Source organism: Erigeron canadensis, chromosome 4 (genome assembly GCF_010389155.1).
Source record: "Erigeron canadensis isolate Cc75 chromosome 4, C_canadensis_v1, whole genome shotgun sequence".
Lineage (NCBI taxonomy): Eukaryota > Viridiplantae > Streptophyta > Magnoliopsida > Asterales > Asteraceae > Erigeron > Erigeron canadensis.
The window spans coordinates 4,411,556-4,483,644 of NC_057764.1; the positions used below are offsets into that span (position 1 = coordinate 4,411,556).

General features: G+C 33.5%; 4 protein-coding genes and 1 pseudogene across 4 annotated transcripts; 2 read left to right on the forward strand and 3 right to left on the reverse strand.

The window, feature by feature from the left end:
• Window positions 1–15,472: 15,472 nt before the first annotated feature.
• On the reverse strand, window positions 15,473–17,075 carry LOC122597784. The gene is made up of 3 exons (XM_043770353.1): window positions 16,506–17,075; window positions 16,224–16,349; window positions 15,473–15,815 (listed from the first exon to the last, which is right to left on the reverse strand). Exons 1-3 carry the CDS (start codon window positions 17,004–17,006, stop codon window positions 15,666–15,668), a joined length of 777 nt encoding a protein of 258 aa, XP_043626288.1. The 5' UTR covers window positions 17,007–17,075; the 3' UTR covers window positions 15,473–15,665.
• Window positions 17,076–17,629: 554 nt separating this feature from the next.
• LOC122596425 (intermediate cleaving peptidase 55, mitochondrial) lies at window positions 17,630–33,708 on the reverse strand. Its single transcript, XM_043768999.1, has 14 exons — window positions 33,607–33,708; window positions 33,385–33,459; window positions 32,614–32,877; window positions 32,432–32,524; window positions 20,591–20,797; window positions 19,956–20,059; window positions 19,255–19,321; window positions 19,061–19,168; window positions 18,893–18,985; window positions 18,706–18,796; window positions 18,509–18,579; window positions 18,284–18,339; window positions 18,106–18,166; window positions 17,630–17,976 (listed from the first exon to the last, which is right to left on the reverse strand). The coding sequence occupies exons 1-14, from the start codon at window positions 33,664–33,666 to the stop codon at window positions 17,866–17,868; spliced, it is 1,461 nt and encodes a 486-aa protein (XP_043624934.1). The 5' UTR covers window positions 33,667–33,708; the 3' UTR covers window positions 17,630–17,865.
• An 8,674-nt stretch (window positions 33,709–42,382) lies between these two features.
• On the forward strand, window positions 42,383–43,264 carry LOC122596861 (putative F-box protein At3g16210). Its single transcript, XM_043769507.1, has 2 exons — window positions 42,383–42,487; window positions 42,578–43,264. The coding sequence occupies exons 1-2, from the start codon at window positions 42,383–42,385 to the stop codon at window positions 43,262–43,264; spliced, it is 792 nt and encodes a 263-aa protein (XP_043625442.1).
• A 1,202-nt stretch (window positions 43,265–44,466) lies between these two features.
• LOC122596862 lies at window positions 44,467–46,629 on the forward strand (annotated as a pseudogene).
• A 3,031-nt stretch (window positions 46,630–49,660) lies between these two features.
• Window positions 49,661–55,371, reverse strand: LOC122595622 (protein real-time-like). The gene is made up of 7 exons (XM_043768026.1): window positions 55,035–55,371; window positions 54,810–54,927; window positions 53,846–53,934; window positions 53,482–53,528; window positions 52,463–52,551; window positions 50,957–51,090; window positions 49,661–50,727 (listed from the first exon to the last, which is right to left on the reverse strand). The coding sequence occupies exons 1-7, from the start codon at window positions 55,164–55,166 to the stop codon at window positions 50,062–50,064; spliced, it is 1,275 nt and encodes a 424-aa protein (XP_043623961.1). The 5' UTR covers window positions 55,167–55,371; the 3' UTR covers window positions 49,661–50,061.
• Between the last annotated feature and the right edge of the window lie 16,718 nt (window positions 55,372–72,089).

The following is a 72,089-nucleotide window of genomic DNA, read 5'->3' on the forward strand; positions in this document are numbered from 1 at the left end:
TACTTTTATGCTCATGATTGGTAGAGGTTCGTGCCTATTCATTGAACAAATCTTATAGTAATGCTAGATCTTTCACAAAATTTAAGGACTAGATCAATTCATTACTGAAAAGCAAGCAATCTCAGCCATATATCTGAATATGTTTCCCACAAGAACATTATATAATTTAAGTTCAGATTGAAGGAAACCTTGGTACTTTGTGTCTACCGATATATCCCAAATTGTAATCACTGAACTAATCAGTTATATTACGATTAAGCAGGCTTAAAGCTAAAGTATCGTCACTTCTACTCATTTAGCGCAGTAACCTTACTTTATTCATATTTATATATATATATTTTTTTTTTTTTTTCTTGACACTAGATATATACAAACTTATACTAAGACAACTCTTTTTGTATTTTTATGACACTATCTATGTACAACTTATACTACAAAGACACGAAAAATACATTTAAGTTCTTTGAGAGAAACTACTCGGCATTCTTCATACCATTGAGTTGAAATAACAACTCAAGACGAGGTCCATCAAAAGCTTTAGTGTATAAATCAGCAAGATTATCATCAGTAATAACCTTTTCTAAATGAATAAGCTTTTTCTCAAAACAGTCACGTATGAAATGATACTTTATATCTATGTGCTTGGTGACTTTAAAGTTTTTCGGATTCTTGGTAATATCTATGGCAGACTTATATCAATACAAATAGGAGTATTAGAGATATTCATACCATAATCGCGCAGTTGTTGCTGTATCCAAAGCACCTGAGAACAGCAATATCCAGCAGCAATGTACTCTGCTTCACAGGATGACTGTGCAACAGATGTCTGCTTTTTGCACTGCCACGATACAATTCTCCCCCCTAAAAGCTGACATCCACCTGACGTTGATTTCCTATCCGAGTTGTCACCACCATAATCCGAATCAGTATAAGCTACAAAGTCAAAAGAACCATACATGGGATACCAAAGACCTAGACGAGGCTTGGCTTTCACATAACGAAGGATTCTTTTTGCAGCTTTCAAGTGAGACTCTTTCGGATTAGCCTGATATCTAGCACACATAGAAACAGCAAAGGTAATATCTGGACGTGAGGCTGTCAGATACATCAAGGATCCAATGATAGCTCGATATTGAGTGGCATCGACAGATGGATCATTAGGCTTATCAGGACACAACCCATGATTAGTCTTAATGGGAGTAACAGCATCCTTAGCATCAGACATGCGAAACCGAGTAAGCAAATCTCTAACATACTTGGTCTGATGTATAAAGAAACCATCTTTCAGTTGATCCACCTGTAGTCCAAGGAAGAAGGTTAATTCCCCCATAGCACTCATCTCAAACTTAGCCTTCATGCTGTGTTCAAATTCCTTGCACATTTGGTCATCAGATGAACCAAAAATGATGTCATCGACATAAACCTGTACAAGCAAGTAGTCCTTCCCTTTCCATTTAATAAACAACGTGCTGTCTATAGAACCTCTGGTAAAACCACTTTCCTTCAAATGAGTTGACAATTTTTCATACCATGATCGAGGAGCCTGATGTAAACCATATAAAGCCTTATCGAGACGATATACTTTATTAGGAAAGTCTGGATCCTCAAACCCGGCAGGTTGTTCGACATACACTTCTTCTTTAATATCACCATACAAGAAGGCACTCTTTACATCAAGCTGATACACCTTAATACCCTTATAACTAGCATATGCCAGAAATAATCGAATAGCTTCAAGTCTAGCTACAGGTGCAAATGTCTCATCGTAATCAAAACCTTCTTGTTGCTCAAATCCTCTAACCACCAATCGAGCCTTATTTCGAGTACTACACCTCTGTCATCGCGTTTACAACGAAAAACCCAACGCGTTGTTAAAGGAGATTCACCCGGAGGTAAGTCAACTAACTTCCATACCTCAAGCTTCCGAAACTGAGCCAATTCTTCTTGCATCGCCTCAACCCATGACGGTTCCTTAAGAGCCATTCCAACATTCTTAGGCTCAACCTGAGAGATAAAGCAGTAATACAAGTACCAAGTAATTGCCCCAGTATCCTTAACTTCAGCAAACATACACGACGGTTTCTTAGATTGATTCCTCGTGCGAACAGAGGCAGAAGCATCACCAATGATTTGCTTGACTGGATGATCCTTGTGGACTCTGGTTTGAGGAACCTTATCGACAGAAAGATCATCTCCCAAATTCGTCTGCACATGTTGCTCTGGAGTTTTGTAATCTGGAGTGTTAGGCTCCTCCTGAGTTTCACCTTCCGTGTCATCAGTATCATAGAAAGGAGAATCAGGTAGAGGTACATGCAAAGGATCAGTAGGAACTATAGGAGCAGGCTCTAAGGTTGAATCTGCTACTTTTGTCCCACTAGATTCTCCAGATTTAGAGGTAGGCTCAACTATTGGTGAGGAACCAGAAGAAGAACCAGAAACCGGTCCACCATCCAAAGGATCATGAAGAGTAACGACATCCTCCACTGTTGGAACACCTGCAAAAGAAACAGGACCACGAAAAGAAGTGAAGACACCGTCATAATCAAAATGATTAGCAGGACCAAGGTGTACAGCAGGTTTGTGACTGACAATTACAACATTTGTACCAAGATCTACTTTGCCAGTTTTCTGATTGTACACTCGCCTAATCGGTGTACTTGGAACATAGCCCGAAAAGAAACCCTCCTCAGATTTAGGTTCAAATTTCCCTTGAGGAAGAGTTTTAAGAAAAGTGCACGGAACACTGAAAGGCTCAACATTCTGTAAATTGGGCTTTTTGTTGTGCAATAGTTCATAACTAGTCTTCTTAAACCGTTTAACTGTCAAAACCCGATTCAGAATGTGACAAGCTGTATTCACTGCCTCTCCCCAGAAAGTAATAGGAAGCCCTGAATCAGCAAGCATCGTCCTGGCTGTCTCAATTAACGTCCTGTTCTTCCGTTCAGCCACTCCATTCTGTTGTGGCTCATATGGTGCACTGTACTGATGTTGAATTCCTTTGGTCAAGCAAAATACAGTAATAGTATTATTCTTGAACTCAGTACCATTGTCACTCCTGATTCTCTTAACTTTGACTCCATGGACATTTTCAACTTGCTTGACAAAATCCATAAATCGTTCGGCAGTCTCATCCTTGGTCTTCAAAAAAAATACCCATGAGTACCTCGAGTAATCATCAGTGATCACTAAACAGTAAGACATCCCTCCAATGCTTCGTTTGTTCACAGGACCAAAGAGATCCATATGAAGTAATTCGAATGGTTTGGAAATAGAGTTGAGTACTTTGGATTTATGCGGATTCTTATGTTGCTTTCCTTTCAAACACGGTACACACTTATCTTCCATCCCAAACTTCTTAACAGGCACACCGTCAACTAACCCAAGACTGATAAGTTCATTCATTTTCCGAAAGTTGATATGTCCCATTCTACGATGCCATAGGAGAGATTCAGACTCATTTGCCTTGCTCAACAAACAAAGGGGCTCCTTTGGATTATCAACACCTAAAATTAAACCATAGATGTCTCTCTTCCTAGGAGCTTTGAGCATAATCCATTCTTCTGGAATAACAAAACCCGGCTTCAAGATGTATGCCTCCTTTTCTGTGAAATGAACATTGTTGCCCTTATCACAGATCTGTGAGACACTCATTAGATTGTGAGTAAGTTGTTCCACATAATTAACTCTTTCTAGAGTTAGTTGTCCATTGACGACATCTCCTTGACCGGTGATGTTGCCGCCCTTGGAACCAGCAAAACTAACATATGACCCATTTATACCAGTATAATTGGACAAGAGCTTCTTGTCCCCTGTCATGTGCCTGGAGCATCCACTGTCAAGGTACCACAAATGAATAGGTTTCCTAGGAACTCCCTGCACATCAAATGAGAAATATTAGTTATCATTGGGGACCCAAACCTTCATAGGTTTGGGTCGTCCCTTCTCATCCTTGAGAATCAGTTCAGTCCAATATCCATTGCTAGAAGCCGTGGGTGTGACTTGATTCTCAACTTGTCTTCTTACTGGAGAAGACTTCTGACCGTTCGTTGGAGAAGGTCTTGGGGAATGAAGGCCAAAAGAAGGTCGAACACTTGAATGATTTCGGTCATAAAATAAATTACGACTTGAAGGTGTGTGTGACCGACTTGAACTCCCACTGGGGGTAGTGAATCTTTGTCCCATAGGGGAAGAACCTTTTGGTGAAGAGTCACGTCGTTGAGGGATAGTAAACAGTTTTGAAGAAGATTGAACTTTAGTTTCATAAACCTGTTTATCATTACCCAACCCCCTTTTACCTTCCGAGGTGGTAACCTTTGAAGGAGAACCTGATCTCCGAGGTCGATTAGGACATACACTGTAAACATGACCTTTTTCATGACAAGTAAAGCAAGAGAGGACCTTAGGTTGTTTCTTTGTATCTACCTTATTATTGGTACTTACAGATACACTATTGTCCACTGATTTACTTGTTTTACTAGGATCCTTATGGTCTCGTTTGGTCGGTGATGTCCTAGACTTACTTGGGGACTTCTTTCGAGCAGGCATTAAGATATGCTTCAAAGCCTTAGTTGCTTCGACATTAACAACTAATTCATCTTCAGATTGACTATTCCTAGACTGCTTAGGTAAAGGAGTTTGACGCAACTGACTTAATCGCTTCATATCCTTAATATCAACATCCCAGACTTTATCAATCCTCTTAGGGTCAATTAATGATAACGGGAATTCTAACTCAGTGTAGACCCTACTACTCTTACGAAGTGTAAAGTGAGTAATACTGTCTTTTTGACCATAAGAAGTGGACGAATCTAGGACGACACCTTTCAATTTCTCTTCCTTGGTAGGTTGAGAAGAAACTCCTTTAGACACTGTTGTCTCCTCAGTCAAAGTAGGCTTAGGAGACGAGTCTTGAGATTTACCAACATCAACACTAGGTTGAAGTAGGACTTCCGGGATATTAGGTTCTACAGGAGTATAATTATTGTTGAAAGGAGGAGGCATGCTATTGTAAGAAACCTTAGCAGAGTCAGAACTCTTAGATGGAGAGTCCCCAAATTTTTGCATATGCATCAAAAGCTCATCATGTCTAGCTGAATCAACCTTAGCTTGTAAGTCCACTATTTCTATTCTAGCATCAGCCAGTTCTTTCTCAATAGTAGAACACTTCTTAGCTAATAATGCATAAGCTTCACCACCTACTCTTTCTACAGCCACAGCATGTTTAACTTTGTCTTTCATAGCATTAATGTCAGACTCTAAAGATTTAATCCTATCCTTTAAAAATCTTTCTCTTTCAGTGACAGTTAAATCTTTTTAATCAATTTATCTCTTTCTTCATGAGCAGCATTAACAACAGATTCTAAATGCTTAATTCGTTCATTCTTTTGTTCAATTTCATCAAACATTCGATTAACAATTTGGCAAACATGAACAATAGTACGAAGAGAATAAGATACCTGTTGATCTGCTTCTTTGCAGTCTGCCATGTACGCAACAAAGTCATCCACACTCATGCCTGCTGGAATTTCATACTCTTTCATCTGCTCTTCAATCGTCTTTTCAACCTTTTCAGTAGCAGAATCGTCTTTGTTCTCAGCAGCGTTCACCTCTCCAGAATCTTTCGTATCAGCAACCTCAACCTCTTCATCCGACTCAGAATCAGTGTCATATACCTGAGTAGAAGATTCCAAGTTCGAGCTTTGAGCATTTTCATACAGATGCTCATCACTGTGGTAAACTGAGGTGTCCAAGAAATCCTCAACAGAATCTTCTATTTGAGCCATATCATCAACTATTTCTGCCAAATAAGAATTATTAGTCTCATCCTGTGGAAGATTCCAGACATAAGAACCATCAGGTTGAGCAGCTACGATAGCCTTGTCATTGCTATTTCCAGTAGTATCTTCAGTCAACAAGAGAGCTCTACTTGCATTCTGATTAAAAGGACGATTACCACCTCTATCTTGACGGGTAGGGGTAATGTTGACATCTCTCTTTGGTCGTTGACATTCTTTGGCAAAATGTCCAAAGCCATCGCAATTATAGCACTTAACCTTTGACTTGTCAAAGCCCTGAGTACCCCCAATAAGCTGTCGACCTGTTCGCTGCATAAACCTTTGCACTCTCCTAGTGATCATCGCCAAATTCCATTTCAGATCCATTTCTTCAACATCATCTGGATCTATTTGGTCATAATCTTCATCAATGAGTGCTGGATCCGTGATCCTCCCAGCAACAAAAGCTTCATGTGCAGCACACATTGCAGCAAAGACATTCATCCTTCCCTCAGCAGATTTCATATCCATAGGCATAGACTTGTAACCAGCAGAAGTAGATGAAATGTTACCAAACGACATATTTCCAGGCTTGGCATTCTCATTTGTCTTTCGAGCCTTGAAACCAGCATCAGAAGCCATGAAACCTGCAGAATCATCTCCATCCATAACACAATTAGGACCTTCTTTCGTGCCAGAAGAACCAACTCCAGAAAAGAATGCATTAATATCAGCTGTAGGATTCTTCATAGTGGCATAATAAAGAGATGGATCTTGTGTGAAATTGTCTTGGAGATCCTTTGCCTTATCCTTCATTTCTCTGTTTCTTAATGTGGATATAACACCATCTATACGAAGAGATGCATAATCAGCTCTTTCTTGCAATCCATGACGAAATTCTTTATAAGCTTTCGGCAGACCATCCAAGAATTTATCCACTATCTCAGTAGGAGTATACTTAAGATCAAAATAGGCTAACTCAGCAAGAAGATGTTGAAATCTCAAGATAAGATCCTCAACTAGTTCGTTCTTGGTAGCATTAAAGCAATCAAATTGTTTCTTAAGCATCTTAACTCGATTTTGCTTCAATAATGGATCACCTTCACAGTGAGCTTCAATAGCATCGAACAGTTGCTTTGAAGTCTTGTACTCCTGTTTAGGAAACAAGTGCACTAATTCTTGAGGAATGCACATTCTAAGAGTAGAAAGAGCCTTAACTTCAACAGCATACAAGGATTTTTCTTCACCTTTTAATTCTCCTACTTTGTAATTAGTTGTAACACCGTTTATAGTAAGAGTTGGCCATTCATATCCTTCAGTGATCATAATCCACATATTCAAATCTTCTCGTTGAATATAATCTTCAAATCGACCTCTCCACGCCCAGAAGTTAGCCAATGAAACTAACTTCGGTGGAGAATTAGTACGTCCAACGAGATGATCATGATAGACAAGAGAATTCAGGTATTGAGCAACAGCAGTGTTGGTTGACGAGGAAGCCATTTCGGAATTTTTTGCACTGAACGAAGATAGATCTTAAATTCGTTTGAATGAGAGAAACGAAGATAGGATTAACTTCGTTTGCAGGAGGAAACGAAGATAGAATTATCTTCGTTTGAAGGAAAGAACGAAGATAAAGCAAAATCCGTAAGGTGAGAGTAACGAAGATAACTTGAAATTCGTTTGAAGGAACTTAACGAAAATAAAGCTAAAAACGTTGGAAGAACTCGAAACGAAGATGAGGTTAATTTCGTTTGCTAAATTGGTTTGAGAAAACGAAGTTAGCGACAGTAAGGGTGTCGGGAGGTTGATTTTCAGAGAAAAGAATCAAACAAAACGATCTCAAACCTTCGATAAGAAATCGATTGGCTCTGATACCACTTGTAAGTCCCTCGATAGCTATAGATCGCTCTCGAGATCGTCTATGATTATGTCGTGAGTGCGGAATCCTCACGAGATAACTAGTTTGATTAGTAAACTGGTATATCGCTAATTATCAAGTAAATAATCAGCCGTATTGTGCTATCTTCGTTTCTATAAGCTATAGAACGAACTTAGGTGTCTGGAGTACTTGTATGTCGAACGTATGTATTATCTTAGGGTATTCGTTCGTATATATATGTTTCAGGTCGAACTGGGCTTGCTGGGCTTTGTTCTTACGAACTTAGCTGCCAGCCCATCTAACGAAGTTAATCTTCGTTTGTACCAAACGAAGTTTATCTTCGTTTGCCTCTAACGAAGATATACCTTATCTTCGTTAGATGTAATACTTGGTTATATTCTAAGTGTTTCATCTTAAGGAATCCTAACACATATTATGTTTGTACTTGTATATCACACAACAAACATCATACATAACACATATATATATATACAACTCCAAAACATGTAATCGATCATTACCAAAACATAAAGTCCATAATCTATCAATTACATATATAGATACGACATAAATTAACATAATGTCTCAATCTAAACAACATATTAAATCTAAGTTGCTGTTGTCACATCAACGTGCATCAACAGGGAGGAGTTCCCTCTTCTGTTTAAGAAAGAAAAGAATAAAAAATGTCGTGTAAGTGAGAAATTTTGCCAAGCCTCGAATTGTTTTACAGGTTTTATGGAAGCGGATAAAGCGGGGCTGCAAGGAACAGAGTTAGACGAGTGGCAAAGGCTTAGAAACAGTTTGATTAATCTACAACCTACTGGTAGATCAGATCAGTGGGAATGGATTGGCGGCAACGAAAACTCTTTCTCAGTTAAGGCGGTTAGAGCTTTTCTCAGGTGTGATAAAGATAATAGTAATCGCTTTGTTTTCAAATGGTCCAAATGGATCCCCAAAAAATGCAACTTATTAATGTGGACAATTGCATTGGATCGGATCCCGACCCTAACGGCTCTTTGGAAAAGGAACTGTGTGTCATGTGGCTTATGTAATCAAGAGGATGAATCTACTGAGCACTTGTTTTGCTCTTGTGTGGTTTCTATGGTGGTGTGGAACCACATAAGTCAATGGTGCGGGCTGCCCCCGGTATTCTTCTTTGATGTTAAGGACCTGTTCATAATCCAAGATCACCCTGGGATTAGTAAAGAGAAAAGATCGGTTGTCAAAGGTATAATTTTTGTGACTTGTTGGTGCTTGTGGCGTACGCGCAACGAGAGGAGATTTAATGGAGGAGTCATCAACACAATGAAGATTTTCAAAGATATAAGGACTTTAAGTTTTCTTTGGTATAGAGTTAGGAAGAAGAAACTATCCCTTAAATGGGATGAGTGGTGCAATTTTGTAATTACATAGGTGTCTGTATTATTTGGCCACACTGCCAATTTGGTAGTGTTTGGCATATGTGAATAAAAGTTAAGTTTAAAAAAAAAAGTAATGTGGGTATGGTTGACTTTGTTCACTGCATCATAAGTCGTGTCATGAGATGATATAGTTTGTAACCATTTTGAACTATAATATTGTTGTCACGTATTGAAGTTCGGGGTTGGAGATGCCGGACTTGAAAAAGATGATGTAGTCCGGTGTTATAGATACCGACTTTCCTAGTTTTCCAAAATTTTATGAGTAAAATTCTAGAAACACCATTAGCTTTGAAAATGTTCCTAGCCGTACAAATTTTTCTAATATCATCGATCAATATATCATTCTTAAACCTTCATATCTTATCAATGTTATTCAAATCAATTTTCAAAATATCTTAGCTACTACTAGTAATTGATATACAATTTTTACTAAAAAGGTTTCTAATTTCTAGATTTTTTTGTATTTAAGCCATTTATAAAAGTTATTGAAAACAATTTTAGAATTTTTGTATTGTTAATGAAAAATGGAAGATGGGTCAAGATTAGGTCGTTCTTCATGTTATCAGCTTCTAATTTATCTTATGGATTCTAACAAGAATCTTTGTCATTTTCCACCTACCAATCCTGCCCTTCTTACCATTCTTTAAGTTGGTTTCTTTCCTTTTCTTTCTATTTTTTTTAGTGATAATGATGATGAATTTGATAGTTAATAATGTATAGTTTTTTATTTATAAATTATGAAATCCCAAATTTATTTCATAAAGAAAATTATTATAAATTATTAACTATCAATTCATCATCGTTATCATTGGAAAAAATTAGAAAGAAGAAGAAATTAAAAAACCAACTTGAAAAATGATAAGAAGGTTAGGACTGGCAGGTGTGAGATGACAAAAATTCTTGTCAAAATCCATAAAATCAATTAGAAGCTGATTAAATGAAGAACGAACGTTATCTTGATCCACCTTCAATTTTTCATTAACAATACAAAAACTCCAAGAATTTTTTTAAATGAAACATGGGTTACGACTTCTATGATCCCGTCAAAAACATGGGTTGCTCGATATGCTAAATTCTTTAAAAGGAAGTTAGCTCAAGAGAATAGTGAGAGGGTTGTAGAACTTGATGAAATTCAAGTGGAAGATGTGTCACCTTCTGAAGCTCCTAGCAATCATCAACTTGGGGGGGGGGGGAATATTCAATGTGATGAACCTCAAGTCGATGATAATGAAGAAGCGATTCCACTTCGTAGGTCCGAAAGGACAAGACGTCCTACTGACTGATTATGTCTGATGGTAAAAGAAAACGTTTTAGGAGATCCCGATGAGCCTCCGAGTTTCAAAGTTGCATTATCAGATCTTGAATCTGACAAATGGCTTGAAGCTATGAAGGTGGAAATGAAATCCATGAAAGACAATCAAGTCTGGAGCTTGGTTGATCTTCCACAAAATGCTCAAACTGTTGGGTGTAAGTAGATCTTCAAGAAGAAGACGGACATGGATGGAAATGTACACACCTATAAAGCTCATCTCGTGGCGAAAGGTTACACTCAACGTTTCGGTGTTGATTATGATGAAACCATTTCTCTGGTTGCGGACATTAGAGCTATTAGGATTCTCTTAGCCATAGCTGCGTACTATGATTTTGAGATATGACAAATGGATGTTAAGGCTACATTCTTGAATGGTTACTTGGATGAATAAGTCTATATGGATCAACCTGAAGGTTTTATTGATCCAAAACATCCCAAAAAAGTATACAAGCTTCAAAAGTCCATTTATGGACTAAAGCAAGCATCAAGAAGTTGGAACAAACGGTTTGATGAAGAAATCAAAAAGTTTGATTTCGTATAAAATCCCGATGAGCCATGTGTATATCGCAAAGCTAGTGGGAGTAATGTTACTTTCCTTGTCTTATATGTTGATAACATATTGATCATAGGAAAACACATTCCAATGTTGCAAGATGATTAAATCCCATCTTGGAAAGTGTTTTGCCATGAAAGATTTAGGAGAAGCGGCATTTATTCTTGGAATCAAGATCTACCGAGATAGATCAAAGCGGTTGTTTAGATTAAGTCAAAGTGATTATATTGATAAGGATCTTCAAGCGTTTCAAGATTGAGAATTCTGAGCGTGGTTTCATTCCCATGCAAGAAAGACTTAACTTATCTAGCAAGAACGGTGCTTCTACACCTAATGAGGTAGAGCGTAGGCGAAAAATCCCTCATGCTTCAGCTGTGGGATCTATTATGTATGCGATAAGATGCACTAGACCTGATATTGCATTCACGCAAAATATAGTTAGCCACTATCAGCAAAATCAGGGAAAGGATCATTGAATTGTTGTAAAGAACATTCTTAAGTACATGTATGCTACTAAAGAATTATTCTTGGTGTATGGTTGAAATCCCGATCAAAAATTCAAATGGTAATAGAATTTGTGATGTTGGATTTCAGAACTGATAAAGATGTTTCAAATATCAGTCAGGATACGTCTTCATTATTTAAATGAAGACACGGTGGAATTCTATGAGCTAAAAACCGCAGATGCCATGTCTGCAACAGAGTCTGAGTACATTGTCGCCTCAGAAGCAGCAATGGAAGCAGTCTTGACGTGATCCACTTAAGTGACCTACCCACTGATATGTACTGTGATAATACTGGTGCATTAATCATTGCCAACGAGCCCGGATCTCAGAAAGGTGCCAGACATTATGCTAGTAGATATCACTATGTTCATGAGCAGATCGAACTAGGAGAGATCAAATTACTCAAAGTTCACATAGATTTTAACTTAGCTGATCATTTCACAAAAGCTTTGTCTTGGCCCAAGCTTGAAAGGCATGCCGAGGGCATAGGACTTAAATTAGCTAGTTACTTCATGTAAATCTGTTGTTTCGGTATTTAGATAAGGGATGTTAAACAATTTATATTTTTCATAATGAAATAAAGTACTTGATATGTTTGATTTCATTTAATATTAATTGTATCCTATATTTGCATGTTTAATCCTTGAATATTTTTAAATATTCTAAATTATCCATTATCGATTAATTATATGGGAATATAATTAAAGTAAGACAAATCTGAGTGATTGGTTGTATTCTGTGAATATATAATGGTCGGTCCCACCAAACTCAAATGGTATAATATAATGCATATCGGACTACCCCACTAACAAATTTATCACTTTATGGATCGGCGTCATTAAGTGAAATTCATAAATGGTTACTTTATTGATCCTTTGACTTGAGATACAAGCATGTCAGCATGTATGAATTACACTTACTTGATATAGTTCTAACTCTCCTGAATAAGGGAGTACATAAAGGGCTATTTTCAGAAAGTGTAGTCAATACAGGATTTGTTCTTTCAACTAATAAGTTGAAGAATGATACCACTAGGCCCCTCATTGGGACTATCTAAGATGTTTACATGGCCATGTCCAAATAAATCCAGATGTGTCTTGATTATATTTGGTAATCTTAAGTAGTGATGAAATGAGAAACAAAATCGTTAAATCATGAAATGACATTGATCCGCATTCATGTTTAACATGGTATCTGAACAAAGGGATAATAAATGCCTCAACCATTTAAATATATACTTAAATATTTCTGGGAGCATTGGCGTGTTGCTAGACGCTAACCAATGTTATTACCTTCATTTATTACGAGCTCAAGTGGGAGCTGTTAATATATGATCACGTAAAATGAACGTATGACCGGAAATGATTTAAGCTTACGGGGTCACACGAAATGACACGGTAACTCTATATTATTAATTTATATATTAAAGTAATATATTAATTAGTTTGATCACTAAATGATTAATTTAAATAAGTTAAAGGGTTAATTGTATTTAATTAATCAAAAGAAGGTTAAATGTGAAATAAGGAAATTAGAGTTGGACTCTAATTCCTTGTATAGGGGGCCGAAAATTCTCAAGGCTTTTTGCCTTGAGATTACTTGGTCACCAAGATTAAAACCCTATGAATTAATCCTATAAATATGGGCTTAAGTCTAAGGGTTTTATTCATTCAATTCACACACAAAATTTCCTTCTTTTCTCTCTCTTGGGTTCGGCCGAAATCCCCTCTCCAAGGGATTTTCGGTTTTCGACTTTTAGGTAAAATAAACAAAGGGTTGTTTAGTTTGTGATCAAGGTACTAGCATACGATATACGGGGTGTCTAGTGTGCAAACGTAGAGGGATTTATTTCAAATCCTTATAAAGTTCTTCACTTTATTATCTACATTAAGAGGTAATCTTAATCCTATTTCAAGGTTATTTATTTGATTACATGGTTTTATTTGCTTTCGTTGCGTACTCGTGTTTAATAATATTTGTTATATCTATAATACCTTATAAAGGAAACTGGGTTTCTCCCCTTTACTTAATTAACAACCTGATAAGACAAAAATACCCTTAAATAACCTTCCTTGCTAGGCACCTTCTCATGTGATATACCAACTATGTCCTTCAACTATTTTCATCTCTAAAAAAGTACTCTCACCGCCACCACCGGACCGTCTTCCCCACCACCGCCGCTGCATTGCGCAGGTACCATGCTCGTATTCCTAACATAGACTCTGTTCATGACCACATCTAAAAACACAAATGAACCAAAAATAAGGTCCAAGTGCATAGTTTGTTAAAATACGTGGGATTGATTATTTACCAATGAATAGTTTTTGACTTGAAAATTTTAAAGATTATAAAACAATGAATAACCCTGCTCCCCCTTTCATGAACAAACGCCCTTTCCTTTTCTTTTTTTTAAAAAAAAAACTCATTGGTTCGACCCTACTGGACTTACAATTTACAAAACATCGTAACTATAGATAAGAGATTTGATAAAAGCTTAGATAAAACTAAATTTCTAGAATTATGATTGTATAACTAACAATAATACCGAATATTATTTATACTCCATATGTTTATGGAAGTATTAGTCATAATTCATTTAATATAATGTTTATAAAATTCGGGCTATTACATAATCTCTCATATTTTGTCTTTGTCGAGATTGCGCATTATTGTTGTTTTTGTTATTACATACATCGCTGCTTAAAATGAATATACAAAAAAATAAGCTCATTGGATCTTTCGGAAGTACATTTTTTGCTTCTACCTGTACTTTTGGGAGCCAAGCTTCTCAATTTCTCCCAACTTATCTTGGGCTTCCTATGTTGTATGCAAAATTCTAAAAGATATTATTTAATTGGAAGTCAGATTTCTTCTTCTTTTGATGTGAAACTTTACCATCATGAAAACTTTACCAAATATTATAGTACCTTTTAGAGACCAACACGAAGTGCTAATTAACGAGACTGACAGTCAGAGGTGCAAGAAAAAACCGATTAACCGAACCGAACTGATTTGTAATCGGTAACCGAAATCGGTTAGTAACCGAAATAGTAAAAATCGATTATAGGTTACCAGAAACCGTAGGTTATCAACCTGATTACTCTTTCAAAACCAAAACCAATTATTAACCGGTTAACCTATAACCGGTTAATTTTCCAAATAATAACCGGTTAATCACATATTATATATATCTATATATATATATATATATCAATACCAGTCATATTATATACATACATACACTGATATATAACCGGAAAGATCGCACCATCAGATGATTTCGTAAGCTTTCAATATATCTATACTAAATATAGATTAACTCTTATTTCATCCGATCCAACATCAATTTTTTGTTGTTTTTGAGATTTGGGATGATGAAGTTTGTTGTGTTTAGAAAATGATGTTTATTTGGAATACAGATTTTTTTGCAATATGGGTTTGTCGCTTAGGCTTTGGAATATGTTTAAAAAAACCGAATAGGTTAACGGGTATCGGTTAACCGGTTATTATTAATCGAAATCGATTAGATAGGTACCAGTTTTAAAATCTAAAAACCGGTTATTAACCGGTACAAGTTAACCGTAATCGGTTATTAGTGTTTCAAAAAATAACGGAAACCGGTTATTAAAATTATTAACCGAAATCGGTTAACCGCTTCATGCACCTCTAATGCCAGTTCTTGTGTTGGGCTTGGAGAAAGACTAGCTGAGATGGGCCAAGTGTTGGAGCTAGATATATAGGAGTTAATCATAAAGATCGATGTAAGTCGAAACTAGAAGTAGAAATTTAAGTAGTTTCTCAAATCACTTATAAAGTAGTAAAAGTAAAACAAAAATCACAAAATTGTCATTGTAACCTTGAATGTACTATCCAAGGCTATATTTGTATATGAGAAAAAAAAAAAATTTTATTATGGTCTCAAAATGAAGATTTTTTGATCCAGAAATCAAAATGATAAAAGTAACCAAAACAACGAGGGAAGCATAAATACTAAATACACTAAAAAAAAAGCTAGATTAGATTTATAGGAATAACCAAAATTTAGACTAATATGCCAAATGTGTTCCTTACAAAATCAAACTCCATTACATTTCAAATCATCGATCGGGTTCATCATTTCAACTTAACAAATTATAATCGATCGATCAAATACAAAAGAAGAAAAAACAAATATATTATATGTAGCATATATATATTATATGCACCCTAGCTAGCTACATCAACCTGTAAAAAGACCCACTGTGGTTATGCAACATTTCAAAGGATTTGCCACATGAGCAACTCAACCGGATGCTGGTACTCCCGTCGTTCTGTCTTTTGAACCTCACGCTTTCCTCTTTAACGTCGCCTTGCTCCACGATTTCCTATACAAATTAATCCATACATTTTGATCAATGACAGATCGATATACGCTTTGGTTATTTCGAACAAAACCCTTTTAACTATGCAGATCAAACAAGTAGCTACAAAAATGGCCAAATTGTTATCAAACGTTATTTAAGACTTTATAACTCTTTTATCTTACTTTACATAATTGTTGATAGGACTAACTATTTATCAGAAATTAAATGGAAAGATTTGGGCAAAAGTTATTTATTAAATTTAATTAGGCGTTTTTTCAAAAAATAGTTTGATTCGTTATTTAGCATGCATAAAAAAATTTGTATTTTCCATATTAAAAGTTCACCCCTGATTTTAATGGTAAATATACAAACAATTTATACACTTTAAGGGTTGTATTTAGCAAACCCATGTATATATAATATACATACCTGAGAAGAGTTAATGTTAAGAGTAGAATCTTTAGTAGTAGTAGTGAGTTGAGATTCACATTCAGTCTTAAATTCCAAACACTTGTTTTCCATCTCTTTCACCATTTCTTCCATCTTCTTCATTCTCTATTTATATATATTTCCAAAAACAAATATTAAAAAAAAAACAGATCATATAATTGTAAAATAATTAAGTTGCAAAGATAAAGAAATATATATATAAATTCAAGAACGTTATATAATTAACCAATTATTAACATACGCAGTAATTAATTAACAGACCTTGATACGGGGACTCATCTCTTGATGAGATGGGTCCAAATTACACACGGTTTTTACTCCGGTAAGCGGCGGCTTCTTGGACGACGTCGTTTTCTTCTTCTTTTTCGTCCGTTGTTGTTGATAATCATCAATAAGAGGGCCGCCAGTTGAAATACCGGAATCATCATCAGATAATAATGTAGTCATGTGATCAATCGGGTTTCTTTTTCCAGTAGAGGTTTTTTCTTGATAATTAGTGATCATATCGGATTGATAATTTCCGCTTTTCGGAATGGTGGCAAATGCTTCCCGGAGTTTAAAGATTGCGTGGGAAAGAGAGGCGGCAGCAACAACAACTTGTTGGTGTTGTTGTTCTGAATCTTGAGTGGTGGTGCAGGAAACGACGTCGTTGGAAATGGATGAGGTTATTGGAGATTTGTTGTGATCATGATCAGGGTGGTTTCCTGGTGGTGGCAAGAAGCCACGTGTTTTATCTTGATTGGTGGTGGTTGTGGTTGTCATTTTTTGGGGTGTTTGAAAATTAGTTGATACTCTGGTATTATGTTAATAGAGGAGTTTTTTTTTCCAATCAAATTATGGTGAGAATTCCGTTGATGATGATGTACATATATTATTACGTTAAGCCTTGAAATTTACAAAATAGCCCTTGTAAAAGTTTTACTGTTACCGAATTAGTCCTTCTGAATCTGAATGTAAATCATACAGTATTATTTAAGCTCTTTTTTCAATTTAATTTACATCTTACAACAGAAAACAAAAATTATCTCTATCTACGCGGCATGTACAACAAAAATCGAGTTCGAACCCGAATATGAAACATAACCCTAAAGTGGTCAACAACCGGGTTTAACCAAACCCGGCGGGTTGTAACCAGTGTGGGTTTTCTGTTTTTTTTTTATAAGATTATAACCGGGTTGAAATCGGGTCAGGTTCGGTTTTTGGTCAAAAGAACCCAAAAAAACCGGTCAATGTTTTGACCCAAAACCAGGTTCAAACCGGATGGGTTGGGTCAAACCCGGTTTTGGCCGCATTGACGAAAACCCGTTTCAGCTCCGGGTCGGGTCAAACCCGGTTTTGCCCGCCATTACTATCAACCCTTGATAGCTGTGTCCAAAAACAAAAGATTTTCCACTTAATCCAAATCTACTTAATCTTCATTTACATTTACATCTTGTATATAAAAACAATCTACATGTAGAATGTGAATAACCATTATTCTAAAATAGTGAAGCTAAAAAATCAAATAGTGTAAATATTTCTTACCATTCTATAGAAACATTAAATACAAAATTAATAATTTCCAGGTGCAGACCAAACGGTATACGCGACGCCCGCCTGCTTAGACCACTGTAGGTCCAAGTCATAAACCGGAAGCAAAAGTATTGCTAGTATCGGTTCCCACTCCATAGCTGTGGTTATTTAACAACGTTTCAAGGTGGCTCATTTCTTTTGGTAATGATCCTGTAAGAACCTGTAGCAAAAAATTATCAATGTCAGAACAGCCTGGATATGAATGAGCCAAATTAGAAATTGCTGCAAGTATAACGCGACAAGAAAATATGATAAGGTTTAAATCTTGATTAAAATGCTATAATTATACCTCATGACCTGATTCTGTGATTAGGACTTCGTCCTCAACCCTGATTCCGATTCCTTGGTATCTGTATCAAAACAATTCCAATGACAAATGAGTCGGTTTTTGTTACATCATACCAAGCATAGATGTTTAGAACTTATATTGAACACAAAAAATACTAATGCAAAATCAGTGTAATTACCTCTGTGCACAATCAAAATTGTGTGGAATATAAACTCCCGGTTCAATTGTAATCACCTATTCATATAAGTAATAAAAGTTCAGTCAAACAAATGTTGTAGCAGCTATAAGATCAAATAGGGTCTGAATAACGAGTATGGATGCAGCATGTATATATTCAGGTCACATATGCATATAAACATACTTGATTTTAAGCATCAAAAAGATTGTCGGATTAGGAACTTACAACACCTGGCTTTAAGATTCTGTCATAGCCGATTGTATGACAATCATGCACATCCATTCCTAAATAATGACCTGTATAATATAATACAACTAAAATCAACATACTCCCTGTATGAACAAGAAATGTAACTCCAAAGATTGTAGAAGCTTCAAGTGAGCCAAAATATGGTTTATCTTATATACGAATTTAAAAATGACCTATGTTAGTTGGATTCAACTGGTGATAGCTGCTACGTAGATTATCTCTCAATATTCCTAACTCCTTTAACCCTCTACTGAGTTTGTCAACCTACAAAACATAGAATAATAACAAATCAAGCTGCAAATTTCAGTCAAAATAAACTAAAAGAAATCAAAAAGAGACAAATGACTGAGTATTTCATACCGAGTAGTTGTGTATGCGCTGGATACTTGTACCGGGTTCACAAAGTTCAATACATTCTTTGTTGGTCTCTAAGATCAGATGATACAGTTCTTTCTAAAGATATATAGGCATTATTATGCTATTAGAACATATACAAACAAACCAAGTTTGTGTTAAGGGACAACATACTTGAGAATCAGAAAATCTGCCACAGGGAGGCCATGTACGTGTTAGGTCACTAACATAGCCATGCAATTCACACCCAATGTCCATCAAAACAAGGTCTCCATCTTTGACCTGAACATCATTAACATTGTCAATGAGAAAAACGATATTTGCGTAGAACAAACAGAACAGATTAAATGCTAAAAAAAAAAGCTCACTTTCTGATCATTTCGAGAATAATGAACAACGCTACCATTCGGTCCTCCACCAACAACAGGATTGAACCTGTGTAACGTGAATCAGTACATTGTTAGACAATAAGCAATGCCCTGGATGCGGTAAGATGAATAAAGCAGAAGATTTCAGATAAGACAAGGTTCAAAAACTTTGTAATCCAAGCAAAGATTGAAATGGCTGTGAATAGATGTGAACATGTTTCCTTCAGACTTATGACATATGTGTGCATATGGAACAGTCTTATATATTTGTGGTAGTAAAAAGGACAAAATGTGTGAGAAAAGCGAAAAGGCCCCAAAAATGCCATTTGTAGAACATAATAATAAAAAATTTACAAGAACTCGTTTATTGATTAAAAAATAAATAAAATAAAATAATCTGAGATGTGCAAACACTATTTTGGAAATTCACATTATAAATATTGGATAAAAACTCTCATCACATAAAAACCCACTGATACTTTTTCATAGAACCTCTTCTTATCCACTACAAAAGCTAGTAAAAAACAAAAACAAATTATTCAAGCTTCAAATGTATTTGGTCCTTTTATTTGATCCTCTTCCTGGTCTATCAACTATTAACAGAAACACCAAAAGATCCCTCCCTTCTTTAAGGAGAGTCAAGAATTAGATGAGAAGGCTATGTTTATTTATTTCATAGGAAAACATGGTAAAAAACTTACGACATTCTCTGGGCACCTCTCACTCTGCACTCATATTCAACTTTGGCAGATAAGACATTCTCATAAGGAGATATCTTGGACTGCAGCATTGTTTGTAGAAGAGCCTATCAAAGAAATTACTACACATTTTTAGTAAGTATGAATATAATGCCTTAACTTACTATGAAAAACATGATTACCGAAAGCACAAAGTTAGATAAAGAATCATCACTTAACCATCTATTTTTAGGTGCATGAATGTTGAAACAAGAGAAATGTTACTCCCTCCGTCCCATATTCATTGTCTCCCTTACTACATTTGTTTGTCCCAAAAAGATTGCCATCTTTCATTTAACATTAGTCATAAATAAACGAATTTCCAACTTTACCCTAGTTTAATATCTTAAAACTTCTATTTTAAACAGAGATATGATAAGCTAACTATAAGTTTAAATGCATCTATCCAAAATCACAATTTTTTTGTTGGGAGAACATAAAATTGGGACAGAGGGAGCATTCTAAATACACACTCACAGATTTTCAAAAGCACCATGTATACACTTCACTTGTAGTCAGTTTAAAGACTACACGTCAAAATTTCAAATAATAAAATAGATGTGTGTAACACTGAAGATACTTGTGCAACCTCAGCATACCTGGCAACCTATGGAAGCAGATTCTCTCATCAGATTAAGCTCAGATGCTGATTTCACCCATCGTGCTTCATGAGTGTACAAGGAAAGATCAGCTACTTTCCCATAATAAGCAGCCTTTTGAAATGGCTCCAAGTCTGTATAAGTTGGGATAGCGGTCTTCACATTATGATATAGCTTCGAACAATTTTTTATCATGTTTGGAAGAACCTACAGTTATGAGAGGGGTTGTTAAAATTGATGTTGGGCCATAACAATGTAAGAAAGTGTATATATGTATATATATAACATTTTTAGACTTCATAAGCATATAAAAACTGTGATACTTGAATATTTTAAAAAGTGACCTTTTATAAAGTTTCATTGTTCCATCGATACAATTACATAAATTAGACAGGAGAAAAACTCTCCAAGTTGAGAAAAGTTAATCAAAGATCTGCAGTATTCCCGCTTATTTTATGAGACAGTTAAATCAACATTGTAGCTAACCCAAGCAGACTGAAGACATAGCTTCTATGTAGCCCAATAAAAGACCCAAACCAATTAAGGAAACGGGAGAATGCTGAGCAGTGGATGGCAGCTTAAGAGAAACCTAGGCATGACACCTAAAAGCACTATGCATGTGTATTGATCAGATATGAAGGTTAAAAGAATTTCAAACATAATTGTAGTGTTTGCTACTTTTCTTGTCGAATCAAGTGATTAATCAGGTCATGAACCTAACTTTATCAGCTGTTCTAAGTTCTAATGTATCATATGTTTTCACATCTCTTATGATGTACTTAGCAAATTAGATATTTATTTATCTTTTAGGTGTTAAAATTTGAACTCTGAGAAGCCATTTTCGATGTTATGAGGTATTAAACTATTAGATTATATTATGATTCTATCAATAATAGGAGGAGTAGAGTGTAAATCTAAACTCTATATATGTATTCCTTATTCTCAATGATTTTATATACGATACAACTTTTCTGTTTATTATGGTATCACAGCCACAAATTCGTCCATAATTCCAGCCACAATTCCGGCAACCTAAAAACCCTAAATTTTTTTTTCCAATTCAATCTGTCCATAGTTCCGGTCACAATCCCGGCAACCAAAATTTACTCTATTTTGGACGTGATTCAGGTAGATAGCATTCCATCTACAAAAGTATCTTCATCCTTAATTAATTCTAATCAAAACCCTATCTGCCAGCCGCCACTGTTCACCGCCGTTCGTCGGAACCCTAATTTTGTAAACCCTAAAATCGCAACATAATAAACCTCCACCTACCCCATTACAATGGCAGCTATTGTTGCCGTCACCACACAAGAGAAAACAGCTCATAACTCATATAAGTTCGGGTTTACTTTATCACCAACCAATTATGGTTTTTGGAAAACTATGCTAGAACCCTTTCTGATCACAAACAGCCTTTTTGGCTATGTTGATGGGTCGATTCCTTGCCCTCCCCAATTCAATCAGGCTTCAGGAAGCAAAGACAAATACACCACGGATGCTGCACCCACAATAAACCCTGCTTATTCAACTTGGATCACAAACGATGCACATGTTCGAATGTTAATCATCTCTACCATATCCGAAGCTTCTTTCACCCACGTCCAAGGCTCTACCTCCCGTGATGTTTGGCTAGCACTTGAACGTGCGTACGCTCCTCATTCGTCCTCCCGGGAATATACCTTAAAAACACAACTATTAAAATTAAAGATGAAGGGTGATGAAACGTCAACCGCGTACTTGGATCGGGCTCAAGAATATGCGGATGCTCTCGCTAATATTGGCGAACCCATGAAGGAAAAAGATGTTATTATGCTTGTTGTTTCTGGTTTACGTGAAGAATATAACGCCTTCAAGTCCTCCTGTCTACGAAGTCCACCAAAACAGTTTTCAGAACTTTATGGATTGCTTGCTGAAAATGATTATATGCTAAAGAAAACGCAACCCAAGGCTGCCCCAACACAGGCCTTCACAGCTTCCACTTCTGCTAACAAATCAAACAATGTTACAAAAAGCATGTCCTCTGATCAGCTTGATGCTATTCAGCAGCTACTTTCCCAGTTTGGCTTACAGGTCCAAACCCAATCAAGTGCTCCTGTTACAGCCCATTATGCGACCAGGAGTGGCTCTCGTGGTGGCCGAAGTAATCGGGGTGGTCGAGGCACAGGCTTGACTCACCAGACTCAATCTACCGGCGGAGGTAATAGAAATCAGTTTTCTTGGGCTTCTAATCAAAACACTGTTTATGGTACTTGTCACAGGTGTGGCATCTTACATATTCCATCTCAATGTCCCAATCGGGATCCTCCTACATATCGGCGACCACCTTCAACACCACAAGCTAACTTTGCCGATCATCGCTCACAAGCTTCAACTTCATGGCTTCCGGATACAGGGTGCAACCATCATGTTGCGTCTGATCTTTGAGGGTGCGATCATTCTGAACCATACTATGGCAATGATCATCTTCATGTTGGCAATGGTAAGGGTCTTCCCATTCTTCGCATCGGTTCATCAAAAATTTATTCTCCAACTAAAACAATGTCCTTATCTAGTATCTTTCATGTTCCCCAAATTAGGCGGAACTTACTTTCTGTTCAGCAACTTTGTCATGATAACAATGTGTATTTTGAATTTCACTCTACTTTCTTTTGTGTAAAGGACAAATCCACCCACCGTATCCTCCTCACTGGTCCACGCCTTGACGGACTATATTCCATCAATGTCCCAAGCTTAAAGCCTATCTCCAAAGTTGCTTTCTCTACAGTTCGTGCGTCTTCTCATACATGGCATCACCGTCTTGGCCATCCACGTTCACAACTTTTGCAGTCTGTGATATCTAGATTTAGGTTACCTACTACAAATAAATGTTCTAGTTTGGTCTGTGACTCTTGTCTTGTTGGAAAGTCATCGAAATTACATTTGCCTTTATCAAGTAATAAAAGTTTCAATGTTTTAGATCTTGTGTTTTGTGATGTTTGGGGACCTGCGCCCGTTCCTTCTTCTGATGGGCATCTTTATTTTTTGCTATGTGTTGACCACTTCACCAATTTTATGTGGTATTTTCCGTTGAAACAAAAATATGATGTTCTCCCCACCTTTAAAAAATTTATTCTTTTAGTTAAACGGCAGTTCCAAACAAAGCTTAAAGCTGTTCAGATAGATTGGGGCGGTGAGTTTCGAAACCTTAACTCGTACTTCTCATCAATTGGTGTTCTCCATCGTGTGTCGTGCCCACATACAAATGAACAAAATGGCACTGTTGAACGTCGACACCGCCACGTGGTCGAGACGGGTCTCACCTTACTCGCGCACTCTCATGTCCCGACTCGTTATTGGCACTTCGCTTATGACACTGTCGTTTATCTTATTAACCGTATGCCATCCCGTGTCAATCAACACACCTCTCCTTTTGAACGCCTATTTCATACAACACCCGACTATTCCTTTCTTCGTATTTTCGGATGTCGTTGTTATCCTCACCTTCGTCCATACAACAAACACAAAATGGACTTTCGATCCACCCCTTGTGTGTTCCTTGGATACGGTACCTCTCATCATGGGTACCGCTGCTTGATGAATGTCCCAGACAGCCAGCCTACCAGGCTGCTAGCATTGCTAAATGCTCCGCCACGAAGCAAGCTATCCCGAATACGACAGATGCGGAAGTGGGGAAGCCGGAAGTGGCTAAAGAAGTCGGAGGAAGAAAGTAGTTGGACAACTGTATACACGAGGGTACATTAGTCTTCTAGGAATTGGCAACATTGACAGAAAGGGGAAAGGGTAGAAATACCCTTTTTTAGGTGTAGCTATACTAAAGTAGTTGGCCATATGTCGACATGTTCGTTTTGATGAGTCCTCTTTCCCATTCCTACCCAAACCCCCGCCTGAGCCTACTCCAATCTCTAACCCATATATCTCTTCATATCCTAATCCAGTTGCACTTCCTACTACTCCTCAGTCCCATACTCTAAATCCTGACCTCGTAATTAGAGATCCACCTCCAATTTTACACACATATCAACGCAAGAAAGCACCTACACCACCTGAGACAATTACCACTGCGGCTGCTGCTTCAGCAACACCGCTTGACTCCTCTGCTTCACAACCTTCTGTTGGGGAAACACCACCTAATCTGCAGCCTTATGCAGCCTCCACCCAACCTGAGCCGCAACCCTTTACTCGTACACGTCCCTCCAATCTTCGGCCCAACCCAAAACCACGTCAACCATACAATCCATATGCCTATCACACTCGTCTCGATTATACACAAACCGAGCCTCCCACTTTTGCCATTGCCAATACAGTATCTCAATGGCGCCAAGCTATGAGTGATGAATATTCAGCCCTCTTAAGAAACAATACTTGGTTGTTGGTTCCTTGTCCTTGGAATGCTAATGTAGTTGATTGTAAGTGGGTTTATAAGCTCAAACGTGATCAGACAGGCGCAGTTACGCGTTATAAAGCACGTCTAGTTGCCAAGGGATGTCATCAGCAACCGGGTATTGATTATCATGAGACCTTTAGCCCAATGGTAAAGGCTACCACTATTCGGGTTGTTCTTTCCCTCGCGGTCACCCAAAAGTGGCAACTCCGACAGTTGGATGTTTAGAATGCTTTTCTTCATGGGGATTTGAAAGAAACAGTGTACCTTCGACAACCTCTAGGTTTTGTTGATTCACACAAGCCGGCACATGTGTGTCTGCTACATAAGTCATTATATGGTCTCAAGCAGGCTCCTCGGGCTTGGTTTCATCGCCTTTCTGGTGCCCTCCAGTCCTTTGGATTTCGCGGATCTCGCACAGATCCGTCTTTGTTCATCTATTCGTCCCATGGTACCTTATTGTACATGCTTGTATATGTTGATGACATCATTTTGACAGGTAACAATCCACAAGCAATTGATCAGATAGTTCACAAACTCAGTAACACATTTGCTGTCCAGGATATGGGCTCCTTTTCGTATTTTTTGGGCTTTGAAATTAACTACCAGAATGGTGATCTTATCTTGTCTCAAAAGAAGTATATTCAAGAGGTTATTCAACGTGCAAGTTTATCTCAATCTAAGTCGGTCTCGTCCCCCATTACTAACACTACTACTCTACAGTTAGGAGACAGTCCAGCCTTAGATAATCCGGTTCAGTATAGACAAATCGTTGGTGCTTTACAGTATGCTACCTTATCCCGACCGGATATTACCTTTGCAGTCAATAAGGTGTGTCAGTTCATGCATTCTCCTATAGAAAATCATTGGTCGGCGGTTAAACGTATTCTCAGATATTTGCAGGGCACTGTTTCTTTTGGTCTTCGAATTCAACAACATTCAGATACTCATCTTCATGCTTATACAGATGCCTCATTTCCGTCTATTAACACGTATTCTGATGCAGACTGGGCTGGTTGCCCAGATGATCGTCGATCCACCGGGGGATATGCTATCTATCTTGGATCTAATCTTGTTTCTTGGGCTGCACGTAAGCAGAAGACAGTTTCTCGCTCATCTAAATAATCCGAGTATAAGGCTCTTGCAGATACAGTTGCAGAATTAACTTGGTTACAAGACTTGTTGGGTGAATTGCAAGTTTCATTTAAAACAGCTCCTACATTATGGTGTGACAATTTGGGAGCAACATACTTGTCTGCTAATCTAGTCTTTCATGCTTGAACCAAGCATGTAGAGGTTGACTTCCACTTCGTTCGAGAAAAAGTAGCACAAGGAAAACTTTCGGTGAAGTTTATATCCACAGATGATCAGATTGCGGATGTCTTTACAAAGCCATTGACATCTTCTCGGTTTATGCTTTTGCGATCCAAGCTAAGGCTTGCTCCGCGGCCTTAGCTTGCGGGGGAATATTAAACTATTAGATTATATTATAATTGTATCAATAATAGGAGGTGTAGAGTGTAAATCTAAACTCTATATATGTATCCCTTATTCTCAATGATTTTATATACGATACAACTTTTCTGTTTATTATGAGGTAGCATCTAAAGACTGCAAAATCTTTAAAAAATGTGTTTGATAATGGGTACGGGAATCACGAAATAACTTTCTTTCCCATATAGACTATTTGGTGAATGACTTTGGGATTATAAATTGGATATCAAGCCAACTAACTTAGCGGGTTTGAAAACCCATTCTCATTACCACTTAAAACCTAAAGCCATAATGATTCCATGTTTAAAGCCAAACACCCCATAAGATTTATTGAAAAGTAAACCGCCTTACATGTCTGACTACCTTACATGTCTGATCTTGTGTAATAGATGTTTCACTATTAATAATGTATGAAAAATAAACTTGACTAAATTATATGCTTTACATAAAATGATGTCTTTTGTTTCTTAAAAATAAATTATTAAACCCTAAATCAAACAACAGTTAGATGAGTTACCATCGAATAAAACATCCATATCAAAATATTAATATTAATATACATATATATATAGTTGTAATCATCTAAGCAAAGTTATGAAAAGGCTCAAAGCGCACTAAAACGCAAAGGGGTCTTGGGGCTTGAGGCGCAAAGAGCTAACGGCGCCCAAGTGTGGGGTTTATAGAAGTAAAACTCATCGTCTTAATTTTTTTTAGGATATATATATATACACAGGGCCATTGACATATGCAATAATATAAACTGTAAAGGAGCCTACTTGTAGCATCATTACATTCAAAATATCAAATAAACATTAGCAATATCATCAAATGCCAAAGTCTTAACGCAATTAGGCAACTAGTTGTGCATAAGTTATAGGATTTAGCTAGAAGCTTCTAGTGAAAAGACGTCATCAAGCAATAGTATTTGAACCTCTTGATTATGTTACTCGTTTACATCAACAAATAGTATCTAGGTAACTAAGTTTAATAAAATGCAGATAACAAAGCATGCAACAGTCACATTTCTATATATATCAAAGAGAAATGAACCTTTTATTGGGAATCATGCTTTAAGACGGTAGAAAAAAGTTTAACAACACTTAAAACTTTTGCTAACCATAGAAAAAGTGAAAAACTGATGTTGATAATAACTAAAAGCCTCAAGCAACTAGCTAAAGCTGTTATGTGGTGCCATAAATCTTATACACCTACTTGCAAAATCACAAATATAAACTTTAGATAATCAATTACTAGTTTATATTGAAATATAATTCTTAAACGTTAAAAATATATCTACAGAAAATGGATATCCGTATTTTGACTCTGCTATTGCTTGGAGCTCATTATGGGATCATGTGCTACTTGTTCCTACCTAGCTACAGTGACGGTCAAGTTAAAGTTGAGTTCAAGCTATCACATATTTTGATGGCATTCACCTTTTCCTCTTCATGTGTCAAAGTTTTATGGAGATATCAATTACTCCATACATAAAACTTAGGTCATAGCATTAAAAATTTCATTCGAACTTGGTGTAACCCATTTCAAGAATCTAGATCAAGTTCATATAATGTTGGGTCTATAACATATTTGACAAAGTCGATCATTTTATCGTACCCTTACTATATGTTTAAAATGAGGATTGAAACTTACTGCAAAATGTATTGTTTGTTATCCATAATGAACAAGATGATAGCCATATTCTCCGAATAATACATACTTATCATGTAAACAAGCTTTTACTTGAAGTGTGTGCATAGTTGAACAAATAAATCACATGACAAGCGTCGCAACTATGGATGATGTTAAAGTTTATAAGCTAATTTTACATTCATATATTCTTATTTGGGTTACTTTCACTTAAGGGTCTCGTTTTTAGATTGTACAATCCCAGCCTCCCGGGGTTTTTAGGTGTTTGGATAATCGGGTTTGATGGCAAGATACTGAATTCATATCAGGTATCAATTCCCATTTTCAGTCAAGTGCTTTTTAATGTTTAATTTCTAGGGTTTTTTTTATATACTTTTTTCTCAGGGAGAATTCACTTTGAAGTGACTGTTCCCTAGATACATACTGATACTTTCATTAGATCTTTATATAAAGTCAACTGATTATATATTTTCTTTGAATCACATAAGTAAATTATTAAAATGCGTAATCACGTCCTCTTATATTTTCCTACAAATATCCTCCATTTCCAGCCCATGTTCATTGTGCTACAACTTAAGCATTTACAGTTATTCTAACATATTTTATGATCTTAACAATTCAACACAAATGGCCAGTGAGAACCTATCTTTGGTTGACCAAATCCATGGTGAAAATGTGTCATCGAGGGTGAAGGTAAAAATAACTCGTGTTATTTAATTCTAGAAATTTTTATTACAAGTTAACTTTAACCTCAAAAGTACACAAAAATTTCATATGTTTAGATAGTAGTAGAGATCTTGTCATCTGAATCCTGTATAATGTTGTCACACCAAATCAACGAGATATTTGAAAGGTATGTCTTTAATCAGAAGCCAGTAGTTTTATTTTGCCTTTATATTAGTGGAATACGTGTATCAGAATGTTGACATGAAATTTATTTAAAGCTTTGCTAATGTAGAAACATGAAATGTATTTAAAGCACTGCTAATGTAGAAATAGTCGGCGTTTACTCATGAAATACTGAATACATATGTTCAAACTTCAAAGAGTGGTTAAGAAACTAAAAACAAAAAAAAACAAAAAAGAGAGATGTGAGTGATTAAACCCTTAACAAAGCATGATTGACCTAAGTAGAACAATTTTGAAAGTTGCATATTATATAGTGATCATTTCCATTGTTGGTAATCAAATTTAATATACCTTATTATATATGTGAAAAAACAAAATGTATAAAAGTGCACATATCAAGGTGAATTCGACCTGTTTTAAGCATAGTTGTCAAAAGCGAAGGCGACCTCAAAGCGCAAAGACCCCAAATAGGGCGAAGGCGAGAGGCGCAAAAAAAGCGCACGCGCGGGAATAAAAAGCGCACCAAGTACATAAATATAAAATATTTATATATAGTGAAAAATAATAGTAAAAAAAATCAAATGTCAGTTATAAAACCAAATATCATTCAAAAAATATAAACTTTTCAACCAAAAACTTCACATTATTATTCTATTATAAACATATATAAAAAAACATAATTTTTTCTTCCCCCATTTTATTTTCACTCTCTTCTTTAATCTTCTTAAACGACTATAGTCACTCATTTTGGCCGGAAAACATTAGATCTAGCCACAATTTGGCCGGATCTTGAATGATTTGGTCGAATCTTGACCCATTTGACCATTTTAACCGCCGTTGACCACCACAATTGACCGATGTTGACCGCCTTTTTCATGGTCGACTTGGGCCTAGGGTTTCAGGCGCTGGAGGTGCGCCTCGCCACCTTTTGCGCCTAGGTGCAATAGGCGCTCGCCTTTGACAACAGTGGTTTTAACCCCAACCAAAAAATTTACCTTTTTCGACTGATACTTTCTCAAGATGCTGAAGTTGAATTTGCCAGTTTTTGATGTAGTCTAAAGTAGAATGCAACTTAATAAATGTTTTGGTGCATATGCGTTACTGGTTGAAGATGTACTTGAAGTTGTATCAGGTTTGATTTTGGTACATGAAGTTGCAGCCTCACACAAAGAGCGGCTAACGTAAAAACATGTTTCTGTCTTATGGACATGTATGGGTGGCCATGGAGCAACCGATAAGTAATAGAACTTTTGTGATCTTAATGCAATCGGTGCTTTATTTACTATTTATAGGAGTTTTGGTACTCTATATTTGGATCTTGACAATGAATTACTGGATCTTGAAAATGTATTGGATTATAAAACCGAGTCTTGAAAATGAAGTTTTGGATCATAAACAAAAGCTTGATAAGTTAAAGAACTATTATGAAAAGACTTATCGTGAAGCTTCTCTTCATTCAGTTTCAAGTAGTTGTCAATTTTTTAGGTGTAATTTCTGAAAAAAGATGTCCGTGTATGAAGGTTGTACAAGTCAGAAAAAAGTATTGGAAGAAAAGCTAATGAGGGTGATGTAACGGCTAAAAGTGCATCTTGTCCACAGGATGCTGATATGAAAAATGAGATGAGCAAGATCAAGAACGCTAATATGCAGTATCAACTGAAAGTTCAACAGCTTGAAGGTAAATTGAATTAACGCCAGAAGAAAGTCCATGCTATGGAAGATCTAAAGCTACTTTCAGCCAAAAGTAAATTGGTTTGTGTTCTAATCTTCATTTTATTTAACCGATTAGAGTTTAGTTTCGGTTTACTTAACAGCTGAATCTCTTCTTATAAGTTAGCTGGGAATGAAATCTTTTCACTAAATGTTCGTTTACTCTCTTTCATTTCTATTGTATCAGGGTGATCATGAGATTCGTTCTCAAGAATATATTGATTATGCTGCAAAAATAAAGACCTATCAAGCAGAACTTGATGAGGCTCTCAATGCTAACAAGTACAGAATTCAACTTAAAAGGTGAGTATTGCTACAATGCTACATGTTTCCTTTGTCTAAGTACTAGAGTCCAGCTAACTACTATTAGTAGTCAAGCATCAATGTGAGACATGAGCTCTCACAATGATAATAAACTAACAATGATGATTTACATAGGTGGTAAAATTTTGGTATGGGTCACATTTATATTGTTTAGAAGGCATGCTACTTTCTTGATAGTTTATTTTATATATGAGAGTTGTGATATTTGATATTAATATGAATTTCAGTTAACTTTTTTCAAAACGTAGTTCTTTTTTATTATGAAGAGCAATGCTAGAGTTACAAACCAATTACAACAAACTTTTACAAACTCATGTCTAACCAATCAAATGAAGGGAGAGAATGGAGAAAGAGAAAATAACTTAACATTTAATTGGTCCATCAAATTTGCCACATCATTTTGTAAAAATATGTTTGTATCTAGTTTGTATACATAGCATTTCTCTATTATGAATAGTATACATTTATAGGTTACTATGAATTTGGTTTAGAATGTATATTACTCGTTTTTAACCAAACATATGCCAAGATTTAGTTGCATCACTGGTTACTTGTGTATTTAAGATTGCTGTGAAGTTATAGCTTTAGTTATCTTTCTGTTATTTTATTTTATTAGCATCATGACACTTATAAATCATTTTGACCTATTATTGAACTCTTGCAATGCATCTATTTTGTTAACTTTCATCTGGTTTTATGTAATTTGTAGGGTTACTGATCCTTTTTTTTTAGGTTATCGAGTTAAAAATCAGAAGTGCTTCTCTCTCGCTTACTGTTGTTAGTGCCTAGTGAAATAAGTTGTATGTGGCGATATTCCTTTTGTTGTGAAAGACGGTTCTCTTAGTGAACTATATTCAAGTAAACTAACTACTCCGGTATTTTTTTTTCGGCCAGATATCTGAGTTGTTTATAATTTGTGCCAGGTTCATCTGGAAATTATGAATGAGGAAGTTGACCTAATAGGAATTACATCCATCATGGTGGTGAGTTGAACATTACTACTTTTCTACTGTATTTGTATCTGCATCCCATCTAATTCTTATATTTGTTTGTAGGCTCTTATTCATTTGACTGGTCTCTGTTAAGGAAAGAAAAGAAAGAAGATGACAAGTGCATTTCTTTCATTCATCTAAGCATAATCTTTTGACAGCTTTTGAACAAAAGATGCAACATCCAAAATCCAAGTTAACAGATCAATGCTTGCACAAAACATACCCAGAAATATATAATGTTTCCTTTCGACCTTTCCTATGTTATTTTAGGGTTATTGTTCTGAACAATTTGTAATTTGGATGAGTTTACCTTAGTGAGCATAACTAAAACAACACTAGGGCATTTCTAACAACATAATACACTTCCTTATCATCAAAGGGATATTGGTCATACCAAAAAATAATGATGAGAAACAAAGCTAGATATGATAAAATACTGACCTTATGTAAATTGCTGATTGGGTACGACTCATTAGCCTTAAAAAAATGGGTAGCAGCATCAACTCCAGCAATCTGTCCTTGCCAAGTAATTTCCTGCATATCATTTCAATAACTTTTAAGCCTTCAGACTTTTCAACCACAAACTGTTTAAAAAATTTCGCTATGCATGAACTCAGGCATACGTGAGGGGAAGGTTCGGGCATGAACATGCACAAACCAAAGTCATGACCTAATACAGCTATCCCGCCTGGCTGTTGGCATCCAGTAATATAAAGATAGTCGGCATCTTGGCGAAAAGTGTAAGGAACAACATCAGTCATCATCTTTACGGGGGCAGATGCAACAATAGCCACAGTCTGCTCTGGAAGAAGTTCCAGTAATCTCTTCCTCCTTGATATATATTCATCAGACGCAATTCCTGGTGTAATCTCACCTTCTTTTAGTAACTACCACACAAAAACAAAAAACTTATTACTAGCGATTACCAACTACTAACAAAAAAGAGCCAATGTCATAGAATAACAACTACTTAATTTGGTAATCTGCTTTGTCATTTATGCTCGACACTGCCCCAGCCTAGTAATAATACATTTTGTTTAAGCCCGCAAAAGATAAGCTTACCTGAACACATTGATGAGCTTTGTGTTCCGGATTGCACTTTTACGAGTGGTTATAGCATTTTTCCTTCTTTTTTTTAAAGCGATAAGCGCTTTCTGAATTTATGCATAGACAAGTAATACGTGCTTATTTAACACTCAAATGTGCTTATTTTGAAATCACTTCTAAAATATGCAATCCCAAAGACTTACTAAAAGACCCCTTAAGCCATAAGCTTTAAAACCCGGACGTATAATTACAATAACCGAAACTAACCTAAGTCGATTGCTACATTATGACATTAACCGATATAACAATACACAAATAGTAAAACAAGAATATATTATTTTTTTAACCTGAGGATGAGTACTTGGTGTTGGCTGCCCAGCATCAAAATACTTATTTGTAGAATAAAAATGTCTACTTACAACCTACAAATAAATAAACAAATAGAACCCAATATCAATAAGATTAAAAAACCAAGAAATTAATCAAGAAATGGCAAAAAGATTAAATCTTTAAACAACTTATGAATGATAATTCAGAATTATAAGTTAATTTTAAAAAAAGGTACAAACTTGATTGAATAATTTGAATGAATGTCTATTAGTGATTAGCTTTTTGTGAAGATATTGCATTCTGCAACTTCCCTGTGTTTTTCAATAAATTAGGGTTTTAGGAGGAAGGAAGAAGGGAAGGGGGAAAACCTGTTTTGGACAAGTTTCATTCCTAACCCTCGAGTTTTTGTTTACTTCCAATAAGACGCCCAAATTGAATTGTACTCGTATTTTATAATTTTACTCTTGATAATTTTTTTTATTATTTTTTATTTATCTATATCTATATCTATACTACTATATTATTATTCGCGTAATACGCGAGTAGATATATGTAATCAATGTAATGTTATTGTCTAATAAAAAAAAAGCATATGTTAACACTTATATATACTACATGTTTGGAATAAATTGATATTATGGATTATAACAAATTTTTGGTTCATTATGTAATAGACCATAAAATATATGTTAATATCTTTAAAAAATAGTCTAAAATGTCATTAACCCTAATTAAATCTTATAATTTATTCACTTTTATAGTATTCTTAATTTTTATGTTTATTTGATTTTTGAAATTATATTGTTTTGTATACAAAAAAGTGAAAGCGTTAAATACTGATCCAAACTTCAATGCCCTAAGGCCGGTGCTTATAGGCAGGGAGTCCTCAAGACTTCTTGTCTGGCACGTCAGCATCACATTATTCCGGACTATCCTTAGGACACTAACTGTTTATAAGGACAGTTTCTTCATAACTTTTTCGCCACATCATCAATTCTTTTATAATTTCCAATTACTTAAACATAAAATTAAATAGCTAATTTTTTATATTAGAAAACATATTTAGATTAATAAAATCTAAAAAATATAAAATAGAAATAACAATTTAAGGACTAAATTGATAACTTTTAAAACTCAAGAGTTATAACATAAATATATTATACTATAAGGGTATAAATGAAAATTGTTTATTATATAAATATATGTATATATGTGCTTATCATCTTCTTCCATTCCTTTTATCTGCAAATTACCGCCACCTACTACAACTACATATAATACATATATGAACATATATAAAGCATACGTATGTGTATGTTTTACAAACCATGAAAACAAAAAAGAAAAACAAACGAAATTATCTCTGTGGCCCCACCTCTCCTCCGTCCTCCAACTTCTTGGTGAAGAAATTTCGCTCGGACGCGAGACGCTCACTGCCGATGACGTCCAGCTTCTACACGTCAGAGGACACTCCCTCATAGACGTTTATAAGCACCGGCCTAAAAATCACTTTCATAGTAATCATCGAGTTGGTTGACCTAAAACCTTCATTAGTACGACTCAAATCGGTACGTTAAAAGTAACTTTAATGTTTTAAAAATCAAAGATACAATAAATCAATAAAATAGATAAAACTATTTCTAAAATGTTAGAACAATAATTGTAAGAATATTTTACAACTTGAGCCATTTTATGTAATTTAAAAGAAATATCAACAACCACAATGCAAATATTTAATTCAGTTAATGTGTGATGATTATGAAATGAGGAATGAAAATATATGATATAGACGATCAAACAGAATATCATTTAAGAAAATATGGTAAGTAGTAACACATAGTAACACATTTTAGCATTTATTTGAAGTTTTCATTGATTAAAAATGTACATATATATATTATCAGCATCGAAGTTCTATAAAAGCATTTGGACTCCAAAACAATATGTATAATTATTGTATAATTAATAAGGGTTAGTAACTCAGAATGTAAACAATTTTACATGATCTAACATAGTATTAATCGATCTTTAATCACGCGCATGTAGATTATTGGTCCGCGTATTACACGAATAGACATATATAATTATTTACATGTTAAATTAACAAATATTGATAAAAAAATTGTTGAGAATGGGTTAGTTAGTATCCTAATGTCAATTTAATTAATATCATATTAAAACGGGTTACTTTATAAATAAATAAACTTTCATTGAGGACTATTACAATAACAATCAAAGTTTAGATATAAATAATATACTACCAACTCTCTATATATTTGAGAAATTTAAGGCTATATGATTTTGTTTTCCAATTAACAATCAGTATAACTTAAGAATTATTGTATTAAGTGATAATTTAATATTCAAGATGATCAATAATTGAAAATGAAATTGACTATTAACTACTAACTTGCTATTTAAATTAATAATAATAATAACAATAATAATAATAATAATATATTATTATTATTATTATTACTATTATTATTATTATTACTATTATTATTATTACTATTTACTATATACATTAAAAATATCATTTAAATACATAAAGTTATATTTTGTTTAAGGAAAATGACTAATCCTCCTAACAAAATAGCTTAAAAATTATCTATCACTCTGAGAAAATAACATGTAGTATTCACTAATTCTCTTTCCTAATCTTGCTCCCTGATTTTTTCACATATCATCATCCAATAGTTAAGAGAATTTTTAGGCTATTTTGTTAGGAGGATTAATCATTTCCCTTTGTTTAAATATTTAAAATAAAATGATTAATGTTATGATTGACCAATATAAGTCAATGGTGACAATATATTTGAGTAAATTGCATTTTTCGTTTTTGGACTTGACACGTTTTAAACTTTTCGTCTTTAAAATGAAAGAATAGCAAGAAAAACCTTAAACTTGGTATTTTTTCACTTTTTGACCCCGCAATAATGGTGTTAGGTTTTCTCCGTCAAGGTTGTCAACATTTGTTATCTTTTTTGTTCACTTTTAGTCTTTTCCTTTTCTTTTTTCTTTTTACCTTTTGTATATTTTCGAAAATGTCAAAACTGTTCAGCGATTTAGAAAGGGGCTTCCTATTGACACCTCTTTTTGTCTATTGACACCTCTCAGAAGGGGCGGATTTTAGGAGGAGAAGGGGCGAATTTCGCCCCATCTGACCTTACACTTTTTATCATACTGTTGTCAACTTTACGTTACTTCAACCTGACATATCAGAGCAGAAGGGGCGAGTTTTTTGACAGAAGGGGCGAATTTTTAAGTAAAAGGGGCGAAATTTGCCCCATCTGACCCCACACTTTTTCCCATACCCCTATTACCCGTATGTCACTTTTATCCGACAATTTCATGTCAGAAGGGTCGAAAGACATTAGCGGATTCGCCCCTTTTATTCGACAATGTCAACCCTAATAATCAGTGGAGGCTAATTTGAAAGAGATAAGAAAGACATACATGATTGTGAGACGCTCAACGAAACATTTGAATTCAATGGAGTTAAAAGGAGCTAAGGAAAATGGAAATAGACTATATGATTTTGATCAATTTTTTGAAGGGTATGATTTTGATTTTGAGGAAATCTAATTTGAGGAAGGGAAAGAGACCAATGTTAAAAAACATTTAAGAAGAAATTGGGTGGGACGTTGGCCATGGTACCAAAAATCAAATTCTATTCAACTTGGGGTTTTACTAGGATTCGTAAAAGTGTTTTTGATATGACCAGAGTTGATAAAAGCGGGTTTTATTTAGGGCTATTGTTTTAGTTCCTTTAATATGTCCCGGTCAATAAGAAAAGTGGCTTTTGTTTAGGTGGCCTTAATATGATTCGATTAATAAGGATAGTGGGTTCCATTTGGGGGGGGTTCTCTATTTAGGTGGCTTTAATATGTCTGGGTCAATAATAATAGCAGGTTTTATTTAGGGTGTCCTAATTACATTTTTGTAGTAATGTCATAACTATATATATAAAATATTTTTTGATTTCCTAGTCAAGGGTAAATCAAACAAAAATGCAGTCGATGATATTTTTATGATATTACTCATGTGTGATGGTGGTGGAGTATACCGTAAGAGAAGGACGGACATCAGACAAAGTTTATCGAAAAAATGTAAATGTCCATTCAAATTGCAAGGTCATTATTCAAAGGCATGTGGTTGGAGAGTAAATGTGATAGATCATACACATAATCATGACACAGATGAATTGTATGGTCATGCGTTTCCTAGACGTTTGTCTATAGTTGAAGAAGAATGCGTATGGAGACAGTATTACTTAAATCTGGATGCGCAAGGTATTTTAGATGGATTGAGAAAGAAATTTCTAAATAACGTGTCTCTCATCAAAGATGTAAGCAGTCACATCTTTAATCACACTAAATGATAAAGGGAGGAGAACCCTCCATGAACGTTCTTTGTTGTAGAGAGAATAAACATGTATACTCTACTAATGAAAAGTTAACAACTACGTTATGTTTTATCCACATTTTGGTATCTATGTATAACTAGATTATTTCCCGCGTAACACGCAGATTAAACATATTAAGTTATCGTTATGACTTATAATATAATTAATAGTTATAAATAAGACATGTTGAAATTTAAATGTACTATTGTTTTAAAAAATATTTTGTATCAAAAGTTATTAGTAAGATATATGTATGTTAATTATATCTTTTGTGACGGTATAAAATTAAATATAGATATTACCTGCTAAAAGTTTTACATATTAGAGATATGTAGTGACATGTTAAATTTTTATATTATCGTAATTAAACAAACATAGATTAGACGTTGAAAAATGCTGGTGGTGTTGCCATTTTTACGGAAAAAAAAATTGATTATTATATTCTAGGCGTTCTATAAATATTGGCAATATCTTTAATTTAAATATCATACGATAATAATGATGTAAAACTAAATACTTATAGCAAATAATGATTAAGTTATATGATAAAAATCCGATATAAACTTATAATTTTATAAGATGTACGACATAAAACAAAAAGAAACAATATAATGTAAAAAAATTATCAAAAAAATGACTTTAAAAAGTATAATTCAAATTTATGATATGTTTTTATATTATATCATTAAAACAATAATTTTTTATAATTGTAAAACGTATATGGTTCTGGTTCGGTTCGGTTTTTTACCGTCAGTTTTTATATATGAAGCCGAAAGCTGAACAGATTCGTTTGGTTTCTAGAAGACCAAAACCAAACCAATCCGTTGATTCGGTTTTCTTGGTTTGGTTTTATCGAGGTTTTTTTTTGAATTTTTTTTTGTTTTCCGAATCAAAGATAGTAAAAATAAGAGTATTGATGACGAAAGAATCATAACGGCTAGGTTAATCTAAACTACCAGAAGATACCTTCAAAGATATTAACAACAATGAAAGAAGATTGCATGAATAAAACTATTGTAATCATGTTCTCGTTTCCAAACATAGTGACTACATTGATACATCCACATCTTCTTCTTTAATGTTTGAATGAACCATATGACCATGTATCAAATATTAACACTAGAACACAAATATATAATAAGTTAAAACATATATGATTTCGGTTCGGTTCGGTTTTTACTGTCGGTTTTATACATGAAACCGAAACCTGAACCGATCCTTTTGGATTCTAGAAGACCAAAACCAAACCAATCCTTTTATTTGGTTTACGGTTTTCTTGGTTCGATTTTATCTTTATTTCGGTTTTTGATTTTTTGGATTGGTTTTTGCTCACCTCTGGTATACACGGATGTGAAATTTAAACACATACCCAAAAGGGGCGAATTCGCCCCTTCTGCCTAAGATATTTTGCCCCTTCTGCCTAAGGTAAAAGTAAAAAGTAATTAATGGCGTTGAATAAAGGTTGACCGTCACTAGCAGAAGGGGCGGATTTTCTAGTCAGAAGGGGCGAAATTCGCCCCTTTTGAGGTATGGTGTCAATAGTCAAATTCCTTGGTGTCAATAGCATGCCCGAGTAGGCAACGAATCTTAAAATAAACTATTGAATAAATATTATTAAAATTATTCATACTTAAAAGAAATTTTTTTTCTTTTAGGATAGCATTATTATGCGTCAAGTTGTATAGGTATTTGATAATGAAGATATTTGATTTAAAAGAGTATTGAATATATTTTAGAAGATAATAGAATGATTGTGTAAGTTAATTAATTAAGGGTAAAATAGTAATTTCGCATGTCACAAAAATCTTAACTTTTTAATATTAGGATATAATTTTTATATAGTAATAAAGATAATAGATTATGTAATCATATAATTATTTTGGTTTAAGAATTGCAACTAAAAATTGTACTCAGCTAACAACTTTTATTTCTTTACAAAATAATTTAGGACTCCTTTAAAAAAAATAGAATCCTATTTTAGTGTTAAAAGGATGATGAAAAATAGCTAAGAGCCATGAAAAGCAAAAAATATAAGAAACGGAGTTGATAATGTCGATCTTTTTGAAAAGAAACATGTAGACTATTTTTTTTTGGGTAAGAGAAAGTATGGTGTACATGTATATATTATCATTTTATTATTATTACTAGGTCTTTTACCTACGCGATGCGTGGATGTTGAATTTATTTTTTAAAACTTTTAACATTGACAATCAATAAAATGTGATCTAGTTATTGTAATTTTATTGTGTTGTTTATTTTGCTAGCTATTTAAATAGAAATTTTAAAAAATAGAATCTAACTGTTACAGTTTACAAAGTTAAAAAATAAAATAATCGACTTTAAAAAAAATCACATTTATTACTCACAAAAATGAATATATCTAGTTCTTTCGTATAATGATGTTTTAAAAAATTATTATTCACCAAGAATCTGCAACCTCTATGTCTAGTTAACGAAAATCTAACAAAAATAACATACACAAAAAACCATCGATTTCAAGGAACAACTTAATAGTATTTCAATGGTCTAAAAAACATCCAAAAAAAACATCCAGCTTGAAATCTGTTTATATAAACAACCAATTCATATTAATATAGTAAACTAATTTGCATGAAAATATAAAACCTAAAAACCATAACTACATTCACTTTGAGTCGTAAGAAAGCAATACAAAAATTTACGTTGTTTACATTCATTCATTTATTTATATATACATACGCATATCTTAGGACAGATGATTTAAGAATTGGGTAAGAAATCTATATATATTTCCTATAAATTTAAAATTCTGTTATTAAAGTAATTTAGGTTTTTTTGAATGTTTAATTAGTTTCTTTATTTATATATCCTCTATATCTATATAGTAATTAAAAATATTTCTTTATTTATATATCCTCTATATTTATATAGTAATTAAAAATATCTAAATCATTCAAATTAAAGAATACGGAGTATATTAACAAATCAAATGAATTTCATAGTTTAATTTTCTAAACTTTGTCGTAGGGTAGAATCATTTATAAAAAAGATATGATGTTTTTATAATGATTTTAAATTTATTTCACTTTTTTTTTATATTTAATTCCAATATAAAGATTAATATTGTAGAGAAAAATATGGGGATGACACATAGGATTAATCCTATGTGGCAATATTATAAGATAGTTTTAAGTTAAAGATGCTCTAAAATCATTCGGTTTCCTACTGTTTTAATAATTATATAAATAATAGTATCGTTTACGATACATGATTTAGATTTAGAAAGGAATTTTTACTGATTTAAATTTAGAAGGGAAGATATACTTTTTTGATAAGAAGAAATTATGGTGAGGGGTATTTTTCGTCTAATTATATAAAATACAAGTATTAATATTGTCATTTAATAAAAATGAAATAATTAAATATGATCTAATGGTCCTAAATCAAAGATGAAATCCATCTAAGGGGTCCTATTTGTTTAGGAATGAATTTAGGACCTTGCTATATATATATATTGTTAGATGTTAGATATTATACGACAAAAAACCCATATCTAAATTTTAAGTTTCAACATTTACTTTTCCAAAATGTTCCTCCTATCAATTTTATATTTACTTAAAAGTAAATGATTAATCATCCTAACTAAATAGCTTAAAGATCCTCCTAACTATTTGATGATGACATGTGGAAAAGTCAGAGAACAAGGTTAGGAAAGAGGATTAGTAGATACCACTGTCACCTTCTTAAAGTTTTAAAAGGATTTTTAGGTTACTTTGTTAGGAGGATTAGTCATTTCTTTTACCTAAAATAACTATATTACTCTTTCTCTTTCCTCAAATCTCAACCAGTCATTTTTTTCTCACTTCACCATAAATCATTTATTCCTCTAATTCATTCAAAATCTTTTATCTCAAAAACCGTACATTGATAAGTTATAAAAATTATGTGGGTGTTCTTAAAACTCCATGCTCTTTCATTAGAGATTTCATTCGATATACTTTCGACGAATTTTTAAATCCGAAGGCGGAGCCTGTATGGCTAAGGACGGAGTCCGCCAGGTAGATCACCCCATCACCGCCATTACATCACCACCTCACCATCACCTCCATCACCGCCGCAACACGTGGGTACCATTCTCTCGTTTTTATTTAAAGTATTTAGGATAAAACCCATCGAATGCCCCTAATATATAATCAATCACCACTCTTGATAATTTTAATACCATTACCACAATAACAAAGCGCCAACTAACCTGAATAGTGGCTACTTAAGCGTAAAACAATTAAAGTTTTCAAAGTTTTAAAGGCCTTAAAATTATGTACCAACACATACATATGGTTTTTTCCTTTATAAAAACAGATTAGTTTTTTAAATCTATCTAGTTTAAGCTTTTATTTTAAATATACAAGAGGGGTACTCGCGCAATGTACGTCGGAACAGTGACAAGTGATGATGGCGTTAACGGTATGGTTATTAATGTAAAATTAGTTAATGTAAAAGAATGGTGTAGTTAATGAAAAGCGTATGTTTACATAAATGAGCACTGGTGGAATATGAGATGTGAAAATTTTTAGTTTTATGTAAGGGTGTTCTAGACATATCAAAGGTTTAAAGTTTAATAAAAAAAAATGAGATTTGCTTTATTAGGCACCAGTCAAATGCCCGTGCGGTACGACGGTGCGATGGTGGCAGTGGCAGGTGGTGGTAGTGACGACGGCGGTGTCGATTGTGGCGTGATTATTATTAATATAAAAGGAGGCATTGTAGTTAATTTAAGGGTTGGATGATTTATGTTGTTAATAATTTCATTAAGGGTATTATAGGTATGTTCGGTGGAGATATTTAATCTAAGTAAGTCACAGATCGAAAATTCAATTCCAAATGATCCAATGGCGGAGGTGTTGGCTGATAATATTGATGATGACGTGATGGAGCAGATCCTCATTCGATTGGATGCGAAAGATCTGATCATAAGATGTAAACGCGTTTGTAAATCATGGAATTCTATAATCAACACTCGTCGTTTTGCCGAATCTTATCTAATAAAACGTAACGAAAACGATGACCCTCAAGTTACAAAAAGGATCTATATGGGGTCCACGAGTTTCCCTCTTCTTATTAAGAATAAGTCTTTTGTTGCTGGTTGTGCCAATGGTCTTGTCTGCGTCTCTCCTAAGGAATTTCGACTAGTGGTGACCAATCCTTTTACTAGACGGTTCTTGAAAATACTCGAACCCACACCCGAACCTCTTCCCAAGACCCACCGCAGGTGGGATCTGGTTTGGGGTTTCGGTTATGATTCATCCAACAGTGACTACAAGATCGTAGTCGGGTACATGGAGGCGAATAAACCACCCTCGTATGCTAAACGTTTCTATGTTTTTTCACTGAAAACATGTCGTTGGAAATTCGTTGGAGAATATCAATTTCCACCTACTATTAATAGTGTTTCAGGCATTTTATGTGACGGGGCACTTCACTGGGCTTACGAATTATTGTCGGACAGATGAGCTAGCCATTTTTTCTTTTAATTTATCTACCGAGAAATTTACAAAAACTCAACTGCCAGACGACCTCTCTCTATATAAGGACGGTTTTTTGTACACCCTGGGGGTCGTCGACGACTCTCTCTTTCTTCATGAAGAAAAATGGCAGGATTCAAGTAGTCCCCCCAATATGTGGGTTTTCAGAAGAAGCCAACAACAATCTTATTGGGAATCGTTGCCACATGATTATGTCATGAGTAACGATGCCCTATAAGGAATACTACTCGATCGATGAGGAACCACTTGTTTCGTCCAACACTATTCAAGCCCCAATCTATGTGAGGAGTCTTGTATCTCCCCATCAAAAAGGATTAAACATGGATTCTTTTTGTAAACCCGGCTCCAATTATATATGTACTAATTAGAAAGAATATAATGTACTTTATATGCTCCTTTTTTTTATTACATAGTATATATTTGAATATTTGATCGATTTAGCTGTTTTATACTAATTACTCATGTATCACCTGTTATCGCACTAGTTATCAACACATATATTGCCATAAAATCGAACACTGATCTTAGTTATTAACACATACATTGCCGAGTTAGCTGTTTCATACTTATTCCTTATGCTCCCTACTAGTGTCACACTTCTACAACAAAAATATATTGTAATGCATTAATTGCAAGTGTTTTTTACTCGCTCTTATTTATCTCAGTTAATCAGAAGAATGAGTGCCAGATTTGAGTTTTTGAGCAATCAGAGATAACAGGGCAATGGTGCTTCTTCTATCTTGAGTTTCTAGGGTTAAATGCATAATATTCCTAAAACAGGTATCATAAGACGATAAAAGGTAGCATCGTTAGTTTGGGCGTTCATTCTCCTGTTATCTGCCATCGTGGCATTCTATGTCATTAAAAGAGGACATCCTTGAGTGAGTTCCTAAATACGAGTTGCCAATGGTTGCGACAAGTTTCCCATCATATATCAGAAAGGTTACCCGGAATATCAATGTTCCAATTAACTAAGTTGGATCTTGCAGGAAGATAATTAAGATTTATATCAATGTTGTCCATTACATATTGCTTAATTAATTTCATGTTAAACTGAGACCGAAAAATATCAGCAGCTTGTTGAAGGAGAAAAGCCACGAGTCCGGCTAAATCAATAGAACAGTAGAGGATATAATCAATTTAGGCTCAGAATTGAAGACAAATGAGACATGAATGATAATTGGTACTCCTGCAAAATTTTTGTGCCCCGTGATGAAGGTTTCACGCATATCAAGTTCTCATATTTCTTAGGTTATGCAGCCAAATCCATAGGCAAAGTGGTTCGTCCTTGGGTTAAGGCCATATTTGATAAAAAAAAACCTTTAATGAGATTGATTCGTTTGAAGACGTGTTGAAGCTTTACCAAGGTGGGATTAAGCTCCCAAAACACACAGTTGGCAAGATTAGAAAGTGCGATCATTTGCAGTTGATCAAAGAACTCTTACGTTGTGATGGCGAGCAGCCTCATGCATTTCTAATGCCCGACGTTATCAGAGGTGAATATATGTCTCCACAGCAGTACAACAAAGATTATATTATCTTTGTGATAATTTCTCATATGGCAACAAAGATTGAAATAGTATCTCATACACCTTTCCAGATAACACAGCTTGGCGAACAGATGAAGAATTTGGAAGAAAAATGCTTGCCGGAGTTAACCCTGTGGTCATTCGTCGACTTGAAGTATGTTTATTCAAAGTCTTTTGTTTACCTTTTGGACAACAACTTAGCATTTTGAACTTTTGTGTTCTCCACCAGCTAGCAATCTAGATCCGGCAGAACAAGCTTGAACCAAACATGAATGGACTAACGGTAGAACAAGTACGTCTTGAGATTCAAATTTGTGTGTATTGGACAAAAATATTTGAGCCAACTTCGGCACATATCAGACATTTTGAAACAAATATTTTTGTTTCGACCTGAACCCACTTGACCCGTTATAAAACCAGCGTGGCTATATGTTTTCATATGCATAATACACACATATATTTTGTTTTTACAGGCTTTGGACGATAAGAAACTGTTCATCCTGGATCACCACGATGAATTGATGCCGTATCTAAAAAGAATCAACACTACGGGTTCAAAGATATATGCAACCCGAACAGTTCTCTTGCTATAAGATGATGGCACACTTAAGCCACTAGCCATTGATTTAAGCTTGCCAAACACTGAGGCGGACAGCAAGGGTTGCACCAGCGAGGTCTATACTCCTTGTGAGGATGGCGTTGAAGGCACCATATGGCAGTTAGCCAAAGCTTGTGCTGCAATATCAACTTATTAGCCACTGGTGTTACATTACTACTTTTATCTACTACTCGTAATAATTATTGGTTATTTTTTCGAGTCTTCTGATATTTGTTTGGTGGATACAGGCTGTATGCAGTGATAGAACCATTTATAATAGCTTACAAATCGACAACTAAGTGTGCTTCATCCGATACACAAGCTACTAAAACCACATTTTCGTGATACAATGAACATAAACACTTAATGGAAATGTCTGCTGTTATTTATAAGAATTGGGTCTTCACCGAGCAGGCTCTGCCTGCTGATCTACTAAAGAGGTAATTAGACACAAGTATACATTAGCACATTATGAAAGATAATTAAAATTTTCAAATGGGTTCACAGGTCAACCCAAACTGACATTGCCCGTAAGAAGCATAAATAACTTTAATTCTTGTGAATTATACATAGGGGTGTAGCTGTCAAGGATGCAAGCCAACCCCATGGATTAAAACTGCTAGAAGACTACCCAATTGCAGTTGATGGGCTAAGGATTTGGTCAGCAATTCAAACATGAGTTAACGACTTAATGACTATTGCTGTGTATATTATGACTCTGATGAAATGGTTAAAATCGATGAATTCCAATCATGGTGGATGGAGTTAAGAACCGAGGGGCATGGTGACAAGCAAGATGAGCCATGATGGCCTCAAATGCAAACACAAGCTGAGCTAATTGACTCATGCACCACCATCATATCATATGGATCGCATCAGCTCTCCACCCAGCAGTAAATTTTTGTCAATACCCTTATGCGGGTTACCTCCCTAACCGCCCAACTGTGAGCCGTACGTAGGTTCATGCCAAAGCCAAATACACCAGAATATGCTGAGCTAGAGTCGGGCCCTGAAAAGGGATTTTCGAAAACAATCACCAGCCAGTTCCAAACATTAATAGGAGTTTAGAGGTTTTGTCTAGACATTCAACAGATGAGATTTATCTTGGACAAAGTGAATCTCCGTATTGGACCTCAGATGGTACTGCATTAGAGAGCTCGCATGCAAAGGGTCCTGTCTCGTTTACACCCCCAAATTTTACCTAGTCTGACTCATACGCTAATACATATAAATATGATCATATAATTATAATCAACAAAACCTAATCAGAGATTACACATTCATTTTGTTTTCCATATGTATTAGACATATTTTTCATGGAAGGTATCTACTCTTTTGAGACAGTAGTACACATCTAAAAAGATGTTTGAAATTATGAGTTTCTGACTATTTTGAACCTATTATATGTAGCAAATTTCAGGTGTCCCAATTGACATTAATAAGCGATTCAAGTACTAGTACCACAAATAAACATCAAACAAGCGGGACCAAACTCTAAAGTCAAATCACTATCACTATCAGATCCTATAAACATAACACACTTTCATCCAATGAAGACTTCAATATATATGGCTTTATCCTATATGCCATGGAGCTCATAATCACAACAAATAACACTGATATTATTTCAGTAGTTCTGACTATGTTCTTTTTTTATTCTACCATGTGCATAGGATGGGTTTATTTTTTTTATGTTTCTTTTTTTGTTTTGGGTGTAGCTTTCCTAAGCAGTGGTAATCTTGGATTTTAGAATAAAAACAGATAGTTATCAACCTGTTGTAACTCTTGGTTTATAATAAAGGGGATGAAAATATAAGGCTGTCGGGTATGTAAGCTTAGGTGTGGAACACTCACATATTGTTTTTTTAATCCATAAAAATCATAGGAGTCCATGCATTTATTCATTAAACAATAAATAATAAAATATTAGTATGTGAGGGGTTCCACACCTAAGCTTACATACCCGACAGCCTTATATTCTCTTTTCCCTTGTAATAATGTGTTGTATATATGTATACTTCCTAGCTAGTAAAGTTGTCTAAAAGTTGTTCAATTATATACATTTTAGATATGTGAAACACTTAATATACCCAAATGGCCCATGATAAGAGAGGACACAGTACTGGTCCGTGGTGGCTCATAATACACCAACCATGAGCCCACACCAATGTGTTTTCCGGTAATTCATGAAGCAAACAACGAATGTGTTAAAATTGTAAAAGTAGGTGTCAAGAGTTTTTGTTTAATTTCTTCCTTAAGAGTGTTGCGTGTGCCTGCCTTATTTTTTTAACCATTTATTCATCCATTCCACTTTTAGAGCAAATTACACAAATTTTCAGTGAGGTTTACCAGTTTTACTCGTGTAGTTAAATCATCCTTCACAACAATTAATTACATTGTCCGTCCTTGCTGTTGTATAACTTTCTCAATTTATTCCTTTTTGGCCTACATTAATGATGCCGGGTCAGCGGGTCCAAGTGTGGAGGAACGAGCTCTTTTGTTTATTAAAGGCCAAGATGGCATTAACAAATGAGCTTCACTAAAATGATTGCAACTTGGGCTACTGGACTCCGTCTTGGGCATGTGACTAGTCAAAACGAAGGTTGAAACAAGGAGACCGTTGTGGCAAGGGTCGAGTCATCAACTTGCAAACTCAAAACCCTTGTATTTTATAAGTTATTTGCATTTTAATATTTTGATTTTATGTTTTACTTTGTTGGACTATTTTGCTAGAATTGATGACTTGATTCAGATTGATGTGGGACTGCAATTAGCTAGTATGTACACTCTCAACCAAGACTTAGATAACAAACACACTTACACGGGGATATACAAATATAGAGAGATACACAAATACAATATACAAATTCATAGTTGTATTGTAATTAACTAATTCAAATATCAATAAGTATAGACACATGGGAACAAAAGACAAGTAGAAAGGGGGTATGGGAAGCTCCATATTGACTTTATGAACTTATAAACAAACAACCCACCACACGACACATATTCCTACTTACCCTCTCTGCCATCTACATACCAAATTCTTACAAATAGCTATCTCACACAAAAACTCATCATTTGTTTATTCATTTCAAACTTTTCTTAACTCACATATTTCCTTTCTAATACTTAATTCTCAAAGCTAGCCTATATATATAACTAGTTCAGTTTAATAGCATCAGGCATGGTTAATTGGTACTTATAACGATCCTCTACAACACATTACCACGTTAATGATTTGATATAAGAAGAAAAGAAGGACAAAATACATTGTAATATAAAATCTTCTAAATTGAGGTGCATTCAAGAAAAACAATCTGTTCACTAGCATTATAGTAGCAGAAACTAATATTTTTTTAAGGATAGTGTTTCGTGACACCGATTTACAACAAATTTAACATTATTGCTATTTAAGCTCTAAAATCTCGAGCATGAACTCAAACTCGATGAGAGTTTGTAGTCTCAAACGAATTTGAACATTTCTTTTTGAACAACAGTGATGATTGGACTCAGCGACATGTCTCTTCATCGTCCGGTAGAGATCGACCACGTCACCAGCACAGTCAATCCGAGGGCATGACTGGCAATGGAAGTCCCACTATCGTTCTGGAGGAAACTAGCTAATGCTAGAGAAAAACCTCCATGTTCCACCTCGTTGGCAAAGACTTCCCAATATGCCTTTTAAATGTTTTGAACTCGTGACTAACATTTGACTAAAAGACATAAGAGACATTAAATGTCCAGTTGGACTAAATACCAAGGACAAACTAGATTGAATCTTTGTGCAGCCACACACACACTTAAAAGTGATTTGAAGACTTGTTGGGTCACGATTCTTAGTGTTTTTTTTTATGAACGATAGTAAAATGGTTAGCCAAATTCAAGTCTCAATTCCCCAAGTCTCAGACTAATTGGGCTGTAAAATCATTACCAAATGATTCTTAGTTAAGTCTACAAATTACAATGATTATATCATGTAACAAATCATAAATTAAGAGTAATTTTTCATATATTTATTGATATTACGATATTATATTAAGTAGTATAATATAATAAACTTTTTTTCCTAAACTTGTATTGTCATGTATTCTTAGCATCTCGTTAGTTTTCTCTTTCAATAAATAGTTTGAATGTTTAAAAAAAAAAAAAAAAAGTATAATATAATAAAGTCATGGAACCATATTTATTAACTCAAACCAAGATATGAAACAGTGTAGTAAAACACAGAGAAAATAACAAAACAAAAATTGACTTTCGTCTTGTTAAATGTCTTATTTATTTGGAAACAAGAAACGATTTCCAATGCATGTGTTCACCGTTACGACCACGTCGTGTACAATACATTTTGCCATCCCAAATTAATATTAATAAAATATATAATATTGCACGCTAAATCACATCCCACTTATCACGTCGTCTATTTCTTTTTACACTCTCTTTAGCATAAACATTTGTAGCACAATCAATGCACTAGACATAAATAATATCAAAGCAACATTAATATTGCCTTGTCACATAGGAAATATTCAAAAATATAAATATAGTAATATATAAATTATTACACTTGATGAGATATTGTCAATGTCAATTTGTGATCATATCTATATGTACGACTCCTTTTTTGATCGATGCTATCAAAACCGTTGAGAGACGGACATGTGGCGACGTTTGATTTGTGGAGAAACAATTGAAATGAGACCTCCTAGTGGAGGCTTCATTTTTGATCTATAGATCATTTCATCATATGGTCGTCTATAGAATCTTAGAAATGGTAGGAATGATTCACGGCCCTTTTCGGTCTTGCTTACTTGGCCCTCTTTTTTGAAAAAGAGCGCAGGCGAGTGTAGAAACGACGGTTTAGGGGTTCGTGGGTGGTTTATGGCCGAATGGTCCATTATTTGGGTTTTTTGTGGTAACGGGGTCGAAGGAAAAAAGCTTTTTCTCATTGAGTTTATGTTTCTTGCGGTTGGTGATGCAAATGAGTAAGAACGGGCATTAACAGGGGATATAAGGGCCGGTCCTAGCACCGGGGTGGACGTAGGACCCACTTTGAAAGACGGTTTGTCTGTCAAAGTGAGATACCAAGGTTTTAGCGAGTCGAAGTGGTGTGAAACGGTGAAGGAAAATCTAGAAGACGCACATGTGCCAACTTTGCCCTTGGATGGCACGGACGAAGGGTTAAATCGAAGCGATGCAGCTCTTGGGTACGTCGTAAAATGGTTAAAGTCGGGAAAATCATCAAAATCAAGCGACGACACCGTTGTTGTGATCGATGATAATTCGATAAATGCCTTGACACCCTACATGTTAATTAACATCAAGATTAAATTAGTATCTCCAATTATATTATCATCAAGAAATATGCATTTGTACATCTAATTAAATAAAAGTTTGTTGTTAATAGTTATTTTTTTTTTTTTTGTGAATATAGTAACATGGAATGTTACATGATAAATAGTATACTAAATGTATATACATATAGGTAGTACAAATGTATGCATAGAGGGATGTTGGTAAATGTGTAGTTACCTTCCAAAGATATGGAAAAAGGGAAGGAGGGTCAATGACAAAAGCTTTGTGGAGACGACCAGGATAGTGCTCCCCTATGGTTTTCAGTCCTGCCACCAATATGTTCATAAACCCTGATGCTGATCTGAAAAAGCCTGCATTTCATTTTTATATCACCATCATCAGTACTACTACAATACTACTCTGTCTCATCTTCATTTTGTTTTTATTTTTAGTAATTTGTTAAAACCATTTTATATGTATGATAAACTCCAAAAAAAAAAAGTAGTAGTTGGTAGCTAGTAACAAAAATTTGAAAATTTGAAACAAAAAGAGGATGCATTATAAAAAGCTTGATGGATTTGGACTCAACTAGCTAGTGTTGTCTATATTAACGTTGTCCCTGGGACCAAAATGTCCATGATAGCAATGGTCAACAATGTTATTATTGGCCACCAAAAAAAGTGGTTGACTTTGTCAATGATTAACTTGTGATGAGTGACAATTGAAGTCACTTGTGGATCAGATAATGCGATACACTTGATTGATTGTGCTTAATGCAATTAATTTATTCTTTGATAATAATGCGATCTCAATTTAGTACACTTGATTGATTGTGCTTAATGCAATTAATTTATTGTTTGGCTTAAATTAGTACGAAAGTGACCAAGTGATTACACATTATTAAATTTTCTTACAAATGGTCGAAAATAAAGACTTGAAGGAAAGTAAAGTGTGACATAAAGTTAATCTTACAATACATAAAGAAAAGTAACCATTTGCTAGACATATATTTAGAGAAAAATATAAATGTAACTAATTTTTGCCAAGAAAAGAACAAACTAGGACGACTGTATTGACTAATGTGAGAGGAACAGAATAGGTGAAATTCCGGCAATTTCTGAAACAAGACTGAGTAAGCTTAGCTTGCCAGTTTTTTCAGACACATAAAAATCACCATCAAAGTCAGATTTTAATCACACATTAATTATGTCATTAGGCGTGAGTTAGGATTTAAAGACAGAGATATATATTAGTAAAAAAATGAGGGAATGAAATGGGCGTGATATAAAAACTGTGACAAAGGAGCATAACAGACTGTGAAAACGATGGTTTTTGGGAAGGACAACATTGGAAGAATGTACATTAATTTCCAACATCCAAACTGACGTAAAGCTCATTTAAATGTTTTGTCCATTAGATAATGTTCTAAAGTTACTTCTTTACCCTTTGGTCCGTCTCACAATAACAATAACAAAATTCAATCAAAGGGGTAATTAAAGTATAGACAGGGAGATTAAAGAAACTGTTTTCATATATTTTATTCTAATTAAATACTATACAAGTATAATAGAATAATAATGTTGTTGTTAAGTAGGTTTTACTGACTTCATGTGTGTGAAGATAACTTGTTTGACCTTTTGAGAAGCATATAGTATTTAAATATAGAGTTAGGAGAATATATTTTTGAATTGTGTAACTATTGTCAAATGATAAGGTATATTTTTTCAAAATGGAAGGACTTACTTGCATCAAATAAGACAACCAACTGTTCTACGGATTTTGCCATTGTTTGGATTGCAACCTCCAAAGTGAAAACCAACAAACGGGTGAACCTATACATGTAAAGGAATCATATATTAGCATTAACAAATACATTAATCTATATACTAATATTACTTATTTAATAATATAGAGACATAATGTCTGTGTCATGCAAAGTTTTCTATCAACTTTTTTCTTTTGTTTTTACTCTCATTTTTCTCTTGTATTATGGAATGGTTTTACTATAAAAATCAATGACAACTTTTTCCTCTATTTTCCAATATGTTACCATTTGAATTCAAATTTGATATGATTTATATATCCTGCAAATGTGTTTTTGTGACATTATATATGGTAGCATACAACAAACAGAGTCGGATCAGCTAAATAATCTCTCTTTTTAAAAGCGGAAATCAAAGTTTTAATCACCGCTTCTTGTAAAATTGGTCAGAGGTTTTTTTAAAATCAGTTTCGCTACCTTTGGGTAGGAATAAGGTTATCTCAATATTTTCAACATATACCTTGTGAAAGACGAAGGGATTGAGCACGGTTGTGAGTTTTTTTTTGTTATAATTTGGTAGCATATTTAGTACAAATGTTGCTAACTTTCTAATTGTTATGGATAAAAGAAGTCAAATATGTCGTTTCTACCACTTCTATATAAATATGTAGAAACACTTTATATAGGTTTTATATGAAATTTAAAGTTACATTAAAATGGTATATAAATGACAAAAACGTATAGACATTATCAGACATTGCAAAGCGACCCAAATACATGCTTTGCTGAACGAGAGGACCACATATGTAACACATTTACACACACGGGATATATATAGTATTTTTGTACAATAACATATGGTCTTGATAATGACAAAAAAATAACATAGTAAGAATTTACTGTTTTTGTGAGTGAAGATTAAAATAATCTTGTTTGATTAAAATTGATAATGATATAATGTTAAAAAAAAAGAAAGAAAACTAACATAGTAAAGACTTACTGTTTTTGTGAGCGAAACTTGAGATAATCTTGCTTGATTCGGAAAATCTATAACACATATCAACGTGATATCATCATTAGGGAGGTAAAACTAAGAGCAAATTAACTTGTAAATAACGGTTTGATAATGACATACTTAAGGTAGTCGATATGATTAATTTTAAGAAATAGTTATACTCGGATTTTTCAACAAAAAAAAAAGGTACACACTTTAATATAGTCAAACTTATTTTTATAGATAAGATGTAGTAATTAAAAAAATTTAGTATATAAAAGGAAAGTGCGAGTATAAACATTAAATGTAACATATACTCCTATTATTGGAACATTTAAATTTGAATATAAGAATCTTTGAAAATGTATACCACAACTGGTCTTGATTGGTCATCATGACCAGCTACATAAGCCATCCCATCAGCTATCTCACCAGAAAACTCATCAGCTATTAGATGATCTATAATTTAAAAAAAAAAAAAAAAAAAAAAAACATTAGAGACAAAACTTAAAACATAGGTTAAAAAATAAAATGTGAAAGGGTAATTTATTTACTTTTTAGAAAGATTACTTTAATCATGAAGATAGTAATTTTGAGTACTTTAATATATGGCGCAAGTAATTCAAAACCAGAAAGCAAGATTCTTTTGGTTTGTCACAAGCTTGAACAAATAAAGGAAGCTATTACACTCTATATATAATATCTAAAGAAGCATGTATTGTATATGTGTATAAAAAGGGGAGATTCAAATTCTGCTGTACTATACTCCCATGGCTACATAAAGTAGGATTTTACTTTTACAGAGATATATAATTATTATTATAAATCATGTGTAATGATATTTTAATCACTAGCATATGATGAATATTTTTTTTTATTTAGATTCTTATTTAAATTTATTTCTTTCTACAAAATCAACAACATTAATATCTATTAAATATTTTCCCAAAAAACAAAAAGAACAATAAAACAATCACATGAATTTACTACTCCATTATGTATTTATTTATAATTACTTTTTTCTATTTTAGATAGTATTACAAAATCATAAAACTACTAAATAAAACAAATGTCAACTAATAATCACATGTATTGATCAGGATCATTTTTAACAAAATGTTTAATAATTTGAACAACCCATGTATATGATGAAGAATGTGATGTACTTTTTATAGGACAGAAAATACTTGTCAACACATACATACGATTTTTCAAATAAAAAACAAAACAAAAATATCAAAATTAAGATCAAAAAATAAAAGTCTCTCACAATATCACATGAAACACTTTTACCAATTTCCAATTAATTACAATAAAAAAAAAAAGATACATACCAATGCCAAGGTTTTCTCTCCATGAGAGACAAGCACGTAGTTGCTTAGTAGCTTTCTTGACATTTTCTCCTTTTGCTCTCAAAAATCTCCCAACACATGCTTCATTACAATATTTCTCCTATATATATATACAAACAAATGTAAGCAAGTAATTAATCAGATGAAAAATATTCAAATAAAAATTATATATGTGTGTATAGATAAATAGATATAGAAAATTGAAACCTGTTTGAGAGTGAGTGGAGAAGATTTTTTGAGAAGGTGAAGAACAGCTTCAACTTTGGTTTTATCAATATGGGGATGTTGATGTTGAACAGAAGAAGTAGTAGTAGTAGTATCTTTGTTGTTATTTCCCATTTGTTGTTGTTGTTGTAGCTAAAATTTTAAGCAACCCAAAATAATAATGTTTTAAAATGAGAAAGAAAAACAACAGAGATTCTGTGTTTTTTTGTGTTACTTCCTTCCTTTCTTTTTACGCATTCATATTTTTATAAATTAATTAATAATAATCTTTCACTTGAAGAATGAAATAGAGAAGACTGAGTAGTGAGAGTGACTAATGTGTGAGTAATGAGAGAGATAGAGATAGTAGTGTTGTATGTATGTGTAGTGTTTGTTTGAGGATATATTTATAATAAGGTTTAACGGAATCCGTTTATTATGTGGACTGAAAGCATGTGAATTGTGTGAGAGAGGGAGTCAAGATGATGACGGCAGGAAAGAAGATTTTGTAACGGCAACTGTTGGGCCCCATTTATTCTTTGCTTTCCACTTTTACCCTCTTTCTTCTTTGCCACTTCAAACTTCAAACCAAAATGTCAAAATAGTTAATGAAAGATTATGGAGTATTAGTTTACTTTTTTTTTTTTAATTATTAATTAAGTTGTGTTGTAGTATTTAATTAGTTTCTTCTTTAGTCAATGATAAATAACTTTTCTTTAAATTTAGATTTCTGACCTATTTCACATGCTAATTTATATGAAAAAAATCTCTATAAAAAAAAATTTTCAGTGAAAAAATGAAAATAATTTTTTAAAAGTTTTTTTTTATCTTAAACATGTAACCCACGAAGATTTTGGGTATGGTTATTACATCTATTAATAAAAATAGACAGTTACAACTACACATCATACGGTTACAACGATATTCACATTTGCAAATAAGACATACTTTATTATGCGTATATAAAAAGATGTGTCATGTACTTAGAGCATTCACAGTCGTAGACACTCATTCTCCAATAACTAGTCCCTGTCAGTACCACATCAGCTCCACATCAGCCCAATGACTAACCAAAGACTAATCCCCCAAAACACCCACAATGCGAGGACTAGTCTAGGACCCACCATTTATATAACTTTACATTTTCAATCCAATATTCTACCATCTATTTAATTATACACTTTTAACCCTCTAACTTATACAACTTCAATAATTTAATAAAAACACACTTAAAATTTCATTAATAAATAACATACAATACAGTAAAATAAAAACATTACTACATAATGATTTAGAGATTACTAATAAACACACTTAGCACTAATGTGCCAAATCGAGCTTTAATATTTGTAAACTAAAACTACCAAAGAACTAACTACTACGCACTCACGGGCAGTGGACCCGATCGTTTGTAATATAGCAAAGAGGTAAGTCTGAGTTCGTTCTCAGAGACTGTGAAATGATTAGTTGCTTGTTAAATGGTTTGGAAAACAGGTATTGCTCGAAATTCCCTTTGACAATTAAACAAATAGATTTGCCAATTGATTGCATAAAATTAAAGAAAGATTCAGACAAAATAATTAAAAGTCATCCACCTTGACTTCCCTTGACTTCAAATGTGATTGCATTTGATGAGGAACAAATTCTTAAGAGTTTGAAAGGTAGTCGTGACAAGATTAAACTATTCACGTGGTACCACCATCCATGAATAATTTATCGAACCACCTGACTACTAGTTGAATTACCCAAGCCGGTACCACCAAGACCAAGACAATTCTTCTAACAATCAGTTTTTATCTACTTATCAAATTATCAATTGAACCTCTGTGACAATAACGTGGTACCACCAACCGATATCAATCAAGTTGACAAATTTAATCTTTACTTAAAATGATATTCACTATCATACCATGAACTAGTGATAATTACTTATAGACAAGTAACCGTTTTAAAATCACATACACATTCGACTGGTACCACCAACGAAGAATCATATGCAACCAATATCGATTTTAATTAAATGAAAAGAATTAAAACCATCAAGATCACGGAACAACGATAATTAAATAAACCCTTTTAAATTAAAAATATAGCAATCACATTATCCGTCTAGTTTTATCAAGGTGGATGATTAAACAGTTAGCCACTCATGATCAATTCACAATAATCAAAGAAACGGAAAAGAAACATGAAGTACCAATTGTTTGAAGAAAATAATTTGCAAGACAATAATGTAGATACGATCTAGATGGGTGCCCGTAATATCTTCAATGAGTCCGCCTAAGTGAAACACTTGATTGGAGAAGGAAGAATCCTGATAGAGCAGCTCCTAGAAAGAGTTTGAATACCTCGAAATTCGTGCCTAGGGTTTATATTTATACCTCTTGAAAAATAAGGCTTTAAGTCGGCCGTTGACTTTTGTTGACCAGCCTCCCACTGCGGCGCAGTGGTCATGTGAAGGCCTCCACTGCGTCGCAGCCAAATATCACTGGAATTCCCTTCGTATGCAACATGGATGATTGCGGCGCAGTGGGATCGTGTATGCCATCCACTGCGGCGCAGCCAAATATCTCTGCCAAATCTTCGCGTGCAAAATGGGTGACTGCGGCGCAGTAGGCTCGTACACACCCACCACTGCGGCGCAGTCGTGCCCTACGACTTGTCTCTGTTGACTTGCTTGATCACTGCGGCGCAGTGATCCTCGATTACGACCACTGCTGCGCAGCCAAAACTCACTGGACAAAAGTTACTCGTGCATGAATAACCACTGCGGCGCAGTGGGCAAATGTGCATTTCCACTGCGTCGCAGTGGACACAAAGACTTCGACAACTTCGTTTTCAACTTTCAACTCGCCACTTTCATCATTTCTTTTGCATAAATCAACTCTCGACTTCATGAATTATTGTATTAGCCAATAGTCTTCCAAATGTGAGCCAAATGACTACGTAACCTGCTAAGCGCCTGAAACTACTAACAAACACCATAAACGCGCCAAATGCACACAAGGTAGACTTAAAACATATAAATAAATGGCCAATAATAATGTGGGTAATGGGTATAAATTAGTCACATCAAGCACTAACACGTTACTAATAAACACACTTAGCACTAACACAATACATAAGCCTAAGCCTCGGAGTAGTCCGAGTCCACAGTACTGTCGCCGTCATTGCGATGAATGTACGAATAGCGTTCAGGAGAACCGACACGGTCGCCTAGTTGCGGAGATGCGTACCCCTCCCCAGGGTCGGTCAGATAATCATCAGGACGACCACTATCGATAGCGCCTTGCCAATATAATGCATGATCTATAGTGTGGTTTAACGTGTTAGTTACTGCGGCAAGCTGGAAAATAGCTTGTGTGTGCCAGTCGATGTGCTGCCGAAGATAAATAATGTACTTAGCTTCAACGGCGTTGCAAGCATGTTCTGCAACTTCAAGTCGTTCAATTTCGGCTGCGAGTGTCGCTTTGTTGGCAGTCAAGTTGTCAATGACATTGTTAACTGCAGATCTGTTCGCATCATTCTGAAGCATGTGGTCTTGCATCCCCATTTTTGCAGCGTGAACGGTCATGTTTGGTATGTTATTTGCCATGTTTAACTTTCGAATGTGTGTGTTTTTTAATAGATAAATTGTTATGGTTTGTGTAAATGTGTGTGGGTTATATACTTATATATATATATATATGATAAATAGGGACCAAAAGTGTCAAATTCGTATAAGTTACAAATCAGCCTTTTTTGGGGCCATTTGTATAAATTTTTTTGAAATTTAAAACATAACCGTTAGTTAAAAAAGAAAAAACGAAGGCAACGGCTCGTTTTTGGGGGACGAACGCGCGAGAACAAGCACCGGGACGAGCCACACCTAACCGTGTGCGCTCGTCCCTCAAGCGAGAATGAGGCATGGACGAACGAGAACGAAACCATTGTGAGTGCTCTTGTGAATCTTTTATGTTAATGAAATATGATATAAATCCTTGATGCTAATGAAAATAAAAAATAGTTAAAAATAAAAACAAAATTGTATATTTAGAATGGAATTTCAACTGAAAATAATATTATGGTTATGAAATTATAAAAAGAACATATCTTATCTTACGTACATAGTCTGTGAATCCTCATAATCATGCATATATTTAAAATAAAGTTTTAACTCAAAATAATATTATGGGTGTGTATATATAAAAACAACTTAATACCTATAAATTGAAACATGAGTCATGTTTACTCACAAAAGGTCTCATGTTTAAGCTCTATCATAAACATTATTGGGTTGCACATATATGTAATTTTCCCATGTGGTGAGCCTGTGAAAGGTTTTTCTTTGGTGATAGGGAAACGAGTGACTTAAATTAAGGATTTTATTTCACCAAATACTCTCTAAAGTGGATCCAATTAAGACAATGTATATTATATCTTCGATCACTCACGAGTAATTCGCCACAACTTTTAATAGATTTATTGAAAGAAAAATAAATTTATCTAAAAGAGAATTTAAGAATATTAACGTATAATATAAAAAGAAGAGGTTGGGGTACACTTGACATCCCTAATCCCTCTCTTTGAGCCTAATCCTCTCTCATTATTAATCTTCTATTTTTTTTAATACTTACTTAATCTATACTATCTTATAATAATTATCACATTCTCTCTCATAAAAATGTTAGATGAAAAATTACTATTTTATTCTTTATAAATTAATTTACATCATTAATCCTTTATCTACTAAATTATATCTACTATCAATCTACATCAATTACATTTAGACAAATTACTTACACATTTGCACCCACCATGAACAACACCACCACGACCACCGTCACCACCACCAATCGTCATCACCACCAAACCGCCGCCGCATCGTACAGGTACAATGCTAGTAAAAATAAATAAATGGCCACCCTTTATTATAATAAATTAAAAAAAACTTTTTATCCTTAAAAATTTTCCAAAATTTATTTTCTATATATATAAAACTTAAAAAAAAAAAGTCACATATTTTCAACCCAAAAGATCCCTAAGGCAAAAAAAAACACCTTCGACCAACTACCAATTAAAGGGTTTTTTAATTTATATACTTCGTTTATATTTAATCATCATTATTATTATTTAACATTGAATTCCTATTTATTGTTATTATTATCTCTTTTAATTTACTTTGTTGTCCATTATAGGTTCATTATGGTTTCTTTTTCAACAACAAAAAATAAGACCACGTTAGTTCATCATGAAGATCTTAAGTCAACACATGTTAACCATCATCTACGACTCCGTGTTGTGCATGTATGGATTGTTCCGGAGTGGAACAACCGGAAGAAAATCAAAACGTTAGTGATAGTATTTGTTGATGAATTAGTATGTATTTTTCAAATTATATACTATATACTTTTTGTTTATCTTTTTGTTGAGCATAACTCTAAATTCTTTAGTATAAGATTGTTGTTTGTGTTTGTAGTAAGTTTAGATATAAGAAAACTGCAAATTTTTTATTTAACTAAAGTTGGAAAAAAAAACTGCAAATTTTTTATTTAACAAAAGTTGGAAAAAAAAAAGGTTAGCTGGAATCAATATTTATATAAAGTTAATTTTTATATGTTTCTTCTTTAGCTTATGCTTATGTATTGATTAAGTTAAATTGTTTAATATAAAATTGTTGTTTGTGTTTGCAATAAGTTTAGATATAAAGAGACTGCAGATTTTTTATTTTAATTAAAGTTGAAAAAAAAGTAAACTGGAATCAAGTTATGATATTGGTCATATTCATTGTTTCTCGAATAATACTGCTAATATGTAACAAAAACACTTATCTATCTTTTTTTTTAAAAAAACTTTTGCCTTCAAATATGCATCTTATGTTAAAAAAACTATAGTAACCTAAATTCTCACAAGTTGGTCAAGAAGGTCGTAGGCCTTCGTACATTAATAACCTTAAAAAGTTAAAAGTTGTGAAGAATTACCTGCAAGGATTTTGCGTGTACACCGCTGTCATGTACGGTCACGTGGATTAGTAACGTTCGAAGAAAGATGTGTCTGATTAGACTTTAGGACTCTAAGTAATCCCACAACAGCGAGATTTCGTTTATCGTTATAAACAACATTATTTCTTTTGGTTTACCAATAATCAATTTTATGGTTTGTATGTATGTTTTTACTTCTTTAGGTATGTAATAACTAAATTGTAGTATCACATAGAAACTTTATAAGAGAACTTACCAGTTTTTTTTTTATGTTTTTAATTCTGTTTGCAGGGCATGACCATACATAGCTCGCTCAATGGTGAATAGGTAAAAAACTTTAGGAGTATTTTGATCGATGAGGTGGCTATTGAGCTAGCAAATTTCTAAGTTGATAGAAAGGTGAATGAAACTATTCAGATAAATTAGAAGACAATCCTACGTTTGATATCGATTATTCTGATGATTCAGATATGTATGATAGGCCTTTTTCGAAAGATTAGTTTATTACACATTATTTCTTCAACTTTATACTTTATTTGGATCATTTTATGTTTTATTTTTAGGTATTTTAATTTCACTCGGTATCTATTTAACATACTTGAAAACCAATTTGTTAGCTTTGATTAATATATAAACCGGAAAGATACTTATTATTATTTTTTTAACATACTTAAAAGCTTTCTTTTATTTATTAATTATTATTATTATTTTTGGTCGTAAATTATGTATAAACCTGAAAGATTAGATTGCGATCTTTCTTGTTTAACTTGATACTTCAATTTCTTTGATCGATCGAGAAGTTGTAATTTTCTTCGTATTTACATGAATTAGTTCACAAATCTAAATAAATTGAATAAGTATTTAGATTTTAAAAAATAGAGTCTGGTTTAAATTAAACCAACATTCTAATAAAATAAATAAGAAAATGTGGATACTTGTGCTTTATGAGTCTGAGTTCAATGTTATCTCCTAATGGCCATCTTACTTCTTATTGGCCGGATACATAGCCGGCTTAATAGTAGTCAAGGGTTAAGCACCCGCTTTAGGCCCCCACTTTTCTTGGGCCTTTATGTTTTGTTGAATGAGCTTAATATTACGGATATTTGAGCTAGTATTATTAGAAGAAAAGAAAATATTAAGCGGCTAACGACATATCACAAGGAAAGGTAGTAGCCACCACCAGCAGTGTCATTGCCTTTTCGCAAAAGTCAGTACTTTTTTTTCTTTTTTTTTTTGCTTTCTTTGTATGTTAATGAACTAGACTTCCAAAATAATTTTGCTTAAAGCCCTCAAAAATCTCTCCCGGATACACATACTAACCCGTTTCCAAAATCCAAAAATCTCGACAGGTGATCACGTTATGATTATAACACTATAACATGATTAGGAAAGATGTTATGTAAGTAATAGGATTACAAATCTGGGAACACAAATGAGTTGAGAATAGTAGTCAATTACAAAGAAAAAAAGACAACAAGATACACAAAAGGGTAATAACTAATAAGTATGTGGGGAGTCGATGATGACTAGTGGGATTTAAGCTGTAAGTAAAAATAAGCACGAGAAGAGAGTGTTAATTTATATCATGATTGGCGATGATGATGCCTTTTGCTGACCCATTAACAATGTCAACCAAATTCAAATTCCATAAAGGTGTAATTATGAATCGCATTCTCACTTTCTATTCATATATGCTAAAGTTCGATTTAAATATATTTCAAACTCATCTGTTTTCTTACAGTTCAATTGTGACTTGCACATATAATCTATCTATATATCTATATATATATATATATATACACTCCAGTGAGAACAGTTTTAAAATAAGAACGGTGATAACACTTAAAAAACATCATTTTGATGCATTAAAAGTCCATAAAACTAACTTAGTGTTTAACTAATTATCATTATTTAAGTGTATAACAACACATTGGCATGTCAAAATCAAGAAAATCATGTTTTTTTTGTGCATCCATCTTGGATGCATATTCTTCAAAATAATGCATCCACCAAAAAACGTGATTTTTTCGATTTTGGCGGATCAATGTGTTGTTAAACACTTAAATAATGACAATTAATTAAGCACTATGTTAGTTTTATGGACTTTTAATGCATCAAAATGATGTTTTTTAAGTGTTCTCACCATTCTTATTTTAAAACTGTTCTTATTTGAGTGTCTCCATATATATATATATATATATATAAAAGAGAAACCTTAATTCCAAAATAGAGAAGTTTGGACCCTTAAATGAATCTAAACTTTTAATTAGAACCTTCAGATCAAAACGCTAATGTCATCTTTTTAACATACCTTTTTTACATTTACTTCCTATTTAATTAATATAAAAATTAATGTTATTTCACGACATATGATTTTAAATTTTTAATCATAATATTAACTAATTTAAATTTTTAATTTTAGGTATAAGCAAATAATATCATTAACCTTAAAATTTTTTATTATTCACAATTGGTTTACATACTTTCCTTTATTTAGAATCATTATTTTTGCTATTCATACTATTTTCTTAATATTCACTAATTTTAAGTTTTAGAGTCGGCTATCAATATGATGAATCAACCATTACTGTTATTGTTTAACCTTTACATATTTTGTTGGTTGTCACGTATATGTAGTATGGCTGTTGATTTGAACCCTGAGGATCCCAACCAAATGGCACAACTTAACACCGGAACTGTAGTGTCTACTCAAGAAGACTACTACCTTGGATTTCCGATAAAAACCTTCAGCGACATTCCCAATGCGAAGTGGTTTACTTAAAAATAGCGGAATGTTACCTTTTCTTTTTAATATATAAACCCCATCCACATATAATTAGACTTTAACATCATGTTACTTCGTAATATCGACCAAAACAAAGGATTATGTAATGGTACCAGGTTACAGATAGTCAGGCTTGGAAGACACGTCATTGAAGCTCGGATCATATCTGGTACACATTTCAACGAAACCACATACATATCTCAAATAAAGTTAACAGCTTCTAACAAAAGAATCCCCTTTCGCTTTAAAAGGAGGCAATTCCCGCTATTTGTTTTGTTATGACCATTAACAAAAGTCAAATACAATCATTATCAAAGGTGGTATTATACTTGCGTAGACCCGTGTTCACTCACAACAATTATACGTTGTTGTCTCTCGCATGACAAATAAAAAAGGCTTAAAGATACTCATATGTGACGATGAAGGACGACCAACTAATAAAATAAAAAACGTCGTCTACAAAGAGGTCCTTCAACAGTTATAGATAATCACCATTATCACATATTATTTTAGATGTTTACACCTTTTAAGCTTAAATTTGTCAATTTGTCTCCTGGTATTTTAGTAAAACAATTTTTCATTTAGATTAAATGAAAATAAGTATGTAATTATTATGTGTATTGTACTAAATGGATAATTGTCATTCAAAAACAACAAAATCAAAATAACTGTAAAAAACAATCAATATGTATTAATTAATTTATGAATATACATTTCAAAAATATATTTCAAAACTTGATAACTATCAAAATACATGTTTATACATGTTATTATTAACAAACAATATAATTAAAATCCCGCATAATATGCGGGTCATAATCTAGTTATTAAAACTTCACAAATTCGAAACGAGGTATTTGGAATATGGTGACAAACCTCTTTCAATCTTAATTATTGTGATACAAAATTATACACCAAACTTGTTATTCAATGATACTAATATTAAAGTGGAAAAACTAAAGAAGGTAACAAATAAACGAAATAACGTACATTAAATAAGATCAAGGACTGGTTGCAAGGGAATTTATACAATTATTTTAGAAAAATCGCAATTCTCATGGTGGAATTTAATTCGGTGAAATTTTTACCAACCTAGTGTAATAGAAAAACTTATTTACCAAATTAATATAGTTTTAAAAATATTTACTAAATTAGTATATTTCTTAAAAGAGAAAATAACCTCGATACCTAATTTTTAAATTTTTTTTTTATCAATTTATCTAAGTTTTTTAGATTTTCATAAAATACCCACAAAAATCCCAATAATATTAGAAAATCGCAATAAGATTATGAAAATCGCATAAAGATTATGAAAATCGCATAAAGAATATTGAAAATCTCATAAAGAACTTCAAAAATCTCATCAAAAACATTGGAAATCGCATAAAAAACTTGATAATCGCATAGAAAACTTAAAACCTCATAAAGAACTTCAGATGTTACAAAATCTTTATGAGATTTATAAAATCTTTATGCAAATATGTTAAATCTTTATGCGATTTTGGGAATCTCATTGCGATTTTATATAAACTCGTTGCGATTTTGGGAATCTTATTGCGATTTTATGAATCTCATTGCGATTTTTGAAATTTATTGCGATTTCGTTGGGTAATTTGTGAAAATCCAAAAAAATTGGACATATTGTTTTATTTTTTAAAAAATTTTGGGGATTGTGGTTATTTTCTCATTTTAAAGCCCATCTATTGCTAAACCCCCTTTTCTTTTCATTGCATCATATCTATACTGGGTTGAATCTTTTTTATTTTTACATGGATATGATCTTGTTGAAGTTTTATCTCAGCAAACTTTAAAAAACATGGGCATGAACCTTTTACAAATTTACCACACTAAACATTAAGGGTGTGTTTGACAAAACTAGCTGATAGCTAATAGCTGATAACTGGTGGCTGTTAGCTGTAGTTGGAAGCTGATAACCAAAGCTTTTAATTAAATATATTTAAGTGTTTAGCAAAGTAACTGGAACATTTTATAAAATATGTAAAATGACAATAATAGACTTACATAAAATACATATAATGCTAAACATAATACATAAGTTACTAGTCAACTAAATACATCTATACTCTATATTAAAGAAAATACCCCTCATGTTGAAAGTTACATGAAACGAAATATCTAAAATGCCCTTCTATGTAATATTTACACCTACAAGGTTATAACCCTTTAAAATATTTTCACATACACTATTCTCTTAACATTAATAATTAAATTACACTATTAATCCTTTATTTTTCTAAAATATCTCCATTAACCTTTTAAATCAATTATCTATACTCTATATTAAAGAAAATACCCCCATGTTGAAAGTTACATGGGGAGAAATGTCTAAAATGTCATCCTATGTAATATTTACACCTACAAGGCTACAACCCTTTAAAATATTTTCACATACACTATTCTCTTAACATTAATAATTAAATTACACTATTAATCCTTTATTTTTCTAAAATATCTCCATTAACCTTTTAAATCAATTACTTTTATATGAATTATCTACGGCACTCGACGTCGCATCCACCACCAACACTCGCCTTCACCACCACACCGTCGTCGTCACGACCACCGCCTCATCGCGCGGGTACAATGCTAGTAGAAAGAAAACTAAATTGATTTCTCTTGATATAAATTACTCATTTATATTTAAAAAATCCACAAAAGCTTTTAAAACCTCACTTCATACCGAAAAAATGAAAAATAAAAATAAATAAATAAAGCAACGTGTTGAGATTACAAAGTGTAGTCACCTACCAATTAGTGTATGTTCTGTACGGCATATATAGGCATACTATCATGGTTGTAAAACTCCTCTGAGTCGGCCGAGAACTCAAAATAAATTCCTGACTCTCTACCTTGCCGAGTCGAGTCCGAGTCACAAGCTCTCTTACCTTGATACGCACAAACCGATGATAAAACGTGATTCTATCAACTAATCATATGTTTAATTTTCAAGTTTTGAATTATTATCTTACCGTATTTAAACAGTTATGCTAAAATTTGAAGTTTGGAAGATATTTTTAAAGTTCTATTACATATAATTTCAAAAATACTTATGTTTGTATGTAAAATTTCAATCCGAGTTCTTTCCGAATCGAGTCCGAGTCTACAAAAACTCCGGATTCCCCCCTCGCCGAGTCCAGTCGGAATCACGAGTTCTCCAACCTTACATACTAATACTATTACATAAGACACATTTTACATGTATGTAATATACGTAACAGCAATTAATAAAAAAGGATATACAAGTAATGTTAGATACCAACGGCTTCAAGCTCGTTTCCAATGCTAGTGGATGTAGCGTTCAAGCTTTAAGCTTTTTCCTCCAATTTAAAAGCTTCAAGCTCTTCTAACTAAACAAGACTTTTTACTAGATGAGAGCTTTTAGTCAAAAACTTAAAGCTTGAAGCTCCTTGCTACCAAACATACTCAAGAAAATATTTTTGAACTGGTTATTTTATGTTTTTAGAAACGGGTAATCCTACAATAACATTGAAATGGACTAAATATTTATACATTAACATGAATAATCTCTTTCCAGAATTACTTCAAAAAAATAATTAAGATGAAAACATTTTGTAAAGAATTACACCATCAACCATAACAAATCTAATCTTTATCATAAATATATATCTTTTTTTTTTTCTTTTTAATTTATCATATACTCCGTACAGCCAGAGTTGGGGTAAATGCCCTGTCCAACTAAAGATTAAGAAAAGATCTCAAAATTGATGATTTTTGACCTACCATGTTTGTGGGCAAATATGAATGAACTCAAGCTGATGAGATCCAATTGATTAAGCATTTTGATTATATATAAATTATAAATCTTGTGTTTGTTATTTGTTGATCTATTGATCCAATAAATGCTTTTCTTTTGCCATTTTTTTTGTTATTCTTTGTTTGAAATTTTAGATATGAAAATTATACTATTTTGATAAATATTTTTAAAATTATACTAATTTAGTAAATAAGTTTACCCATTATACTAGTTTGGGAAAAAACGCGAAATCTCTTGTAAGCATTACGATTTTAACCAAATTACATGTCGATCGTATGATTTAATGATAGCATATTTTTATTGAGATTCTTGTATGCGTGTATGCATCTACATAAGAATGGACAAAATCCCATGTAAAGTTGATAATTTTGATATCATAAAGTGTTCTTTATAGTTTTTTTCAAAAAAACTTACATTACTTTTCACATAAGCTGACTTTGAAAGATCTAAACGAAAATTCACATGTTTTTTCCTATGTTTTTTGGGCTAGATTTTACTACTAGAAACTAGAAAGGCTATGAGTAAGTTTTTAAGGTTAGACGCAATATTTTTCCAAAAAAGAAGTGTTAAAAACCTCGAGAATAGAAGAAAGATGGACAAAAAAGGACTGAATAGGAATATATAAATAGGCAAAAGTCAGAAACCCCATAAGTCAAAGCTTTTATTTTGATAGTAGTCGAGCCTTAAGTTCCGTCGTGTCTACGGCGCGGATGCTCATTCTCCTACACATTTACAAAACATTCTTGAGGTGTCAACACATGATATATGTATACAACACCAATTTATATATTCTCAACTCCAAGTAGAATCAAACAAATACAAATTCCACCGACTGTCAAATTCAAGAACTTAAAGTCAAACTCCTTACCATTGTATTAGTTTAATGATACGTGTAATCTCAAAATATGGGCCTTTGTTACGTACTCTTATTATATGTTAATCAGTATTATTATTTATATTCATATTTGCTATGTTTATGTGTTTTTTTTTCCGAAAGGATTTGCTAAGTTTATGTTAGTTTCAAAGGTTGGAATAAGTGCACTAAATTTAAGGCCGGTGCATTATAAAGCTTTATATACCTCTAAGTCTAAACTTTATGGCATGGTATTTTGGGGTTAGATTTTTATATATCTATCAAATATTACGAGCACGATACCCGTACGATGTGGTGATGGTAATGGTGATGGCAATTTAGTGGTATTGGTGAGGCGGTAATGACATCAACAATTGCTGTCAAGTGATGTAAGTTGATGTAAAGATAATAGTAAAAATATTTTATAAGATAATGACTTAGAATGTAAATTAGCAAAATAAGAGTTTAGAATGTAAATTTTATAGGGGTGTTTATTAAAGGCAATTTCGTTCTTTCGTATGTAACTATTATGTAATACTTTTTATTTTTAGAAGATAGAATAATTTTTATAAAATAATATAAATATAATAATTTGTGAATTATACACATGTAATTGCTTATGCACAATATTGGTAAATGGATCGAAAAACTATGATTCCGGCGACGGGCCCACCGGAAAATCATGTGTAAGTTAACTTACACACTTACACATGTTGTGTGTAAGTGACGCGGTGACCGTAAAATCATGGTGATGGTCGGAGATGATCATGGTGGTGTGTAAGTTATAAAAAACACATGTCCTAAAATTTGTTCTAAAATAAGTGGTCCTAAAATAACTTGCACCTATATATATATATGCATTGAATTTTAATTACTAATTACAAAACACGAACCATGCTTTTCAAAATTGCATATCTGTTCGTTACTTTGCATCCATGGTCGAAAAGAAAGACAAAAATGACTCTATAAAAAAGGGATTAATTTATGGATCAATAGAAGCCTAACTCCCATTGGGGTGATAGCCAAGTGGTTAGAGAGTTTTCCACTTTGTGGTTTGGGGTTATGGGTTCAAATCCTGTCACATGTAAATGTGGTGAGGAAGTCTTAGCAATGTTATATCCATCTACACATGAAAGAGCAAACCCTTTAGTACATTGTCAGTATTCAAACCCGAGCGCATCAAAGTTGAGGGTGTTAGCTTTTAAAAATAAAATAAAAGCCTAACTTTTCAAAAGATTTTTTTTTATGTATAATACGTGGATGTTTGTGATAATACCAAATTTTCAAATGCAAAAAATATTAATGATGGTGGCCTAGTTGTTTGCTAACAATCCAAGACCATACCAACATTTTGTTAATATTAAAAACGAGAACAGCATGATGTATTAATTCACGTTCATTATTAGCTTGCTACATGTCAAACTGATTTGCTCTTAAAAGGAACTGCGGAAGAATTTGGACTTCGAGTCGGCTGAACTATAATGTAAGACCATAGCAAATTTTACGGAGGCACCATGCAACCTCTTGAATTGGGCCCTAATTCAAATCTTTCGAATGCTTTGGTATCTCAAATCTTACGAAAAACCTTAAATCATGTCTCACAAATATAAAAATAAAACTCAAACCCAAATAAAATACCTAAAAGTTAACGACCGCTAAGAGGTTCTTAGGTATCCCAAATCTTCCAAAACAACCTTCTAATTAATCTATATCTCTCAAATGTGAAAAGTGAAACTTTAACCCGAATGAAATAACACAAACGTCAAAGAACTTACCAATAAATAATGTTCTAGCATATTTTTTTAGTCAGCTACCCGAGTGTACCTTTTGAACTAGGAGATGTTCTGTCTAGCTTATTTTTTAATTAGCCACCTGGGTGTACCTATTGAATTAAGGGGTGTTTGGCTAGTGTTTGTTAGAGGTTTTAATAAAAAAAAGTTGTAATTTAATTAAAAGTACTTATAAACAAAAGTGTGTTGATTTAATAAACAAAAAACAACTGCATTAATTAATTCATACAGAGGTTATATATTCGTTTAGTCACTTTATTAATTCAACCATTTAATAGTTCAAAAAATAAATAGGCCGTTAGCTCGTTTTCTCTTTTATCTTGAGTTTGAAAACTGTTTTGATTTAAGAAAACATAATCTTATGTTGAGAAAATTGCGATAGAAATTTATAGTTATGAAGCTTACCGGGATCAAACAAATTATCGCTTTCTCATACTTTTCTCACTTAAAAATAATATTTTTTATACTATGTCCAAAATGTTCAATTATTTTTTTCAACTCTTGAGAGGATCTCTTTTCTTTTGATGGTTAAATCTATACTTACACACTGCAAAAAGCTTGAAGGCGTGATTTCATGATATACTTGTTTATTGCATTAAAGTTAATTAGAATTTGGTTAAAGTATATGACGATGGCGACTATACTCCCTTATAAAGTATTTTGAAGTTTATTTATGTCATGTTTTAAAAAATTAAGCATACTTTTTTTTTCTTCCAAAAAACCCCTTTCACTATACATATGGTTCTTAAAATGGTCCTCCGTACACTACAACACTGAATTACCGTATCTACCATTATAACAAATTGTCACTCATAAAACAAAATTCCGCCGCAACGTGCGGGTATTATGCTCGTGCATGAAAAAAGTGATTTGGTCCTAATTAAGGTAATTGGCATCGTTCAATTATTATTTTAACTATTGAATTTTTTGTTATCTTTTTAACGCCTAAATTATTACTATTATTGTTACTACTTAATTTATCCTAGCTTGAAGTTTGGTTATAATCTTAACATAAAGTTAGAGACTAATAACTTTTTGCTCTCCTGTTTAGTATAATAGCCACAAAGCATACAATAAAATTTGTATCTTTCACATATATTCTTGTCTTCATAGATTTCCATATTATCTGTTGTATGTTAGGTTGGTATTATCCACTTATCCGTTTAACGTTCTATCACTATAATAAGGATAATAGGAAAAGTAAACTTGGACATCGAAATAAAGTTGAAAATTTGAATTGTTTGTAGATAATAATGGTCCAATGATGCAGAGTGGGCCTTTGAGAGTTTGATAAATGGAAGAATTTGTTTAAATGAAGTTAGCTTTGAATTGGCGTGGACTTGAACCATAAAAGTGGATGCGGGTTCCAATAAACCATATGTCAAGTAACTCTCTTTTTTACTATTTTAATAAGCCTGCTAAAGGCCCATTCAATTTCACCTTTTTTTAGTTTTTTACTACAAGTTTCGTTTTGGAAATCAGTGAAAACATTATGTCTTTAGAAAAAAGACATATATAAAAGACATATATTCAAAATCAATGACTTATACTAGTTAGGGTTTTTTTTTTGAAAGATTAAGTTTAAAATAATCTTAGTGATTTATTATATTTTCCTTTATTAGATAAATTAATAAATTGAAAACTCAAGGTATTGGAAAGCGAACCATATCGGTTGGTTCAGCCGTGAACCGGTATGCTGACCGGTTATCAAAGGCTAGGGACTAGGGTGCCTGCCAACACACCAATGACATATTTCTGTTATATTCTCACATACATTAAAAATACGTATCAGTTTTTTAAACGACTTAAGAGCATACCATATCTTCAAAGTTGGTTTTTATTTATCTGTTGTCTCGCGTGTTACGGCAGTGAGA

What these genes read in the sequence shown, in the direction of transcription:
- LOC122597784 (XM_043770353.1), bottom strand. Translation starts at nt 17,006, where the DNA reads ATGACAACCACAACCACCACCAATCAAGATAAAACACGTGGCTTCTTG. An exon ending in AGATGAGTCCCCGTATCAAG is followed by an intron (nt 16,350 to 16,505) that starts GTCTGTTAATTA and finishes ATATATAAATAG; the next exon opens with AGAATGAAGAAGATGGAAGA. An exon ending in TTAACATTAACTCTTCTCAG is followed by an intron (nt 15,816 to 16,223) that starts GTATGTATATTA and finishes TAATTTGTATAG; the next exon opens with GAAATCGTGGAGCAAGGCGA.
- LOC122596425 (XM_043768999.1), bottom strand. Translation starts at nt 33,666, where the DNA reads ATGCAATATCTTCACAAAAAGCTAATCACTAATAGACATTCATTCAAA. An exon ending in CATTCAAATTATTCAATCAA is followed by an intron (nt 33,460 to 33,606) that starts GTTTGTACCTTT and finishes ATTTATTTGTAG; the next exon opens with GTTGTAAGTAGACATTTTTA. An exon ending in GAATCTTAAAGCCAGGTGTT is followed by an intron (nt 18,340 to 18,508) that starts GTAAGTTCCTAA and finishes TTATATGAATAG; the next exon opens with GTGATTACAATTGAACCGGG.
- LOC122596861 (XM_043769507.1), top strand. Translation starts at nt 42,383, where the DNA reads ATGAGATTTGCTTTATTAGGCACCAGTCAAATGCCCGTGCGGTACGAC. An exon ending in ACGGCGGTGTCGATTGTGGC is followed by an intron (nt 42,488 to 42,577) that starts GTGATTATTATT and finishes AGGGTATTATAG; the next exon opens with GTATGTTCGGTGGAGATATT.
- LOC122595622 (XM_043768026.1), bottom strand. Translation starts at nt 55,166, where the DNA reads ATGGGAAATAACAACAAAGATACTACTACTACTACTTCTTCTGTTCAA. An exon ending in ACCAATCAAGACCAGTTGTG is followed by an intron (nt 53,529 to 53,845) that starts GTATACATTTTC and finishes TATGTGTTATAG; the next exon opens with ATTTTCCGAATCAAGCAAGA. An exon ending in GGTTGTCTTATTTGATGCAA is followed by an intron (nt 51,091 to 52,462) that starts GTAAGTCCTTCC and finishes AATGAAATGCAG; the next exon opens with GCTTTTTCAGATCAGCATCA.